Source organism: Chenopodium quinoa, unplaced genomic scaffold (genome assembly GCF_001683475.1).
Source record: "Chenopodium quinoa cultivar QQ74 unplaced genomic scaffold, ASM168347v1, whole genome shotgun sequence".
In the NCBI taxonomy this organism is placed as follows: domain Eukaryota; kingdom Viridiplantae; phylum Streptophyta; class Magnoliopsida; order Caryophyllales; family Amaranthaceae; genus Chenopodium; species Chenopodium quinoa.
The window spans coordinates 977301-1029373 of NW_018745177.1; the positions used below are offsets into that span (position 1 = coordinate 977301).

At 35.5% G+C, this 52073-nt stretch overlaps 5 protein-coding genes and 1 long non-coding RNA gene across 6 annotated transcripts; 5 read left to right on the forward strand and 1 right to left on the reverse strand.

Annotated features, from left to right (window-relative positions):
- Positions 1-5890: 5890 nt before the first annotated feature.
- Positions 5891-11334, forward strand: LOC110710724 (ABC transporter G family member 14-like). Its single transcript, XM_021889062.1, has 5 exons — positions 5891-6265; positions 6442-7213; positions 7843-8025; positions 8737-8924; positions 10397-11334. Exons 1-5 carry the CDS (start codon positions 6152-6154, stop codon positions 11054-11056), a joined length of 1917 nt encoding a protein of 638 aa, XP_021744754.1. The 5' UTR covers positions 5891-6151; the 3' UTR covers positions 11057-11334.
- Positions 11335-16245: 4911 nt separating this feature from the next.
- LOC110710804 lies at positions 16246-17343 on the forward strand. Its single transcript, XM_021889146.1, has 3 exons — positions 16246-16572; positions 16621-17038; positions 17141-17343. The coding sequence occupies exons 1-3, from the start codon at positions 16246-16248 to the stop codon at positions 17341-17343; spliced, it is 948 nt and encodes a 315-aa protein (XP_021744838.1).
- Positions 17344-21579: 4236 nt separating this feature from the next.
- Positions 21580-23283, forward strand: LOC110710805. Its single transcript, XM_021889147.1, has 3 exons — positions 21580-21833; positions 21917-22502; positions 22861-23283. Exons 1-3 carry the CDS (start codon positions 21580-21582, stop codon positions 23281-23283), a joined length of 1263 nt encoding a protein of 420 aa, XP_021744839.1.
- A 5469-nt stretch (positions 23284-28752) lies between these two features.
- LOC110710730 lies at positions 28753-29362 on the forward strand. The gene is made up of 2 exons (XR_002509197.1): positions 28753-28854; positions 29169-29362. It is a non-coding gene; the product is annotated as an uncharacterized LOC110710730 (long non-coding RNA).
- Positions 29363-30409: 1047 nt separating this feature from the next.
- LOC110710790 (metacaspase-1-like) lies at positions 30410-36210 on the forward strand. Its single transcript, XM_021889131.1, has 5 exons — positions 30410-31233; positions 32298-32628; positions 33064-33184; positions 33327-33530; positions 35953-36210. The coding sequence occupies exons 1-5, from the start codon at positions 30861-30863 to the stop codon at positions 36010-36012; spliced, it is 1089 nt and encodes a 362-aa protein (XP_021744823.1). The 5' UTR covers positions 30410-30860; the 3' UTR covers positions 36013-36210.
- Positions 36211-36330: 120 nt separating this feature from the next.
- LOC110710791 (polyadenylate-binding protein 2-like) lies at positions 36331-42863 on the reverse strand. Its single transcript, XM_021889133.1, has 6 exons — positions 42486-42863; positions 42303-42405; positions 40625-40695; positions 37801-37992; positions 37585-37715; positions 36331-36687 (listed from the first exon to the last, which is right to left on the reverse strand). Exons 1-6 carry the CDS (start codon positions 42624-42626, stop codon positions 36642-36644), a joined length of 684 nt encoding a protein of 227 aa, XP_021744825.1. The 5' UTR covers positions 42627-42863; the 3' UTR covers positions 36331-36641.
- Positions 42864-52073: the final 9210 nt, after the last annotated feature.

Consider the following 52073-nt stretch of genomic DNA (forward strand, 5'->3'; position numbering starts at 1 on the left):
ACCCTCTCTTAGCTCGGAAAACCCCATAACCACCCCCTTTTAGCTCAAACCACCTTAAAACTACCCTTTCTCAACCCAAACCACCTCGAAATCGTACACCCTCACTCAACCCCAGAACCACCCACAATCAACCTAAATCGCTCAAAAACTACCCCTACTCATCCTGAATCTCAACGAAACCACCCTCAATTTCCCTAATCCACCCAGAAATCGCCTCAAGCAACCACAAACTAGCCCACCCACCCCTTAAACCATTAGATCTAAACGATTTTTTTTCAAAAAAAAAAAGAAGAGAGAGAAATAGGAACACAGGAGGAGGAGGCGACTTTGACGGTGGTGATGAGCATCGACAACGTTGAAGATGGTGTTGCGGTGGTATGATTTACGATGGTTAGATGTAGCAATGGCGACGGTAAAGGTGGGTGTTGCGGTGGTCTGATTTGTTCGTGGGAGATGAAGATGGGAGATAATGATTTTTGATTTAATTGGGTGACATAACTTATGTTAAAAAAGTTAGATTAGGAATTTAATGAAATATGAATTATGTAGTTAATTGTGTTTATGAGCTCTTTAGTAAGGGTATTTTTGTACTTTCATTGAAAAAAACTTACTTAAAAAGGAAAAAAATGAAAAGTTGCAATTAATTTGTAGCACCCCTAAATGGCAAAAGTTGCAACTAATATGTAACGGATGTAGTAATTTCTTTCTTATAATATATTTGGAATCAAAGACATAGCTTCCAACAACCATCACCTTTGTCCTTTTGGAATTTTTAAAATCTAAAAAGAGAGGAGAAGAGAGGAGGCTGAGGGACAAAGCATCAAGGCAGCCGTTAGACCTACAAAGTTTGCTTTTAACTCCTAAGTGAATATTATGGAGTAGCACCCTAGTCTATGTAGTACATTGTACACAAAAAAATAATTATCTTTAGTAATTGGCATTAAATTAAAATTCTTCAAAAGAGCCAGAAATTGCAGAAACTAAAAAAAAAACTTGACACAAAATAGAAGAAGTTACTTACGTCACTTTCAATCATATACATGAGAGAAACATCGGATGATTTACAAAAATATAGCTTTTAAGAAACTTATTTACGATTTTGCATTGGAATGAAGCTTATTTACGAAAATATAGTCCACGTAGGCTTGGAGATACATTTGGGGGTAATTTTTTTCTTTAGAGACAAACCGCTACCTAAGGTAGCGGTTATAGTCTAAAACCGCTACTTGAGGTAGCGGTTTGTCATTAGTACTCTAAGTAAAGATACATTTAATCAATTTATGAAGGGTAAAACCGCTACCTCAAGTAGCGATTTTACTTTGAAAAATAAAAAAATAAAATAAAAACTTATCCGAGCCTACGTGGACAGTAATTTCGTGTGGAATCAACACAGGCTCACCCGTACTTAGTGCGAATTAATTTCACTTTGAAGGAGGCCGGGGCGGATGAGATTCGAACCCGTGACCTTTGTGTCACGCTGGCTCGGATACCATGTTAGAGGATCATCTCAACCAAAAGCTTAAACTGATGTTTAAGGCCTAGAAAGTTGTTTTATACTCTACCATTATATTTCTTCACATTATTAACTAAATAAACAAATATCATACATACTGGTAATTACGAAAACATGCACTCTATGAAAAGGGTTATGATAAAAGTTTAAAAAGAGAAGAAAAGAAAGGGCAGGCAAAGGCAATAATCAAGCATTTAGCAATGATATCGAATTTCGAAGATACGAATGTTGAAAGTTTACTAGTAGGATTAGGAAGAAACCACTCACATTTATAGTTAAATTCCTCTAGTGCTCGACTATACAAGAATCATTTTGGCGTTCTTATGATGACAAAAAGGCATTAGACTTACTTTCGCTTTCCTTTATATTCAATCAATTACATTTTTTTTCTTCTATAAGTTGAACTAATGTACCCTTTTCGTTCGAAATTAATTGTCATAGATAAGTTGTTTCGAGTGACCTAAATCATCTAATATGTTCATACTATATCAGGTTATATTTTTTTTTTTTTTGGGTGTTTAGAGAGCCTCAAGCTGGTGTTGAAAATCGATCCTAAGATCACCTAGAAGCTAGAACCAGGAGGAGAACTCTAACCAGTTGAGCTATCTCTCACTTTACAATATTTGTTTAGACTAATAATTTTTTACCTAATTTGAAATAATATATAAATTTTCAATTTCTTAACTTAGCCAAATTTTGTATTATTTTCTTCCTCACGATTAATAAAAGTTATACATCTCCTCCAAATTGACATGGCTATTAAATAATCAATGAGCCATGTTAAATTTATGCTTCTAGCTTAGTTGATTGATGTTCAAACTAGCTTAGAGTTGGTTTATGATTGAATTGGTTTTAATTCTTGTAGACTTAAGCGAAATAGGACAACCTTAACCCAAACCGAAAATAGTTTAGATCTACGCAAATTAACATCTTTCAACTAATCATACTCAATAAAAATTGATTTCAATTCAGTAAAAAAAAAAAAAAAAAAAAAAAAAAAAAAAAAAAAAAAAAAAAAAAAAAAAAACTAACTGAATGAATTAGAGAATATGAGAGTCGTCTAATTAAAGTATCAGGTATATTGTGACTGCAATTTAATTTTAAGAGAGGAGGAGTACTAAAAATATTATATTTTTATTTAACTAAGATGCTAATTCTATGTACGTGTGGGTATATGAGATTAATTATAAAAATGAAACTAGGGCCAAATATACCTTCCCCCATTGACTAATTTAAATACTTTTTAGTTTTAATAAATTAGTTTAATTACTTTAGTAAATGAGTCTAGAGAAAAAAAGTGAAATAAAAATTATAGTAAAATCTAGGGATTCCATTTGGACAAAACTTGGTGGGGAGGTGTATATGTAAAGCTTAATTAAAACGCCACTTGCAAAATAGGAATCATTTTGCCAAATTATAAAAATATATACAACACTTAATCTTAAAAGTGTCTCTACTCTTTATTCTCTATTCATATAGCCACCTATTTCGAAATTAAATTAATTTAAATTCATAATTTTTTCTATAGATGATTTTCTTTAACATGTAAATTTCTTCCAACTCATGGTCGGTCGAATTAATACTTGAATTGGCTTAATTAAGTAAGTGGGCAAGATTCTAAACTAGGGGAAGGAGAATATTTTGTGAAGAAGTGTATAAGATTATCAAATCAAATCTCAAATTAGAATTTTAATAGATGGAGTTTATATTCTTTAAAGATACCTCCTTTGCATTTAAGAGTAGATACTTGATGACTTTGTGGAAACCAATTTTTTTTTTCGTCGGTAAGGTTTACTTGGGATTGGAGCTGGTGATTTCAAAAGTTGATACCGCCGGGCCAATAATTATATGTTTGCATCAATTAGGATATGTTCACATTTACTGAATTGAGTTGAACTGAACTGAATTGAGATCAAATGAATATTTTATGAGAGATGAAAATTATGAGCTGAAATGAAATGAATTGATTGGAGCTTAACTGAACTAAAATGAACTAAAATTAAGGTAAAGTGAACAAACTCTTACTCCTTGTAATAGTGTGACTTTCCATGAAGTAGGAAAAACACATAGTTTAAGCTCAAACGTAATACGAAGTATAAAAATTTGATTAATAAACACATAATTTTCGTAGCTGGCTCGACTGATGTGATTACAAAGGATCTTAATGTTATCTTGAACCCACACCATATATAAGTGACTCCTACAAACCATATAAGGTACATCCACCATGATGTTTTCATCACAAAGTACACCTTACCAACTTGCATTCATATTAAGTACATTACCCACGCAAATTACTGAGTACTGATATTATGCATCTTCTGTGCATTCTAAGAATAAGTACAAGTTTAAACAACTATCAAAAGATCCTAAGCAGTTCAATATAACACTTATTCTTTTGAATTTTCACCAAATAATATCTATTCGTACCGATATATTTCCTCCGTTTCTTTTTAGTTGACACGTTTCTTTAGTCACGTTTGTCAATGTATAAATTCAACAATTAATATATTTAATTACCGATAAGCAAAATTATGAAAAGGTTATATTTTGAAAATATATATCGTGACGAATCTAACAAGATCTTACATGACTATATTTTTCATTACGTATAAAGCACAAAAACGGTCAAACGGAAATTTGCGAATATAGTGCTAAAGTCAAAACGTGTCAACAAAATAAAACCAGAGGTAGTACTTTTTTATTGGTATTAAGATAATACTATCTAAATACGACTTAATAACAATGAGAATTATTATTAGTCATTAAAGACTTAAGTTTGTTAGACCTGTAATAAGTTACCTCTCAATAAATCCATATATGTCATGATCACAAACATACGTACTCCTATTCGATGTAACTTGTATAAAACATATTGATAACTAATATGGACCACTACGCTAAAATGATGGTGTCTCACCCAAATATGTTTTGTACATAGATGTGTCATGTGTGTACCATCATATATAAGGTTTTTCTCGAGATTTTTGAGCCTTCTTATGGAGCTTGATACCAAACAACTTTAAGGCCTTGCTAGCCTCAAGTTAATCTTATTTTTACTAATTCATTATTATGTCTCTTATATTTTGTTAATTTACATTGTTATCCAATTTAATCATTAAAATCGGAATTAATCACACATTAAAAAAAATACAAGATATTATATTATTGATTTTCTTAAGTTGAAAAGAATAAGATTTAAATGATTCCACATGTTCGTCTGATCAATGGTTCAAACCTTGCTTCTAACTTTTTCAACTCTCATGGTCCATAACTCCCCTTAATCACAAATCTTGACTCGAATCCGAAACATAGCCATGAATAAAGAATCTAATAACTTCCCATGAATTTTTTGACAATAGCATTCCAACTATACATATTATCTACATAAAAATCAATTTCTAGCTAGTAGTACTACAATGGATATTCATTGTATGCTCTTGTACATCACACCATTCACACGCATTGGTTTAACTTTAACAATAACCTATCTTTGAAACACGAGGCTGAAAATTTTGACATAGACTGAAGAATATAATGGAAGAGTGAACAAAAGAATATTCTGAGACAAAGAATTAGAGGCATGCAAAAGGTGGTAGAGTGATTGATCAAGGAAAGATAGCAAAATAAAGAGAGATAAACTTATCACTATTAATTGATTAAGATAAAAAATCTAGTGGATTCTAATAATCATGTGGAATAATAATATGTTTACATTGTTACATAATTTAGCCTAATATTAACCTTTCGGCTAAAAAGAAAGAAGTATTCTTGGGGCCGAAAATTCGATTTAGATGATAAACTGAATAAATAGTGATGAATAAGATTTTTTTTTTTTTTTTTTTTTTGGCACCTAATTAGCAAAAGCAAAAGGTCCTAGGGTGACTTAATTAATATCAAAAGTTAACATCGGAATGAGATCAATCTCATCACTAACTATAACTAATGGGTTTAGTAGTACTGCTATTGTCAAAAAAAAAAAAAAAAGGTTTAGTAGTACAACTAGGAGTGACCCACGTATCTAATTAACAGATCTAATTATTCGATTCAGTCCTTAATTGCATCTAAAATTTAAAGTCCGATTATGACCATGACTGAAAACTATCACAATACAAATATTGATTAATAATTTTTAAAAAAGAACAATCGTATCTAACTTAAATTTGTACTAAATTGGTGAAATCCTTACCTTAAATGGCAGTGAAGTAAATGACTTTTACCTTAACTAATATGTTAATCAAACTAAGTTGAGCCAAACCTGATTTAAACAATCTGTTGTTACTTTAAACAGTATTATGCGAAAAGGTTGTCGTGACTCATAATAAGGACCCAATTAGAACCCATAAGCAAGGCTAGAATAAACATAACTTAAGTGGCACTCTCTTTAGCAATAAACTCTCATACAACAAAAACCAACTAATTAACAAAGCAGTCCTCTTGGCGCCTCCTTTTTCATTTTCTCACTATATATACTTACATTTGTCCCTCTCCTCACTTTGGACATCCAACACCAAACTTGTTTTTTAACAAACACCTTCTCAAACTCTTTCTTTCTCTCTTATTCTCTTATTCCCTCCACTAATAATCTCCAAATTAATTAAATAACAACTAGAACAAATCATCCTAAGAAAATCACTTATGCCCTTCAATTGCATAGCACCAAAGCCGGAGAATAACGGCTGTAATAACAATAATACAACCCTCCAAGATCTTCCCACGATGTTGGAACCCGTTTTCCCCATCGCTTTAAAGGTTTTTCTTTCTATCCTTATTTCGGGTCAATTGGAAACAACCTCTCTTAATTTCTTACGTGTGAAAAATAGATATAGTTTGTGTATGTATGTTTAGCATGTCTTTGTTGTGTTTATAATTACTTCTACTAAATGTTAGTTTCTAACAAGCCTACTTTAATTTCTTGCTTTTTTTAGTTTGAGGAAGTGATGTACAAGGTAAAGTTGCAAGGTCAAAAATGCAAGGAAAAGACCATCCTTAATGGTGTCAGTGGCGTGGTATGTCCGGGAGAGATCCTAGCCATGCTAGGTCCTTCGGGTAGCGGTAAAACCACCCTACTGAGCACCCTCGGCGGAAGGATTGGTGGCAAGTTACTAAGTGGTAAAATCACCTACAACGGCCAACCTTTCTCCGGTTCAATAAAGAGACGTACAGGCTTTGTTGCTCAAGATGATGTACTATACCCTCACCTCACAGTATTTGAGACCTTATTGTTTACAGCCCTATTAAGGCTACCAAGCGCCCTGGCCCACGAAGTTAAAGTGAGCCAGGTGGAACGCGTGGTAGCAGAGTTGGGCCTGGGTCGGGTGAGAAATAGTATGATTGGAGGCCCATTAGTAAGGGGTATCTCAGGAGGAGAAAAAAAGAGGGTTAGCATAGGTCAGGAGATGTTGATTAACCCAAGTCTAATGTTATTAGATGAGCCTACTTCGGGCCTAGATTCAACCACAGCTTTACGTATCATGGTCACCCTTAAGGGTCTGGCTGAGGGGGGACGGACTGTAATCACCACGATCCACCAACCATCTAGTCGCCTATACCACATGTTCCACAAGGTGGTACTTCTATCCGAGGGCAGACCTATTTATTACGGGTCTGCCTCCTCCGCTCTAGAATATTTCAATTCGGTCGGATTTTCAACATCCTTGACAATTAACCCTGCCGATCTTCTCCTAGACCTCGCTAGTGGTAAGCCAACATAAACTTTTGTACATTTTAACTTAAAAAATCAAGTTAATTTTAGTTACAAATTATATTTTAAGATTTTATTTACACTCATCTAATCTTAACAATTAAAGTAGATATATTAGATAATAAAGGGTAATCAATAATTATAATAGTACTTGTATATTATGATTGGGGTAAGCTTTATGGCCTACTATACTATCCTCAAAGTGGTGGGAGTGATCATGATTTATCATCATTGTAACTTTACTTATAAATTTGGAAGTGGAAGAAAGAATTAGGACTAGCCCACTTACCTTCAAATAATATAATGGTGACCCCACCCATTGTTTGGTGCTAAGGTTTATAATGTGCTAACATATATCATGATAATCTCTCATTAACCTTAATTAGTTATATAATTAAACATGTATAGACAAGCAACATGATTAAGTTCAAGGTGACTAAGTCTTAAACTTCCTTTTCACCTTTACTTGCTTCACTTTATACTTCAACCAAGATTGTCTAAGTAATGCTTGACATGTCATAATTGTACTAGAAATCAAATAAAAAGTACTAATTACAATATTAACAAGTTGTGTTAAAAGTTAATCTTCTTTTCTTCTTTATTAATTATGTTTTACTTTTTTTAGGTATTGGGCCGGAGTCCAAGCATGCAATGGAGACAGGTGAAAATATGGAGCAAGAAAAGAAACAAGTGAGAGAAGCTCTAATTTCTGCTTATGAAAAGAATATATCAACAAGATTGAAGACTGAACTTTGTAATTTGGAAACGGCTAATTACGGTTGGAAGAAAGATGCCTCTAACACAACAAGTATATAACTTCTTTACCTACTTTTATTATTCCTTTCAAGAATTAGTTAATAATGGACATGCATAATTATAATAATGATTAAGAAGTAATATAATAGCTAGCACTCCCCTATGTTTTTTTAGTTACACTTAAGTACTTGTGTTGTCGTGTCGGGTTCACACTTCTCCGTTTTAAACTGTGTTTATTTATGAGTTTATTACTTTATAAGATAATTGAATTTGCCAGACTGACACTTGAACACGTATATGTTTCTGACACAAATAATTAAGGTAATATTGTAATAGCCAATTATTTACATACTTAGAAAGCAGGAAGTTAGAGCTAGTAAATATAAATTACATGTCATGAACAATGAAAAATATCTCATTGTACTCACCTTAAGAAAAAAATTAATAATATAAAAGAATGTGTGTAGTTGCAATTCTTGTGGAAGGGGGGCCGGGGTTAAGACGGTAAATGTGATATGACAAAAAAAACATAGTTAAGGTAGGTAGAACATGAAATCACGAGCAAAGCAATTAAAAATATAGAACAAAAAAAAACAGAAAGATATCATTATTTATTTATAGCAATATATAATCAAAATTTTACAAATATTATTTTATTATGGAAGAGAGTATATATGTATACTAACATAACATTATGTCATATCATATTGATTAGGCATTTGTAATTATGTGTTGTCTAATCACAAATTATTATGATAATTAGGGAAAGACAGAAAAGGAGAACAATGGTGCACAAGCTGGTGGCACCAATTCAAAGTATTGCTACAGAGAGGGATGAAAGAAAGGAGATTTGAAGCATTTAATAGGCTCAGAATCTTCCAGGTCTTAAGTGTTGCCACCCTTGGTGGGCTCCTTTGGTGGCACACCCCTGAATCCCACATTGAAGATAGAGTAAGCTACCTTTCATTTTCTTTCATTCCTTTTTTGTAAAATTTTGTACCATATCATGTTTATAGAGATTACACATCACGATCATGAGTTTGTTCGATACTCAGTCGATATAAGAGGTTAAGTTAGAGCAGTTGGCTAGGAGGAATTCTAGGACTCTAACCGTTAGAGTCATTTATGACTCTAACAGCACACGTTGGTATTTCACATGATACCAACAACAAATTATATCGATACCATCAAAACAATTTTATGTTCGCTGGTATCAATGAATAAGGTGATTGGTATCATGGTGATACTATCTAAAGTATAATGAAATACCAACATGTGTTATGACATTATTTTTTTCAAGTGTGGTAAAAGTAAATGGACGATTATACCCTTGTTAGAGTCATAAATGACTCTAACAGTTAGAGTCTTAAAACTCCTCGTTGGCTAGCTCTCTTACTGACTTTAATTTAGATGGCAGATTTAGGGTTTGATATAGAGAGACTTCTTTCAGCCACATCTTAGGACTTAGGTACCACAAACTAGTATTGTTATGAAACTATAGGACAAAGAAAACTTAGTGGTCTAGCTAATTTACAACTTTAAATATTGTGTTCTAATAAAGAAGCTTATCAGCAAAGTTATAAGATAATAATTTTATTAATTTACTTTTTAAGATAATCAAACTACTAATTATGCCTTACTTAATACAACTATACTGAGTACGGAATTTGATAAAGTAATAATAAAAATCAATTCAAAGAATTTTATTATTAAATTAAACATAGCATCTTACTTTAAGATTGGAGATTTTATTCAAGTTAAAGCAATACTCAAAATTAATGAAATTCCCGTTTAGTATTAGATTTGTTATCTTTATATTGATTCTCGTACCTCCTTACTAACCACTAAAGATTTAGTTTTGCTATTTCTTTACTTTATTCTTCATCAATTTAATTGTCACTTTAGGCTTATTGATGGATTTGATTTAACCTCCACCACGAATTGCATGTGATTTAGATTTTTCATCTTTTACTACTCAGTACTAAAAGCCCATGTAGTTTATGTACTTCTAGTGGGCACGATAAAGTTACTTTTATGTAAGCTTAGAAGTGAAAGTTGTTTAAGATATAAAGTGGTAAATGATTTATACTTTTGATAAGGTGATTCTCATTTACCTTTCTCTACAAAAATTATTTTATGCAACTGGGTGTCTCTTTCTCAAGAGTTTCGAGCATAGTGCTCTTAAACCTATATATAAATATCATGTGACTCATACCAGTGTTAAGCATATGTAGGTTTATGAGCACCATTTTCATTGTTCGTAGATGAACTGTATATACTACCTCCGTAAATGTTATGTGCAACTTTAGAATATTTTATATCTTACAAATAATACCCCAAAGTTACACATAACAATTAACAGAGGTAGTAATTATTTAGGTTGATATTGTTATCTGACTATATATATTATCAATATTGTGCAGGTTGCTTTGATTTTCTTCTTTTCCGTATTTTGGGGTTTTTACCCTTTATATAATGCGGTTTTCACCTTTCCACAAGAACGAAGAATGCTAATCAAGGAACGCACATCAGGAATGTACAAGCTCTCCTCATACTTTCTAGCAAGAACAATAGGAGACTTACCCTTGGAGCTAGCCCTACCTACCGCCTTTGTCTTCATAATATATTGGATGGGTGGACTAAAGCCAAACCCTATCATCTTTATTCTTTCTCTCATTGTTGTCCTTTACAATGTTTTGGTTGCTCAAAGCCTAGGCCTTGCAATAGGTGCAATACTAATGGACATCAAACCGGCAACCACCTTGGCATCGGTCACAACCCTAGTGTTCCTAATCGCCGGAGGCTACTATGTCCAACAAATCCCTCCTTTCATTGTGTGGCTTAAGTACTTGAGTTATAGCTACTATTGTTACAAGTTACTCCTTGGTGTACAATACCAAGAAGATGATACTTACCCTTGCTTGAAGATGGGAAAATGGGAATGGTGCAAAGTTATTGATGTTCCTGCTGTAAAATCAATGGGCCTCAATCATTTATGGATGGATGTTTGTGTCTTGGGACTAATGTTGGTGGGCTATAGAATAGTTGCTTACTTAGCATTACAACGAGTACGCATGAGGTGAACTTTTATGTAGTGGCAGGAAAGTATATATACGTCTTTTTGAGGGCTTGTCTATTATACACCCGAGGATATATGAATGGAGTAGTGCTTTATTAACTTAGAAAACTTTAAGGGTTCACTCCATTTTTCTTTCACTTGAAAAATAATTGTAATTTAGACAAGAAAATCATAATTTTGGCGGTAAGTACTTCTATAGAAATGAAATGGTACTACTTATGATCATGTATACTAAAGCTAAGTATTATGGAGTACTAGAAGCATTTTTACCTAAACTAGCAATTGTTTTGATGCACTATATATATTAATCTAATTATTACCAATTAATTTACCTTCAACTTTTTTTCAATTTAGTCTAATTACCGATTAAATTAGTTTCATTTTTTTTTTATCATTTATTTCAAATCTTCTTTAAATTCTCAACGTTTTAAGTATACATGTGTATTATTTTTTCAACATGCATGTTAGGTTCAAGAAGAAAAATAGATCCAACCATTAAGTATTAGAATCATGCTAAATTTAAATTATATAATCTTCATATTTGTTTTTTGTTTCAATATATGCATGAATGTGCAGAGTTGATAAATTATATAATTTATTATGGGGACAAAAATATTTGTGGGAGAGAAAAAAGTAAACATCAAAGTTGTACTCCGTATTTAATTTAAAATAGTGGAAAAATGTAAGTCATGGTTGAGACTCTTGATAGGCTATACAAGTCCCAAACCAATAAAATCCCACTACTTTATTCATTTACGAAATGTGGAGGGGGGGGGGGGCAAAATGCAACCCTTATTACCCTCTGCTAGCTATGCCCTTTGGTGCGATAAATTCAAAAATTATGGAGGGGCCGGGGGTGGTGGAAACGCAAACCTAATTAGCCCCCTTAGCTAGCTCTGCCCTTAGATCCGATGAATTCAAAAGTTATATGGAGTGGTTGGGGGGAACGCAACCCTAATTAGCCCTCTAAGCTTTCTCCCCTAACATGTGATAAATTCAAAAGTTATATGGAGGGCCAGGGGGTGACGCAACCCTAATTAGCCTCCTAAGCTAGATTAGATGCGATAAATTCAAAAGTTATGGAGCAATATGGGCAAGAGTCTTACTCATCTCTTTTCTAGTATACACTTGGGCCCTGTTCTTTAGAGCTAATCTACTATATTGATATCTATTTGGCTTTGCTGATTTAATCTGCTCTGTTGACACATGTTCTGCTCTGCTGAAATTTGTTTTTCTCTAGCCAAAAGCTCAAAAGAATAAGGCCTTAAACTATCTAAATTGCGCTCATCTTATGATATGCAGTAGCCAAGGTACATAATAATAGTAAAATATGCAATGAAGATCATGTCATCTTATGTCAACTAAACTGTGCTTATCTTGTGCTATAATGAAAGTCTTTGTAATAGTTGTAAATATATAGTAGTATATATATACAATCCTGTGTTACACAAATACATGAAATGATGAAACAAACCACAACATTTTCAAAAACTTTTGTATACATCCGGTTTACACTAATATTAGTGTACATCGAGCAGTATAGGGGTAACTTTAAGTCAATTTAGGGTAATTTTTTGCCTTTTTTTTGGGTAACTTTGAACATAATATGATTTTTTTTATAAATCGAACAAGAAAAGTTTTATAAAGGTGATAAAATTACTTTCAATCACTAATAATTAAATTTTAGTCATTTAAAATGTGATTCTTTACCAATAAAACATAGATTATTTTTATTTGTATTGGGTTACTTTTATACATATTAGGGTAACTTTTATTCATTTTAGGGGTAACTTTTAATCACTTTAAGAGAGATTTAAAATGGATGTACAATAATTATTGTACACTTGATTTTTTAAAAAGTTTGTGTAACATTTTAGGTGTTAAACAAATGAAAAGTTATGCGAAAAAATTTGTACAAAGTTTATATTTTACTCCATCCGTTTTTAAATACTTGCTCCACTTTCCTTTTTCGGCCATTTTTTAAATACTTACTCCATTTCCTTATTTGGAAAGTTTTTACAATATTAAATTCATTTCTACCACCTAGTGGGCCCAACAAATATCATATTTTATTCATTTCATATTCTCTCCCCTCCAATTTCTCCACTACTTTTGCTTTTTATAATTTTTTATTCTTCCACCAACCCCACTATCTCTATATTTTATTGCTTTTTTTAATTTTTCCTAAAATTCCGCGCATGAAAAAATGGAGCAAGTATTTAAAAACGGAGGGAGTAGTAATAAGGAGCTCCACACCAAGTCTCCAATTTCAAAACAAACATTTCGAATGCTGTATTCATAAAAGTAGGCCCAACCAATACCTTATAACCTTTACTATAAGTTTCGGCCTTCCACTCAACGAATTTCTTTTGTTTTAGCTGGGCTGGACTAATACTATCAAAGATAACTAGGCCCAACCAAGAGACCTTTATTATCTTTAAAAGATATCATCCAATTAATAGCCTCAAATACAATTACAATTGCATAAGTATAATAATTATTATTATGATTATGTTACAAAATATATTCTATGTGGATGTTCATTATCATTTGTAACTCCCTAGTATTATGTCACCCATTGTAACCCCCATATGTAATTACCTCTATTGTAACCCCCGCTTAAATGGAATCTTAATTTCCATGAAGGTTACATACTTACATTATGTATATATATATAGCATGGACAAATCAAAGGATAGACAATACAATTACCATCTACATCTCTCTCTAATCTTCTCCCTTTTCCCCTTATTTTATAATACGTTATCAGCACTATTGCTTTAGTTATCGGTAATCGGAGAAAACATTAATCAAACAATATAACAAGGAGGATCATATTGTTGGCTTGTTGCATCAACCTCAATTAACCGAGTTACTGACGAAATATACACTACTTCGTACACATTATTTTTTTTTTCCCGTTGACTGAGGTAAGCTTCACTTTGTATTGATTAAGCTATTTTGTTCTAATAGCTTATTTGGTAAGATTACAATTTGCTACTATTTTATCAAGGATAAATATTGCATGAGTTGGTTACAATTATCATTATTTTATCATGCGTTGATTACAATCATGAAATTTAGGTTTTTTTTTTGTTTTGTTGTGCTAAATTACATCTTTTATTTGTTAATTATTTGGTATCACATGGGTTGAGATTTACTACCATATATTACGGTTAATTGTTTCGTTTATTGTTTTAATTTATTAATTTATTACCATGGTTCTTTTATTTTGTGTATTACGGTTTGCGACATACTTTGTTACGACATATCAATATATTTTTATAATAGTTGAGATTTTTGATGCATAAAACTTAGATGTAGTATGTATGTCTTTGATCATATGTATATAATATTAAAGATATTAGAAAAATACTTTTTGATATGATCTGCTTAATTATAGCCAACGTATAATCCTCTTGATACTTTATTACTTTTGACTTTTGAATTTATTTTGCTTATAATTTTATTTTATTTGCATATTAGTAAATAGTTTGAGTGAGCATGAAATATTTAAATTTCAATTATACGAGTATTATGATTCATTAACTTGTCAGGTCATAGAATATGCTATATGACTATCTTATTCTTGCATATATGTCATTTACTGTGTGAATGTTGATAGAATCTATTTATACCAAACAACTATGAAGTATATATATATATATATATATATATATATATATATATATATATATATATATATATATATATATATATATATATATATATATATTTATGTTGAGAAACATGATTGAATTGAACTTCACATGTGGTAATTAAAGTCAATGAAGACTTTACTAAGTACAATAATTTGTATAAAGTACAATAATGTATATTATTGTATTCAATTATTTTGGCTATATAAATGAAAGTTCACGTATTGTGAACTTAAGTTGAAAAAACAAGAAAAGAGTTTTCCTACCATTCTACTACTTACTTCCTATCTTCATCCCTTCACTGATAAATATCTTACCATCAGTAAAATATTTTTAACACGTTATCAGCACCAGTTTTCAGTCAGGTATATTTATACCTACTTCTAAAAATTTATAACAAATAATACTATCTACTTCTAAATATTTCGAGGAGCATGCTCTATAGTTGCCCATATTTGGGATCCTCTATACCAGAAACTCAAACATTTACTGTATTATATATACCTCTAAAACAACGGTGAAAGTTCTCTTTTGTTTATTCATGTTGATATTTCTTTGTTTGATCCATGTTGATATTACATACTCATTTTACGTAAATTTTTATCTTAGTTATTATAATTGCTAAGTAGTAGCTTTGCATGCATATTATTATTAACTAGATTAATAAAAAGATGCAGCCTTTTTATACTTATTATTTTTCTTACTTTTACATACTTTTTGTGTTTCTTTCCGTTTTCGAACCCATGATCTTTTATAGATATTAGGGCTCTCGGACCACTATGGCTTGCATTCCCAGTGTGATAACCTTTTACAATTATAAATATATATATTTAGACCATAATTTTTGTCAGTATATTAGATTGTTATATGATATTTTTATAGTTGTATAGAACAGTAACGGATAAACCTACCTCTATAAAAGACGGATTTTTCCCCCAATTTCACCACAAATCCTTTATCTCTTCCCACTTTTTATCCAAAAATCACCTAAAAAAAAAAAAAAATTCACCCCCTTCTTCTCCGATATGTTCCCCGACGACGGCAACCAAAACACCCAAAACTTCACTTTTGAGGAAGATTTAATGAAGATAAAACAATATTTCCTTCTAATTACGGCGCTTGTAATTTTATTAGTAGCAATATTAATTTTTGTCATTATGTATAAGTAAAAGTCACTTATTTTGTCATTTTAGTATATTAAAAGCTTGTTTTTGTTTTATTATGTATGTTTGTTGTTATTAATCATCATTGTATAATATTACCGTTATCATTATAACTATTGTTACTACTGTCATTGTTGTCGTTTTGCTGTTTTTTTTGCAACTAACATGATTAATTTTTGTCTAATCATATAATTACTCACAATAATAAACCAAGGGGGAGAAAAGACTATATTACTTATGGTTTATTATTATTAAATTTAATTATCACGTGTCTTATTAACTTAAATATAAATATGGAAGAACTAAACATGTGAGTTGTACATATAATTTGTTATTATAATCTAATTATCACGAAATTTGTTGTAGCTAAAATGGGAGACCTTATGAAAAGACAGTTCAGCATCTTAGATTTATCTGGAAAGAAATTTCTGGAATGGAAAGTGGACGCAATGATGAATTTGAAAGCTCAAGGCTTGGAGCACACTGTTAAAGAAAATAAAAGTCCCCCTGGTCAAACAACTGATACTACCACTTCTGCAATGACGGTTGAAAAACCCATTACCGAACAAGAAAAGGCAAAAGCCTTAGTGTTACTAAGGCATCATTTACATGAAGGCCTTAAAACTGAGTACATGATGGTTGAAGATCCCAAAGAATTATGGGACTGCCCTAATGAAAGATTTGGACACCACAAAAGGGTGCTCCTTCCTAAGGCATTATTTGACTGGACAAATTTACGGTTCTAGGATTTCAAATCTGTAATAGATTACAATTCAACCATACATGAGATAGTATCTATATTGAGATATTGTGATCATCCAGTGACCGATGAACAAATGATTGAAAAAACACTCACTACCTTTCATGCAAGCAACATACTGTTGCAAGAACAATATCGTGAAAGAGGTTTTAAGAAGTTTAATGAATTAATGAGTGTATTTCTTGTTGCGGAACAAAATAGCGATCTTTTGTTGAAAAATCATAATCTCAGACCAACTGGGTCTTTGGCCACTCATCATGAGGCAAATGCAACAAATTCCTATCCACCCGAGTCAAATGCTACAAGAAGAGGTGGACGTGGAAATTACAATGGTCGTGGAAGAGGCCGTGGGAATTATCGCGGACGCGGCCGTGGTCGTGGTAGAAATAATTTTCAAAGAAACAGTAATTTCAAAAATTTTGAAAAACAGAAGGGACAGTTATCTGGAAGCCACAAACAAACTCCTTCGAAAGGAAAAGACACATGTTACAGATGTGGCATGACAGGACATTGGGGACGTACTTGTCGAATGGCCAAACATTTGGTAGACCTTTACCAGGCTTCTGTAAAAGGCAAAGAGAAAAATGCAGAAGCAAATTATGTTAATGAGGAAAATGCTCCTTGTCCCAGCCTTGATGTGTCTGATTATTTCATGGATAATGCTGAAATTGGAAATGATTTCATTCTTGGAGAAAACAACAATACTTAGGTTTCTCATCTACTAATGTAACATATGCTATGTTTTAATGTATTTTCTTAGTTCCCTGTATTTTAATGTACTTTTAATCTCTATCATCAATAAAAGTTTGTATGATATTATTCTAAACTAATCTCAAATTTATTTTATGAAGATATGGATCTACCTGAAGTTAGTTCCGAATATCAATTCCTTTTGGACAGTGGAACAACGCACACTATCTTAAAAGATAGAAATTATTTTTCACAACTAAAGTTGTTTCAAGCAAATGTAAACACCATTTCCGGGTCAGCTAAATTAATTGAAAGATCTGGAAAGGCTTGTATAATGCTTCCAAATGGAACAAAATTAATAATCAATAATGCTTTATATTCGAGTAAATCTCGAAGAAATCTCATAAGCTTTAAAGATGTACGCCAAAATGGCTATCATCTAGAAACAATGACAACAGATCAAAAAGAGTATATATGCCTCACGGCAGAAAAAACATGGCAAGAAACATATGTATGAGAAATTGCCAGCATACTCTTCGGGGTTATATCGTATAAACCTACGACCCGTGGAAATCAATATGGTATCTAAACAGAAGTTAGATGACAAACATTTGACTATTTTATGGCATGATCGTTTGGGACATCCAGCAACTGGGATGATGCAAAGAATAATAGCACATTCAGTTGGACATTCAATAAGAAATGTCAAAATTCCCCGATCAGATGAATTAACATGCTCTGCATGCTCACTTGGAAAATTAATAATAAGGCCATCTATGAACAAAATTGCTACTGAATCTCCAAAATTCTTGGAAAGAATTCAGGGAGACATATGTGGGCCAATTAATCCAGCATGTGGACCATTTCGATATTTCATGGTTTTAATTGATGCCTCTACATGATGGTCACATGTTAGTCTACTTTCAAGTAGAAATGTTGCCTTTGCAAAATTACTTGCCCAAATCATCAAATTAAGAGCACAATTCCCAGATCATACGATAAAGAAAATAAGACTTGACAATGCTGGGGAATTTACATCCCAAACATTTAATGATTATTGTATGTCAATTGGAATTGATGTTGAACATCCAGTAGCTCATGTCCATACACAAAATGGTCTAGCTGAATCACTAATTAAGAGATTACAATTGATTGCAAGACCATAATTAATGAGGTCAAGATTTCCATCATCTGCTTGGGGACATGCTATAATATATGCAGCAGCGCTAATTAGATTGAGACCTACAGCTTATCATAAATTCTCACCACTACAACTTGTTTGTGGTCGAGAACCAAGTATCTCACATCTAAAAATCTTTGGTTGTGCTGTATATGTTCCCATTGCTCCACCCCAACGAACAAAAATGGGTCCACAAAGAAGGCTGGGAATTTATGTCGGGTTTGAATCCCCCTCTATAATTAAATATCTTGAACCATTGACTGGTGACTTATTTACGGCTAGATTTGCGGACTGTCACTTTAATGAAACAGTATTCCCAGCCTTAGGGGGGGAGAAAGTGGACCCACGTAAGAAAGAAAGTGAACTAATTTGGAATGCAACACAACTGTTGATGTTAGAACCACGAACAAATATGTGTGAACAAGAAGTTAAGCAAATTGTTCATTTACAAAGTGTTGCAAATCAATTGCCTGATGCATTTGTAGACACAAAGAAGGTGACAAAATCACATATACCAGCAGAAAATGCCCCTGCACGTATTGAAATCCCAACTGGTAATAAGGCCATAGAAAATGAATCTCAGGCACGCAGAAAGCGTGGAAGACCACTTGGTTCAAAAGATTCTAAGCCAAGAAAATTGAAAAGATTAGATGGAATAGAAAATGAGACTAATGATGTTCCCCCGTCAGAAGGTCAAGAAAAACCAAATGTGGATGAAAGTAAAGAAAATGATGATAATCCAAAAGGGGACGAACAAGAAGACAACCCTACGGGGAATGAACAAGATGTTCAAAACATCGATAACAATGAAATTTCAATGAATTACGTCTCTACAAAGACTCAGTGGAATAGGAAAGATGTTATCGTTAATGAAACATTTGCAAATTCCATCGCAATCGACATCGTGTCTGATGAAAATGATGTTGAACCAAGAACTGTAGAAGAATGTCGACGTAGGAGTGATTGGCCAAAGTGGAAGGAGGCAATGCTGGCTGAGTTAAAGTCACTTGAAAAACGAGAAGTTTTTGGGAAAATAACCCTTACACCAGCAGGTGTAAAACCCGTTGGATACAAATGGGTATTTGTGAGAAAACGTAATGAGAAAAATGAAATAGTTAGATACAAAGCAAGACTTGTAGCCCAAGGATTTTCTCAAATTCCAGGGATTGATTATGAAGAAATATATTCTCCAGTGGTTGATGCAACTACATTAAGATTTCTGGTAAATTTTACAGTCACAAAAGGACTGCAATGCGATTAATGGATGTAGTGACTGCGTATTTGTATGGGTCACTCGATACGGACATTTACATGAAAGTCCCCGAAGGACTAAAACTACCAGAAAACCACAAGCCTAGACAACTGCTTTCCATAAAACTAAAAAGGTCACTTTATGGATTGAAACAATCTGGAAGGATGTGGTACAACCGTCTGAGTGAATACCTTATGAGAGAAGGATTCAAAAACAACCAAGTTAGTCCCTGTGTTTTCATAAAGCGATCACAATCAGGATTCGCTATCATTGCAGTTTATGTTGATGATTTAAATATCATCGGAACCCCAAATGAACTCGAGAAAACTGCAAAATACTTGATGAAAGAATTTGAGATGAAAGACCTTGGGAAAACTAAATTTTGCCTTGGACTACAAATTGAGCACTTGAGTCATGGCATTTTTGTCCATCAATCAAACTATACAGAAAGAGTTTTGAAACGTTTCTTCATGGACAAAGCAACCCCAACCAACTTCCCAATGGTTGTTCGTTCTTTGAATATGAAAAATGATCTATTTAGACCCCGAGAAGAAAATGAAGAGATTTTGGGTCCAGAAGTACCATACTTAAGTGCAATTGGAGCCTTAATGTACTTAGCTAACAATACTAGACCCGACATAGCTTTCTCTGTGAATTTGTTAGCCAGGCACAGCAATGCACCAACATATAGGCATTGGAAGGGAGTTCGACACTTACTCCGGTACCTACGAGGGACACAAGACCTTGGTTTATATTACCAACCAAAACAAGATGCTGCTCTCATTGGGTATGCAGACGCTGGATACTTATCAGATCCTCAAAATGCCAAGTCACAAAATGGATATGTGTTCACTTATGGCGGCACTGCAATATCATGGAAATCAACAAAGCAGACATTGACCGCGACATCATCAAATCATGCAGAGTTGATAGCCCTCTATGAAGCAGGACGGGAATGTGTGTGGCTGAGGTCGATGACCAGTAATATCCAAAAGGAGTGTGGAATGAACACAATAACAGAAGACCCAACCATCATCTTTGAAGACAATACAGCATGTATCGCTCAAGTAACTGAAGGATATATTAAGGGAGATAAAACGAAACATATTGCCCCGAAACTGTTCTTCACACATGATCTGCAAAAGGACAAGGAAATAAATATCCAGCAAATTCAGTCTTGTGAAAATCTTGCCGACCTTTTCACCAAATCACTTCCTTCGAAGAAATTTGAACAGTTAGTTCACAAAATCGGAATGCGACATCTTCGTGAACTATGCTGAGATCAGGGGGAGTATTATATGTACTGCACTCTTTTTCCCTTCGATCAGGTTTTTATCCCACCGGGTTTTTCCTGACAAGGTTTTTAACGAGGCAGTATACCAAAGCATATAATACTATATCGTTGTACTCTTTTTCCCTAGCTATGGTATTTACCCCATAAGGGTTTTACCTAGCAAGGTTTTTAATGAGGCAACTTGTACCCCATTCCATGTGAACGTTCAAAGGGGGAGTGTTGAGAAACATGATTGAATTGAACTTCACATGTGGTAATTAAAGTCAATGAAGACTTTACTAAGTACAATAATTTGTATAAAGTACAATAATGTATATTATTGTATTCAATTATTTTGGCTATAGAAATGAAAGTTCACGTATTGTGAACTTAAGTTGAAAAAACAAGAAAAGAGTTTTCCTACCATTCTACTACTTACTTCCTATCTTCATCCCTTCACTGATAAATATCTTACCATCAGTAAAATATTTTTAACAATTTTCTTTTTTTTTATAAGCTCTAATTTTGAATATTATTTTATATAGTGAAAATGTCAAACCTTGCCAAACTTGAATTCGTGGCCCTTGATATCACTAGAAAGAACTATTTATCATGGGTGTTAGATGCTGAAATACACCTAGATGCTAAAGGCCTTGGTGAAACCATTAAGGAGGGTAATAAAGCAACACTCCAAGATAAGGCAAAGGCCATGATATTCCTTCGCCATCACCTCCATGAAGGACTCAAAAATGAATATTTAACTGTGAAAGACCCACAAATCCTTTGGAGTAATCTAAAGGAAAGGTATGACCACCAAAAACGGTGATACTACCTAGAGCTCGTTATGATTGGTTGAATTTGAGATTGCAAGATTTAAAATATGTTAGTGAATATAACTCAGCTATGTTTAAAATCACTTCTAAGTTGCAATTATGTGGAGAAAATATTACTGATTCAGAAATGCTTGAAAAGACATACTCCACTTTCCATGCAAATAATATTGTCCTGCAGACACAATATAGAGAAAAAGGTTTTAAAAAATATTCTGAATTAATATCTTGTCTTCTTGTGGCTGAGCAAAATAACGAGCTGTTAATGAAAAATCATGAATCACGTCCTACTGGCTCTACTCCATTCCCTGAAGCGAATGTGACAACCCATAACGGGAAAGAAACTAAAAACAGAGACCATTCCAACAGTAGTGGTCGAGGTAGAGGTCGTGGTCACAGTCGTGGCCAATGGCGTGGTCGCGGTCGTGGGCGTGGTTTTAGTGGATATGGTAGAGGTCGTGGAGGTCATTACCCAAATTCACATTCCCACCAGAAGTGGGAACGTAGGGATGATAAAGAGAAAAGTGAGACCAATATATGTTACCGTTGTGGAGGAAAAGGCCATTGGTCTCGGGTTTGTAGAACTCCAAAGCATCTTGTTGAACTTTATCAAGAATCATTGAAGAAAGGAAAGAAAGTGGAGGCAAACCTTGTTCTTGAAGATGGTGAAGGTAATTTTGATTTTGGCAATGCAAATCATTTTGATGTTGCTGATTTCCTTACTTCCCCGGAAGGGAATAATTTTGATTTTGGCAGTACAACTCATTTAGAAGTTGGTGATTTCTTCAATGCCCCGGAAGGGAATAATTAAATTTATATTATTTTGTGTCAACTTTAAGTATTAGACTTTATCTAGTTATTTACTTATTTTAATTTCTATGGTTGTAATAAGGACTTTTGCTTTATGAATTTATGAACTATTTGGGTGTTTTTATTGATTTATTTATTTATCATCTTTATTTTCATGCTTAACATTTTGACATATATTTTATTTCATGAAGAACATGGATATTACTCAAGTTCAGTTTGCTATGAATGGTGAAGAATTATGTCTTGCTGACAGTGCAACTACTCATACAATACTTAGAAATAAAAAATATTTCTCTAATTTGATGATGAAAAGGATTAATGTGAGTACCATATCGGGTAGTACAAATATCATTGAGGGCTCCGGAAGAGCCACTATAAAACTGCCTTGGGGAACTGAAATTAAAATAATTGATGCTTTATACTCCCCATTGTCTCAAAGAAATTTATTAAGTTTTAAGGATATTCGCAACAATGGTTATCATATTGAGACAATCAATGAAGAAAATAACGAATTCCTTCAAATCACAAATATAACTCAAGGCACAAAACATGTTTTGGAGAAACTCCCTACATTCTCCAGTGGTTTGTACTACACAAAAATCAATACTATTTAAACTCATGCTATAGTAAACCAAAAGTTTACTGATAATTTTGTTGTTTGGCATGACCGGTTAGGCCATCCCGGTACAATAATGATGCGAAAAATAATTACGAATTCATGTGGACATTCTTTGAAGAGCCAACAGATTCTTCATAATAATTTTTCATGTGCTGCTTGCTCAGAAGGCAAGTTGATAATTCGCCCATCACCAGCTAAAATTAATTTTGAATCAATTAGTTTTCTGGAACGTATACAAGGAGATATTTTTGGGCCCATACATCCCCCATGTGGACCATTTAGATATTTTATGGTTTTAATTGATGCATCAACTAGATGGTCACATGTGTCTTTGTTATCAACTCGTAACCTGACGTTTGCGAGATTACTTGCCCAATTGATTAAGTTACGGGCACATTTTCCAGATACTCCCATTAAGACTATTCGGCTTGATAATGCTGGTGAATTTACATCTCAAGCTTTCAATGATTATTGCATGTCCATTAGGATAAATGTTGAACATCCTGTAGCTCATGTTCATACACAAAACGGTTTGGCAGAGTCATTAATTAAACGTATTCAGTTAATTGCTAGACCATTGGTTATGAAATCCAATCTCCCAATTTCTGCTTGGGGACATGCTATATTACATGCAGCAGCACTAATTCGCATTAGACCAACAAGTTATCACAAGTTCTCCCCATTACAATTGGTTTATGGTCAGGAACCAAATATTTCCCATCTAAGAATTTTTGGATGTGTGGTTTATGTTCCAATAGCTCCACCACAACGCTCTAAGATGGGTCCTCAAAGGAGGATGGGAATATATGTTGGGTTTGAATCCCCGTCAATAATCAAATATCTTGAGCCTACAACAGGGGATTTATTTACGGCTCGTTTTGCAGATTGTCATTTTAACGAGTCACTTTTCCCAACATTAGGGGGAGAAAAGAGAGAGCTGGAAAAAGAAATTAAATGGAATGAATTATCGTTATCTTATCTTGATCCTCGAACTAAAAAATGTGAACTGGAAGTTCAAAAGATAATTCATTTACAAAGTTTAGCAAATCAATTGCCAGACTCGTTTGTTGACCCAAAAAGAGTGACCAAGTCACATATTCCAGCTGTAAATGCTCCATTTAAAATAGATGTCCCGGAAGGACAAAAATAAATTTTCTAATGAGTCTAAAACACGTCAGAAACGTGGAAGACCAATAGGTTCCAAAGATAAGAATCCTCGGAAAAGAAAAGGAGCATTGATTGATGATGGTCAAATTGAAGAAACAATTTCCGAAGGATCTCCAGAAGAGAATTTAGACATGATACAAGAAGAAATTCAGGTACCAGATAATGAAGAAATTTCAACAAATTATATCATGTCTGGAATTACATGGAACCGAAATCAAATCGACGTCGATGATGTTTTTGCATGCAATGTAGCATTATATGTTATGGATACTAATGAGGATCATGAACCAAAAACCATTGAAGAATGTAGACAAAGAAATGATTGGTCAAAATGGAAAGAAGCAATTGAATCAGAATTAAAATCTCTTGGAAAAAGAGAAGTATTCGGACCTGTAGTCCGTACACCTGAAGGTGTAAAACCAGTGGGATATAAATGGGTTTTTGTGCGAAAGAGAAATGAAAAGGGTGAAGTTGTAAGATATAAGGCACGCTTAGTTGCACAAGGATTCTCACAAAGACCTGGTATTGATTATGAGGAGACATATTCTCCTGTGGTGGATGCAACTACTTTTAGATTTTTGATTAGTCTGGCAATAAGAGAAGGACTTGACTTACGTTTGATGGATGTAGTCACAGCTTATTTATACGGCCCACTGGATAATGACATTTACATGAAGCTCCCAGAAGGATTCAAGCTGCCAGAAGCAGCAAAATCTAGTTCTCGAGAACATTTCTGTATTAAATTGAACAAATCTCTTTATGGATTGAAACAATCTGGGCGTATGTGGTATAACCGTCTAAGTGAGTATTTGTCAAAGGAAGGTTATAAGAATGATCCTATCTGCCCATGTATTTTTGTAAAGAAATTTGGATCGGGATTTGTTATAATTGCAGTGTATGTTGATGATTTGAATATCATTGGAACTCCTGAAGAGATTTCAGTGACTGTCAATTATTTAAAGAAAGAATTCGAAATGAAAGATCTTGGAAAGACAAAATTTTGCTTAGGGTTACAAATAGAGCACCTAGAGAATGGAATCCTTGTGCATCAATCAACATACATAGAAAAGGTTCTTAAAAGATTTTCTATGGATACAGCACATCCATTGAGCAGTCCTATGGTTGTAAGATCACTTGAAGTAGAGAAAGATCCATTCCGACCTCGGGAAAATGATGAAGAAATTCTGGGTCCTGAAGTACCATATCTTACTGCAATTGGAGCACTAATGTACCTTGCAAGTCATACACGACCCGACATATCATTTTCAATTAATTTATTAGCAAGGTTTAGTTCATGTCCAACCCAGAGGCATTGGAATGGGATTAAACATTTACTTCGTTATCTTCAAGGTACGAAGGATATGGGTTTATTTTTCCCAAAGTTGTCCAAAGAAAATTTGATTGGTTTTTCAGATGCAAGTTATTTATCTGATCCTCATAATGGTCGATCACAAACTGGATATGTGTTCACATATGGTGGTACTGCCATTTCTTGGCGTTCTATGAAACAAACCATTGCAGCTACGTCTTCCAATCATTCTGAGATTTTAGCAATTCACGAGGCTAGTCGTGAATGTGTATGGTTAAGGTCGGTAGTTCAACATATAAAAGAAGTTTGTGGTTTATCATCTGGGAAAGAGGCACCGACAACTTTATACGAGGATAATACAGCTTGTATTGCTCAACTTAAGGAAGGATACATCAAAGGTGACAGAACAAAGCACATCTTACCCAAATTTTTCTTCACTCATGATCTTCAGAAGAATGGAGATATAAATGTTTTGCAGATTCGTTCAAGTGAGAATTTAGCAGACCTATTCACTAAGGCTCTTCCAACCGCAACCTTTAAAAAGTTAGTTTATCGTATTGGATTGCGTCGTCTCAAAGATCTTCAGTGATATAATAATGAGGGGGAGTAATTGCCCCGCTGCACTCTTTTTCCCTTATCCATGGTTTTTTATTCCCACTGGGTTTTTCCTAGAAAGGTTTTTAATGAGGCAGCATATATGCGCATTAAATATATTTTAGATAATGCCCATCCAGGGGGAGTGTTACAAAATATATTCTATGTGGATGTTCATTATCATTTGTAACTCCCTAGTATTATGCCACCCATTGTAACCCCCATATGTAATTACCTCTATTGTAACCCCCGCTTAAATGGAATCTTAATTTCCATGAAGGTTACATACTTACATTATGTATATATATATAGCATGGACAAATCAAAGGATAGACAATACAATTACCATCTACATCTCTCTCTAATCTTCTCCCTTTTCCCCTTATTTTATAATAGATTATAATTTTTCGTCAAATAATCATTGTAATGGTAGTGATTTTAGAGGATTTAGTAATGGAGTAGAGTAGAGAGGAGGAGAGTAGAGGAGAGAGAAATAGAGGGGAAGAGAAAAAGGAGTGAGGTGCGAGATTGCCGTACAAACAATTGTCGAACCAATAATTTGTGTTTTTAGTTTCATTAATGTTATTAAACGCAACCTGACTTTACTTAGCGCAGCCTCAATTCCACTCATTTATAAGATGTAGGGAGAAAATAACCATTTTATATATTTTTTTTTCCTCTCAAGTAATCTCTAATAACAAGAGTGCATTAATTTAACTTAAAATACATTGAATTTGCAATGGGTAATGATTTTTACATTAGCCTCTTCGAATTTGATAAGAATCATATGAATCTATTATGTGTAGAATCAATAAAATCACTTTTCATCCTTAAAAAAAATAAAAATAAAAATAAAAACCACTTTTTAATATTTCGTTCAAATTGTATGAAATGATTGAGCCTATTTCGTGTGTCACCCAACTTCATCCGATTCGTGTTCATATTCATTAGATCTCGGAATATTGTTCGCTAATTGATTATGTGAGTAATTCAAATAAACAAAGGTATAAAATTCTGGAAATTAGGTGTGGAAGGAGGTGGAAAGAAAAGCAGGCAGAAATGTCGTGAAGATGATTTTAGCTTAGAAGGGTATTTATGGTATTTAGGAGGGGTGTATAGTAGTAACTAGAGGTTGCGTTTAGCAATCATGAATTTTTATTATATAATTTCTCAACTTTTTTTTTTTTTACGTTGGATTAGAATTTTTTAAAGTTATATATTCATATTAAAAGATTAATTGTGTTCATATTATAGTGTGAAAAAATAAACTGAATATATTGGTTTATCATTATAATGCTATGGTAGTCATATTTTAAACAACCACTAAAAAAAATCCTAATTTTATGGATTCATTACATTTTACGATTTTGGTGTTTTATCACCCCTTAAAACATCACTTTATGATTTTACTATCATGTAAAAACTTTATTTTAAAATACCACCCATAAAAAACTTAAATTAAATTATATGTCACCACCTATTACCTTGATTACCGTTCAAGTTTCCAGTTGCGGGGCCAATATAACGACTAGTATGACCATTTTAGAGCCTTCTTTCTTCGAATTATTTCCTATAAACTAATCCCTTTTGTTTATAAATTTATTTATTTCCAAAATCTCCATATTAGTGTTTGTTAATAATAGATGCAAAAAAATTAAAGAACCTAACAAAGAATAACACAATATGTGGTTCACTAACGATGATTTAGGTTTGTACATCCACGAATAGATAAGGGGAGTGGTGTTTTTTTTTAAACAAAAAAAATCTCTGAAAGTAAAATTTACATGCATAATAGTTGTTATGTTAAACCCCAAGAGAGTTATATAATACTCTCACAATACAAAAGCGGAATAGGTCAAAGTTGGGTCAAAAAATTGAAAAGCATAACCTATATTTCGAATTTTTAAATAGACCTGATTCATATTAATCTATTGTGGACCATTAACTTTAAAGAAACTATGGTTGTTTTATTAATAATAAAAAAAGGTCACTATAATAATAATAAGAGCTGGCAAAAACTGACCCGACCCGACAACCCGACCCGAACCCAACCCGAAATAAATGGGTTATGAGCAAAGTTTTCAACCCGTTTATGTAATTGGGTCGACCTGAACCCAACCCGAAACTAAATGGGTCAGGTTTAGGTTGACAATCCCGACCCGAAAATAACCCGCCTAAACCCGTTTAACTAATTGTGTTGGTTTCAGGTCGGGTCAACCCGAACCCAACCCATATAACCCTATATTAGTAAAATGATATTAGGCCTTAGTATTTTTATTTGGACAAAGCCCAACCTATGTCAAAGCCTATAGAGTACAAAAAAACCCAAAAAGTGAAAACCCTATTTTTTCTTCTAGTCATTTTCCCACTTGTTCAGCCGTTTTCATCTTTATTTTCCCATCTTATTCTCTCACCTCTCTCTTCTTTCTCTATCTAGCTTGTTTATCAAAATTGCAACTTCAAACTTGTTTATCTTCAAATTTTTCGCCTACTACGGTAATATAGTCATGCATTTCATTCTATTTACAATTATCTGTTTTAGTGTTGTTAAGAAATGTTGATTGAGACTTTCTAATTTGGTGAATAATATGAAAAATAAAGAAGTTTCGGCTGTGTTTGGGTTTTTTTTTTTCGATTTATGATGCTTTGTTTTGGATAAATTGGTGAATAATCTGATTATGTTGCTTTTTTTCTTCATTTATATTTCTATGCATGCATTTGTTACTTTGTTTTTTCATTTTTATTAGATTATTTTTTGCATTTTGCAAGTTGATCAGGATTTTGTATTATGCTCTTTGTTTATAATGAAGGTGAATGATGAAGCCAATACACCAAGCCCATTTGAGAGCGCACCTCAAAGTCAGTAGCAAGACCAACTAGTCAAACCTGATGAAGTTTTCCAAGATCTAATTTTTATTTTGTTGGGAATATTGCCTCCTTAAGACATTGATTTTGATTTTGGACTGTACAGTAAATTATTATGTGTAAACTATGGTTAGTTTTACTTGAATGTATTTTTATTATGCTTAAATTGATAGGTTTATACAGCAAAGTTTTATGCAAAATAAAAAGTGAAATATACGACTTTTTTTATCATTATATTGTAAGGAATAATCGGGTTTTTATTTTAAAAAAAAAAAAACAGGTCAAACGGGTTGAAATCAGGTCAACCCGTTTAAACCAGGTCGGGTTCAGGTTCGCCATTCTGACCTGTTTAAGTAAACAGGTCGGGTTCAGGTTGGGGGGTCTTGACCTGTTTATTAAACAGGTCGACCCGAACCCAACCCGACCCGACCTGTTTGCCAGCCCTATTAATAATAATAATAATAATAAAAGTCACTATGTTGAAATAAAAGTCATTTTGGTAATATATAAGCTATAAGAGGTTAATTTTTTTTAATGAAATAATTTATATACTGGCCAATATGAATAATAAAGGTCACTATGTTAAAATTAGGGTCATAACGTCATACTTCAAGTTCACAATAATATTAAATGTTATAGAAGTTTTAATAAAGGTTACCATGTTAAAATTAAGGTTTAATATGTTTAAAATAAGGGTCACTATGTCCAATATGATGTTAGTTGCGTGTATGCAAACCTTGGGTCCACAATAACGACCAGGTCCACGCAAGTTTTTTTGAATCTATATATTGTCTTCTTCTTTATAGTTGAGACAATTCATTTGTCATTGTAAAATTATATAAAGTAGATACAAATAAAATTTACATTGAGACAATTAAACTAGATCTCACATGACTATTTTTATCCTAGTTATAAATCACGAAAGTTAATGAAAGTGTTGTTTGTAAATAGGGCAAAAGTCAAAGTGTGTCAACTAAAAAAACATAAAATAATAGGTATCATAAGTTTTGTGAAGATTTCCCACGCACAAACCTAGCCCCCATAATAGGGCTCGTTGCCCCTAGACCTAATTCACTGAACAGGCAACGAGACTCCTGTGTTAATCGTCCTAAGGGAGCTAGCTGATCCAAGATATATTCTAATTTATAACAACGTAAAATCTAAACGTGTTAAAACATTAAAAATTTAAAATTAATAATTACAATATTTAAATGGAGGAAAGGACACAAACCGAGTATCTAAGCATTCCTTCTTTATTTTTTATTTTTAATTGTTGACTAATCTCACATATAATACTCGTATTTAGCATTTTTGACCCATCCACCCACCCACCCAAAAGAATCCAAACACACTATTACAAAAAAAAACAAAACATTATTACATTCCAACCAAATCAACTATAAGATGCGTACCTTCCTAAACTTTGTTCCCTCTTTCCCGTTGACTCTCTCCAGTCTCCACCACCTTCTTCCTCTAATTCTCCATCCTCTCCTCCTCCTCTCCACAATTCCCAACCCCATTCCACCACCAATCCCGTGGTCTCGTATCGTTTAAAAAAAAAAAACGAGAGAGTCTGACCACATACAAGCCCAACACGACATTATTATTCCATCAACTAATAATAAACAACACAAAACATGCCTCTATTAGTAGATTGCTCAAATTGCAAGACACCCCTCCAACCCCCGCCCGGCGCTAATTCAATCCGCTGCGCCATTTGCCACGCAATCACTCGCATCCACCATGATCCTCGCGCGCTCCCACCCGGTCTGCCCCCGCCACATTCCTACTACCCTCCGCCGCACCACGCCCCTGTTGTGCCACCTTCTTCCTACCACGGAGCTCTTACGCCGCCGTCTATTGCCGGGCGGAAGAAGGCGGTGATTATTGGGATTACATACAGGAATTCAAGATATGAGCTTAAGGGTTGTATTAATGATGCTAAGTGTATGAAGTTTTTGCTTATGAATCGGTTTAAATTCCCTGAAACTGAGATTCTTATGCTTACTGGTATCACTCTTTTTCCCTCAATTTATTCTCTTTTATAGCAATTTTGTTTTGGGTGTTTTCTATTTTTGGTAATTTTGTATATTTTTTGTTTTTTTTTTTTGTTGATTTAATGCTCTTTTTGTGGGTGTAATTAGGGTATGATCTTTCATTTGGGTATTTTTACTTGATCATTGATTTGTCGGATTTGATTGATTGTGGGGTAGCTATTGTAATTGAGAATTTTCAAGGAAGAAATCAAAAACTGATTTTTGGTGAAATAAAATAAAAAGTTTCTTCCTTTTTTAGTAACGTGATAGAAATGTGAGTTGATCAAACTGTAGGATATTAAATTGGGTTTGCCCAGTCAAGATCTTTCTCAACAATGTACACAGTTAACTATCTCTAGAATATGATTACGAGAGATTAACAACAGAGGTTTGTTATTTAGGGCTGATTTGCCGGTTTAAGAACTTATCTGAATAAATAGGGCATTAACTTGTTATTTCGGGATTTTTTAAGATCAAGGCATTAGATTTGTACTCTCATTGAAGTTAGGGTCTGTTCACATCTACTTAATTTCAGTTCAATTCAGTTTAGCTCCAATCAGTTCAGTTCAGCTCCAATCGATTCAGCTCAGCTCCGTTCAGTAAATGTGAACAAACCCTTAATATTAAGTCTGTTTCATACTATGTGTAACATTTATTAAAAACGCTTGTTACACAAGTAACACATAACACAAAATTATGTGCAACAAATGTTATTTTTTAAGTTGTCATTTCTCTCTATCTCTCTCCTTATCACATGCGTAATGCTGATGCATCACTGTTTTTCTCCGTCCATTTAAAAATCACAAAAAAAAAGCCTTGGAGTTCATGTCAAGGCCTTTGTTGCACATGAAACAAATGTAGTATTATAATTCATTTCTCTTAGAATCTCTAGTGAAGTCAAGATTAGCTAAGGCTGATTAAGAGGCAGTAGGCTAAAAAATCGGATAATTTACCCAACGATAAATCAATATTCTGTCATTTTATGCTAAGGCTGCTAACAATTCCAATCTAATTCCCCTTTTGAAAGCTACTTTGCAGAAGATGAGAGGGATCCGTACAGAGTTCCTACCAAGCAAAATATCAGAATGGCAATGGCTTGGCTTGTAGCAGGATGTCGTGCAGGTGACTCACTAGTATTTCACTTTTCCGGGCATGGTTCACAACAGCGGAACTACAATGGAGATGAAGTGGATGTCTATGATGAGACCCTCTGTCCCCTGGACTTTGTTACCAAAGGGATGATCGTAGATGATGAGATTAATGACACAATTGTTAAGCCTCTTCCTCCTGGTGCTAAGCTCCATGCTATTATTGATGCTTGCCATAGTGGCACTATGTTGGACCTACCATTTCTTTGCAGGATGAATGGGTTAGTCTTTCTGCTCTTGGTATCCACTTGTAAAGTTTTAAGTCATTTTACCATCCATTTGTTTCGATTATTAGAGAATCCACCCGCAACTTGAAAAGCATTACAGTAATTTACCATTACTGCATTTAAGTATACTGTATACCATTGTATTCTTACCAACTATAATTGTCCTTTTTTTTTTTTGACACTTATAATTGTCCATTTTAATTGGACATTAAGATATTGGATATTTTAATGCAAGGGGTATATTTAGTATTATCCAATACAAAAGATTGGAGGTCGTAAACTGTAACATTATAGGTGGTTTTCTTAAAAAATCATCGAAAAAGTGTGGTATTTATGAGGTAATGGGGCTTTATGAGTTATGACAATATGACATCTAAAATGATAACCAATGCAAAACGAGCAGTTTATCTAACAGGTTAATTATGGCAGGAGTGGGCAGTATGTGTGGGAAGACCATCGCCCTAGGTCAGGTAGATGGAAAGGTACTAGTGGTGGAGAGGTTTTCTCCTTCAGTGGCTGTGACGATGATCAAACATCTGCTGATACATCGGTAAGTAGCATTGATCATGATCTCCCTGTGCTTGCTTACATTAATCTATTTGAAAGTTTCTAATGTTATAATACCGCATATAGGAGGTGAGAAAGTAACGTTTTTGACTGGACTTATTAAATTTTGGTTGTGCTGTGTGCAGGCATTATCAAAGGTGACTTCAACTGGAGCTATGACTTACTGTTTCATTCAGGCGATTGAGAGAGGACATGCAAGTACCTATGGGATCATGCTTAATGCTATGCGAGATGCAATCCGCAAGACTGATACTTCACCTGGAGGTGGTGTTGTTACATCTCTTCTTACCATGCTTTTGACTGGAGGAAGTGGTGCTGGATTGAGACAGGTACTAGTTTTCTTTACAAGATAAAACTGTCACAAATATTAAAAAGATAAAATTAAAAATGTACTGTTTAAGGAATTCCGAACTATTATCCACTTACTATTGTAGTATTTCTCTGTGTTGCTTCCTCATACTACCTTTTGATTGCTAGCATAACGTGTTCATAAACAATATATTTTCCAATTAGGACTTTTCTTACATGAGTAATTCGTTTACCCTAATATTTAGGCTGTTCTCACCTTCAATTTAGGTTGGGTTTCAAGTTTGTAAAAGGTTATACTTACCGTGAATCCGTGATATATAATTCTAGAAACGGAACTTACAATACCTTCACTAATGCAAAAATTGTTAAAACAGCCCACTCATGAAACTTAAGAAAAGAAAAGCCAAACCTGCTTCCTATGGAAGTTTTATTATGCTTTGATGAACTTGTTGTCAATATACAAATAGAACTGTAGGAATACTAAGAACATTAAGGAAGTAAACTTAAATTAGATCTATTTTTATTTAAAAATAATAAAATTAAAAAAAAAAAAACCACCATTTAAGGTCCGACTCCCTCTCAAACTATTGAATATAAGCGAAGCAAGTCAGAAAAACAAGATCCTAAAAAATTATGCACAAACGAGTATAGTCTGGTGTTTGGACCTCAAATCAATCCAATATTACCTCCCAACCTAAGTAAAACTACGGTACATTAGCTTAGCTAGCCACAAAATGTAACAGTTCAAGAGACTTATAGTCTCAATGTGACCACATCATATTCATCCTCCCCTTCTTGGAATCAGATTGGGCCACAGATTTGAGCCGAAAACCACTCATAAATCTCCTGCATAATTATAACCCTTAACTCAATTATTTCATCACATGTCTATTGTTGGTATCAAGCAGGAAATTGGAACCATGTCGTTGTGTGTTACCAGTCAAATTACACATGATAATCGCATTTACCACTTTCAGATTCTTGTTTTCACATATTTGCTCCTCTTCTTGCTCTCTTTTTTCCCATGTAAGCATGCAAGAACAAACTGTTTATTCTTATCTTTGTGCTTATAGATTCAGCCTATTAGGATTCATTGGCTTAAGAGTGATCTATTTTTACTTCTGTTGCAAAGAGTAGGTATTCTCATGCCCTTTTATGTAGTTCTTGTTGAAATATCATGGTCTTCCACAACATAAGTTGCATGCATCCATTGATGTGACTGCAAAAAAATAGTATACTCCTAGACTCCTAGTCTCCAATGTCAGAAATAATGATCTTTGCTCTGCTATTTTATTTAACCATCAAAGCTTATACAGAAATAACAAGTTTCTCTCGCTGATAAACAATTTTTGTTTATCACTAAGAGAAACTGGGGCAAGCTCAAAGCTTATATACTAAAATAGTATATATGAGTCACTGTAGAAAATTTTGAACCATAAAAATAAATAAATAAAAGCTAAATAGACCATGTTAGTACTAGAACCAATTTTTTTGCTGAATTCAGAATTCATGTCTCCAACTTTACAATTCGATGAGAAAATGCTCTTATTGGTTTTCCATGTATAACTTTGGATTGGCGTGATGTAATCCCAATACGCCATGGAAACAAAGTTCTATCTTCTGAAGTTTTTCCTTGTCTTCCTCTTTTCATTCATGATGACACCAACCATTCATAGTCATCACCTTTTTGTTCCCTTGGCACTTGATAATTTTCTAAGCCTTGTTGCCTTGATCTCAGTCTTATTTTTGCAATTGAAGGCATTAAAACTAATGATAAATCTAGCATTTTTCATATTGTCCTTTTATTGCAAATCACATAGTATTGTTAGCTCTTTCAAATGCCCTCAGCAACAGTGCAACACTAAGGATTGTTTTTAATGCAACCTATTCAATTCCAAAATTTGCTCGAGTATTGCTGTTTCTTGAGTTTATTTAAAGTGAATCTTAGGTCTGTTATCTGCATTCTGCAATCATTGAAGGTGAGCAATGCATATTTTGTGGTTTAGAGTCACCACATTGTAGCTGTAATGTTGATCATACTGCCTCTTAAGAAATTATGAGAATATCCAGTTTATGCCACCTATCATCATCATCAATTCAATCCAGAGCTCTAAAATATGAACTTTGGCACTCATATTAGAGCCTCTAGATTCTTTTATTAATCTGCACTTGATTATCATACCTGCGCTATTTGCATTGATGTGACCTGTTTTGGATCTAGAGTTGATTGCTTATTATAGTAATTTGTTCTTTCAAATTCTTTAATGTATTATCCTTATTCCTATGCTAGAGGAATTATGTTACTACCTCCGATTTTTTTTAGTTGCAACTTTAGGGTATTATTTGTGACATATAAAATATTCCAAAGTTGCAACTAAAAAAATCAGAGGTAGTATTTTAGATTAGTATTTCTGGTATATTAACCTTTTCTTTTCCTTGCAGGAACCACAGTTGTCGTCAAATGAAGGATTTGATGTATACAGGAAGCCATTTTCACTATAATAATTATGCAGTGTTTGTACCATTGTTTACAAGCATAGCCTGTAATGTTGTAATATGTCATGTTGTAATATATTTGTAGCCAATTTTTTTTTCGCAATGCATTGGAAATTTGAATTATTAATGGATGTACAATGCATTGGAAATTTGGAATTATCAATGGATAATCAACAATGGCTCAATTAGCTTATGTATTTGTTAGAGGAAAGATGATCTTAAAGTGTTCTGTGCTTTTGGGACAGAAATTTCAAGCTCCTACAAGCAGAAGCAAGTTATGAAATGAGGGATAGGAGAAAGAAAAAAAAAAAAAATACAAGGGTATTTATACGAAAAACAGTTTCAATGGTTTTCTCACTTCCTGCTAGTGCCAATACACCTTCAGGGTCACTAAAAACAGCAATTGATGTGGTTTCCTTGATTAACTACATGAGAGTCATTATCGAAATTTGTATAATGGCAATCGAAGCACAATCTAACAAACAAAACTTAAAATACAAGATAGTTTACAATCACTTCATTTATAATGACTACAAAGGCTTCATTTGTAACAGATCTTTCATTGCTGTAAAATTTTGTATTCTGAAATCATGAAATAAATTTGTTTCCAACTTCAAATAATATCCACCTGACTATCAATATGGCCTGTACCGCATTGGAGGCCTGAGTCTAGGAGCCCTTCTACAAAATGAAAAGGTAATGAAATTAATGTAGTGTGACTAATAATTAGTAGGGGGTAAAAACCAAATCAGCTGTAAGGGAAAAAAAAATAGAACCCGCCACAGAAGGAACATAACGACTGCATTCAATCTATAAAACGCTGCATCTAATAAAACTAAGAAAGATTCAACTAAAAGTCTACGGAAAATCTTGAATTGATAGGTTTCCAAAAAACTTTACAAATTTCACATTTCCAAATTGCAACAAATTGGATAAGCAGTAGCAACACATGGGTTAACTTTACAAATTGCTGACCAAAGATGGATGATAAGAGATGGAAACAAGTGCTAAATGATCTGTTCTCAATTTATTTGTAGGTGTTACAGTAAAATTAAGTTAGTTCAGCAAAAATTAAGTCAAAGTTCAGCAAAAAATAAGTCAAGTCAAGCATATGTTAAGCAAAAATAAGCTCGAGAGAACAAAGCCTAAGTCCCACTTGAAGTTATGAAATTGGATTTGTTCAACTACTGAAATCACATTTTATTAACTTTGGCGTTTTCTAAACACTTAATATAACTCAATTTAGCTTCTAGGTTTTTAAGGTATACCCTTGTGAACAGTTGAAGTTCTTTATTGAACATTTTTGTCAAATATATCTATTGAACTTCTCTGCCTACTTGAACAATTGAATTAGGTAAGTATAATACTACAAAAGAATATTCCTCTATAAAGCTTAAAGTCTAGGGAAGAAATTAATTCAGGTATGTGAATAGTCAGCTACTTTTGAGATCTCTAAAAATTTGCTAATTTGGTCAATTAGAAAGGAAAAAATGCCATGAATTGCAGATCCAAAAAAGGAGGGTGATTTTTATATTTACAAAATATCCATGTATATTACTAGTACAGAAGATAGCCTACCCATATCCTCCATATGCAGGAAAAACAGGTGCTCCCGGCATGAATGGCCGCCTTGATCTGCCTCCATAAGGACTCGGTCGCCTTCCTCGAAACTGTTTCATCCCAGGAACATTTGTCCTCTTAGCAGATACCTATTCATAAATTGTATAATTTTTTTACAATACAGCATTTGCAGATACAATTAAAATGATAAGGTGAGCATATAACAATTGATACCTTCAATTGACGGCCATGCAATTCAGTTTCATTCAGCAAGACAGCATGCTGAACAGCTTCCATTTCCACGAACTCTACATAAGCGAATCCCTTAGGTTGACCAAATCTGTCTGTCAAAATGGTCACTCTGTTCACTGTTCCGCATGATTGAAAATGCTGCTGAACCTCCTCTGGTGTACATGCATAGTCAACCTAAACACAAATGAACAAGAAGAGTAAATTCCTCAAGCATTCAGAGATAGAAAGCAATATTACAAACACCAAACCACAAGATTCATAGCTAATGCGGACTTCTATTATGAACGATATATTTCAATTGAATAACTCACTTTCCAAATTAGTTTGTTAATTTAGACAGTAAAGTTACTTGAAGCAGCTGAATGTCTTATCTAACTGCCATTCTACTCTTATTTATTGTTTAACTAAACTAACCTCTCTTTATGAAAGAGCAGGCTACAACCACTGCATAAAACAATACTTAATTGAGCCTCCTGATAAGAACTAGGATGGAGCAAAATCAGCTTATACAGTGGTCTGGTTTCTGACAGTTAAAATGCTATAGAAGCAATTAGTTCAAGATGCTATATGCCTACAACATGGTCAATCATGAAACATAGAAACCTAAGCTTTTAGCTTTTTTTCTTTTCTTTTTTTTTCTTTTTCTTTTTTTTTTTTTTTTTAAATTCTATGGAGAGATGTTTTGGTATGTAGACAATGTAGTTGGACAATCTTATAACAATTATCCACAGCAAAGCACGAGAAACGAAGAAACCTTTTCCTCTTTTTCTCATTCAGAGATATGGCATCCGGTCATTTTTTTATCGGGTTCGGTTCGTAATAACTCACTCAAGTCTCAATTCAGCCAAAATCTTGTGATTAGTCATTCAGTTCACATTCCAGTGTACTACCAATAGTTGATATGATTAGTCATTTACAGCAAATTCAAACATTATTAGGTAAGAACAAAGTTTGGATCATATCCATATTGGATTATCTAATTTTAAATTTTGGATATAAGGCAGGTAATTTGGACAGGTATTGGTCAAAATTGCCAGGACTACACTTAGCCTGAACCCTATCAAAGTATCAAATCCACTTCAGTTGCTGGCTTGCTGCATGCACTATGTACAGATTATCCATTATCTTAATCATCAATAAAGTGACTTGACCTCCATTTATGAAGCTGAATCTCTTCTGTGCTTTGCCACAAATAGTATCCTTTGGAATCACAGTCCTTAAGCTTGTTTTCAGAGATAGAACACAAACACATTATAGACAACTATACACATGCATCAAATGGTTACTACTTATTAGAAAAGAAAGCACTGTACTTGAACCCACTCAGATAACAGTTTCCAACTTTCCACCCCAAATAGCCTACTCAATATATGTTCAAAAGCTCGCCTCAAAGAGTTGAAGGCATTACTACAGTTTTCAGTGAATGTCCGCCAGACACACTTTGCAGTGTTCATTTTATCAGAGTCCACTTTTTGCAACCAATTTTTACATATAGAATCTTTCATTTTACGAAACATGCCTTACAATTATGTTTTGTGAATAGGTTACATACAGCACCCTCATCACCTTAGCCTTTTCAAACACTACCCAATCCAAACTGTACCAAATCAAACTTGCAAACCGGCAAATTCTCTAGATCAGGATTAGTTCCAGCAACAAGTACACAACATTTGTTTATCCACATCCCACAACCAATTGTAACTTATACCACAACTAAAGTAGACCGAATTTGTAAAAACTGTATATGGAAACAAGAGATTCTTCCAAATCCGCCTCATGATTGGTCATTACCTTAAGAGCTAATAGTTACAAAAAGTGACTTCAAAGCTGGTCATTACCTTAAGAGCTAATGGTTACAAAAAGTGGCTTCAAAGCTGCAGAGCAGCAGGGCCACAAGATCACTTTAGCCTCAAACATTAAAAATCACATCTTCGGGAAGACAGAAAGGAGAAGACACAAAATCTAATGGTTAGAAACAATAAGTTGTTCCACAATGATATGTCTCATATACTATGTTAGATTGGACGACAAAGCCAAATTTGGAAGGATTATCAGAATGTAGCGCTTACAAAAGAACATTAAAATATTTCTCAAAACCATAAATGGCTCACATAAAATCCATCACACGATCCATGGTCCTTACCACACAGCACAAGGTATCCAAACTCAAAACCAAATGACAGGGAAAGTAGTACTCACAAGTCATAGTATCATAGGAAAACGCCCATACATCATTTATATACTTCATGTTTCAAATCATTGTCACATTGTCCCAATCCTTAAATAAAGAGTCCACTACTATTTCATCAAAACATTCATGCCTAAAATTTCCTCCTAACCTTCTAGGGCTTCTACCACAGAGCTGACGTGAAATATGTTAGGAAATCCAGCCAGAATCTATTTTTATTCTACAAAATGTGACAAGATATTCTAAATAACCTCAAACAATGATGTGACTATCATTTGCAGATGGAGGAGTCGAAATATGAAAATGTTAAAATGTAGTGATGCTTAAAGGTGACGGAGAGATAATCCCAACAGAAATCTATTCTATGCATAGCTCAAAGAACCCAATGACCTTTGAGAGATTAAGCGCAATCTACCATTAAATGCAATTATGTACATTGAGAAATATGTGCCTATATTAACATTTAACTACAAAGATTTTTTTGATAAACACGCAACAAATTTCACACACGTTATTTGAAAAGCCATCCAAGGCATGCACACAGCAACATTTTTATAATTTTAATAATCTTTAATAGCATGAGCGATAAGGATACCAAGAAGATAGAAATTGCCTCACATTGCCAACATATATTGAACGGGCATCAACCTCCTCCTTTTCAGCTTGAGTCGGGTTAGCACTGGTAGATTCTTCATATAGAAAAATATAGATAATTAATAAATAAGATTCAAAACAATCACCAATTTCATTAAAAAAAAAGATCACCAACATGCCAATACAGAAGATAGAAATCCTAGAATGATTTTCAAGTATCACAAAAGCTTTGTATTAGAGGATGTAAAATAAAGCTTCTTAAAGCAACTCAAATTCAATTCCAAAACTTGCAATAATTAGGGGGTATTAAATGGTAGATCTAGGGTTGTGGAGCTATAAAATTTGGCAGACAATGGAAGAAATCATTTAACATGTAAATAAGATTGTGAGATTCAAGCATTATGCCATATTTTAAAGAAAATTCAAATATTACGCACAACCAATGAACCCGCCAACTTAGTTAGGGTATTAAGTGCAAATTTATTCTTCCCCTTTTTCAGCCCCACCAAAACCACACCGACCCGAAATTCAACCATAGTAAGTACTGCTAGGATAATAGTGCTGCTTGGTATAATGAAGGACCTCTATTATGATCAGTTCTTTCCATAAATATCCAAAAATTTACTAGCTAATAGCTTTATCACAGAAAATAATAACATCATATTCCCTCTATTTCTTTTAGATTCCGATAGAACAAGTTTACTTTATTAAGTCTTAGGAAAAAAATTTGCACATTGTTAAGTGAAAAGTGGGGTCTATTGAGTTTGTGGGAGGAAAAACTTACAGTATTAGGCAATCTCAAAGGGACACCACAAAGGGTAATATGGGGCTAACGGACAGGAAAGGAGGGAATACTAATTAAATCTCTAGGAGTGGTTTATAGATTGTGCAGATAAGGTAAAGGCCAAGAGGGAACATAAAGCTATAAATAATACATACAAAGTATCGATCAAAGGATGCAATACTTAAGTCACATCAAACTCCTGGTTACCAGGCTTTTGGAGGTTATTAGTTAACCACAATTGTTCAGCTCTGAACTTTCAGGCAGCATTTGGTTGAAAGGAAAACCCTAATAGTGAAGATTAACTTTTACCACTATCCTCAATTTAATTAGTAAAGGATTGAAAAATAAGTCTTATGTTGAAATCAGTTTTCTCGATGATAGAAAGAATTCCTCCCATTCAATAAAGAAGGCAACATTTTTCCTCCCCTTCCCTTAGCTTCCCCCACTTCCCTTTGTCCTTTTCCCTCTACCTTTTATAGCACGGAACCGAAAGAGCAGAAAATGAAGTTCCAACCCTAATTTACGAGAAACAAATTCAGTTCAAATTGTTATTTTTGAACCAAACATAATTTTGAATTGAATTCTAATTCCCCTCTTACACAATAATCCCTAAAATCAGTAAATAAGTTAAATTTAAAAAAATTAATATTTGTACTCGACTGTACATAAACTGCATGCCTAAACAGTAAAAAGAAGCATTAAATTAGTTTATGTTTTAATTTTAAAAAAATAAACATCATCTTCCCAACAAAACAATACGGAGTACTAAACAGTAACACCTAATATTAATGGCTTATAAATCCAATAAGCAAAATATCAGCAAAAACCCTAAATTATACCAAACAAATAACAAAATTAATCAAATAAATTACAATATTAAAGATAGCAAAACCACATTAAATTAGAAAAAACAACCACCTTGAGAAACTCCCATCTCCTGCTCAACCTTCGCCTGCATTTCACGAAGCGCACCAGCTTCATCTTCAAGCTCTTCAAGCCTCTTCTTCATATCTTCAAGATTCTATTAAATTCAAAACAAGAACAAATTAGGGCAAAAAAATAGCAGAAAAAAGGGGATTAATAGGAAATTAAAATGAAAACCTGGGATTTAGGATCTTCAGCAGCATCGATTTCAGCGGTGTCAGAAACATCAGCTTCGGGAAACTCGCCATCGTAGACAGCGACATCTTCTTCTTCGCCATAATCGTCGTTCTCAGGTGACTGAAGCTCTGGTTGCTCCATTTTCTCTCTCCTCTGATTTTTGAGATTTTTGTGTGAGGTCAGACAACTCGCTTGAGGTTGAACTATCTGTGTGTGTTGTGTTGTTAGATATTTCGAGGGTATTGTATTACAACAAGATGGAATAAAGGGACTCAACGATCGACTTCGGGTTTTTGTAGTAGGTTAAGATCGGCATAACCTGACCACGGTCTACCACATCACACATGTCTTAGCGATGTTAATTATGATTATTTTTTTATTTTTTTTGGAAAATTCTCAATGGTAGCCGTATACAATTGTGGATTCTCAATGTTAGTCAAATTTTTTCAATAATCTCCTAAATAGCATTAGTATTCCTATTTTTCTCTATTATAGCTATATTTACGTAAATCTGACCAAATTAACCTAAAATCAATAATCATAGTTAGCAAAATTTCCTTCCTAAACTGTAAACACAATTTTCCTCCTAATAGATTGGGCTATGTGAAGTTTATTGAAAATGCTGTCCAAGATCTATAATTTCCCACATAACTTCACAAGAAAATCTTTTGAAAAGTCATTAAAAAAAAATGGGTAGCTAAGCAATGAATGATTACAAAGTTTCCGGAGCTCCATATATACCTATTATTAAAGTGAAATTATAAACCTCCGTTGATAGCTATAATTAAGGATACACGGACACTCAATTCATAAGTTAAAAATTGAAGAACATGACATATCATATAAGCCAATGTTGAAATTAAGATTACATCCTATTTCATTTTGATTTACATTTTAATGAGAAAATTTTGCACAATAAATCATGATATTAATTGAATAAAAAACAGGGAAAGCAAGCTTTTAATCCATTAAGGGCATGTTCACATTTACTTAATTTCAGTTCAGTTCAGTTCAGCTCCAATCAGTTCAGTTCAGCTCTTAATTTCCCTCTCTCATAAAATATTCATTTCAACTCAGTTCAGTTCAGTCAGTTCAGCTCCAATCAGTTCAGTTCAGTTCAGTTCAGCTCTTAATTTCCCTCTCTCATAAAATATTCATTTCAGCTCAATTCAGTTCAGTTCAGTTCCAATCAGTTCAGTTCAGTTCAGCTCTAATCAGTTCAGTTCAGTTTAGCTCAGTTCAATAAATGTGAACATGCCCTAAATTTGGGGGGGAAAAGCTGAAAAATCAGGGTAAAGTAGGGATGAATTACTTTGCCAGTGTTACAATTTTGCATGCACCTTTGGCAGATTTTAATTAATGGTTTTAATTTTCAATCAGTTGAGGTCCCTTGCAATTCAATGTAGAAGAGTTTCGAACATCTTCACTCAATGATTAGTGAGGGTAATTGGGTTTGCATGTACTCGATTAAAAGGGGGTAACTTTGGTCAGATTTACTTACATATAGCTATATTAGAGACTAATTAGAATATTAATGTTATTTAGGAGATTATTGAAAAAAAATTGGCTACCATTGAGAATCCGCAATTGTATATAGCTACCATTGAAAATTTCCCTATTTTTTTTAAAGCTACAAGGGCGGGGTGTGAATCGATCTGAGGATTTCTTAAAATCGGGAAGGAAACTCTAGCCACTTGAGTTATCCCTCACTCTCTAATTCTGATATACATAGTGTATGCTTCACTCCAGATTTCGGTACTTCATCAGTAACTAATAGTAAAGTTTACTACTCCCTCTGTCTCTTTATTAGATTCTCATTTCTCTTTATTATGAGAGTTATAAATGTTACGGAGTAGAATAGGGACTCTAATAAAGAGACGGAAGGAGTACTTTATATTTGTGTTTACTCGAGTCATCTGTTAGAGAATCTGAGTTTGTAATTAGCTTTGTAAGTTTTTGAGTGTCATTAGAGTTGACTTGATGTAGATGTAAGGAAAAAGTAACTGAGTTAGTCGAGAATCGATGTGTCTTTAATTGTTTGATTTGTTGTTTCAAAGACAATTAACAATAGACTTAGGCATGTTATCTTCCGCTTATTTTCAGTTCTCAGTTTTTAGCTCCAATAAGTTCAATCCAGTTCCTAATTTCCTATTCTCATAAAATATTTAGTTCAATTCAGCTCTAATAGTTCAGCTCAACTCGGTTCTAGAAAATCAAAATAGGCCCTTAAGCAGTCTGGAGCTGATTTTGAACCAAATTAAATGAGTCGTCACTTGAATATATGACTACCAAATTAGATTATTGTTTGGCACAGAAGATGTCAAATTCCACTTTCTCCTTTGGAATGGTACAAAAGTTTAGAATTTGATTGTAGGATCTTGTCACATGATCATAAATTGTAGCTATTATTCTTATTTGAAGTGGTACTTAATAATTTGTCATTCTATTTTATACAGTAACAGAGTATATATTAAGCTACGTACTTACTTTTTCAAAAGAATCATAACACTATATATTACGTAATAACTTTGACCATGTAAATTTATGATGAAAATTGTTGAATTGATTTCATTATTTATTTATCATAATGAAAATTTTAAGGTACAACAGTCTGTATCTTGCTTGGTACAGACAAAAAAGTGGAAGAACATGTAGCTACTTTATAAAGAACATATAGTTGTTTTATAAGAAACATATAACTGTTTTGTAAAGAATATCCAATTTTATGTTTTATATATATATATATATATATATATATATATATATATATATATATATATATATAAAGAACATTTGTAATATTAATAAAGAACAAATATTATGTAATAAACATTGTTTGGGTCCAATTTAGTCCAATTGGGCCTAGTCATTAAATGATCCAATTAAAAGCCCAAGGTCAAGGTTCAACTCTCCAATTGTGCTAAAGTCAAGATCAGTCCACAAGGCAAGTCAATTGGGCCAAGGACCACATTCTCCATATATACAAAGGTATAAAAACCATCAATATTACATTTGTACATTCATAAAAACAAAGCCTCAAGCAATTAATTCTCTTGCATAGCTTTCTCTCTCTACACACTGTACTGACTTTAGCATCGGAGGGGCCTCCCTCGGCAACACCCTCGAGGCTAGTTTACGTGCGTTTGCTGTGCAGGAAACCTTCGGCCCAACATCACTTGGACCGAATCCAGTCTTCACCACTTCATCGGACCTTCGGCAAGGTCCCATTGTTTTCACCCGAAACAATTTGGCGCCGTCTGTCGGGAAGACTTTCAAAAATCTTTAAGCCAAATTTCTAATCAAAATCATCTTGCAATCATCTTAGTAGCAATGGCTAAGAACCGCAAGAGCAAAAGCCTCCGTCAAGGAGCAGGCGAAAAGCCTAAAACTCCTACACCATCACCCTCACCGGACCGGAACTCTCCCAAGGGTGCCAGCTCGGGGGGAGGATCATACAGGTTGGATTCCCTTTCTCCCATAATTCACAACTCTCATCATAGGCCGAGTCCCTCTCGGTCTAGCAGAGGTCAGTCCGATCATAGGACTCATTCAGTGCCCCAAAGCCAACCATCGACCATCCGCTCTCATTCCCACACTCAGCCGAGGACCCCTTTGACGGGGCTCAGCTCGGAGGAGGTGGCGAGAGCGCTGGCAGTGCTCATGGAGGCAATGAGGACACAAAATATGCCTCCACCTCGCGATCGAACTCCTCCGCATACCCAGCATCAGCGGAGGAAGCTAGACCATGATGGTGGGAAACCTCCTTCCTTCCGGGAACTGGAAAAGTGGGAAGAGGATACCTGGAGAACTGAAAGAGAGAGGAAAAAGAACCCTCAATTTTTCAGAGGATCCTCAACCTCCCGACCAGAAACGCATAGGAGCAGCAGCTCAGCTTCTCGGCCAGAATCTGCTCGCCGAGAACAACCTGAGACTGTTCGCCGAAGCGTCCTCGACCGACTCGGCGGGAAGGAACCGAGCGTGCACAGTCGCCTCTCGTTCCCTGCAGCCGAGGCCCAGACTTCCCAGCCAGGGACGAAAACCACTCCTACCTATCTAAGAGGGCGGAGCGCGGTCCCTTCGGTCAGGAACAAGGGCAAGGCCGTTATGCTACCCACCAGTTCCCCATCCGAGCAATGGATACTGGAAGAGCACGTGCCCACGGTTAAAATACCGTCGCACATCACATATGATGGGACTTCGGATCCGAAGGACCACATTGCCTCGTATGAGGCTCATATGCATCTTTGCCCCAGATCCGAAGCGACTTGGTGCAAATATTTTCCAACCACTCTCAAGGGGGTCGCGCAAGCATGGATCTCCAAGGGAGTGAAGCAAGGCTCTATAACAGGGTGGGATGATCTGTCCTCCAAATTTAGGAGCAAGTTTTCCACGGCAAACCGCCGAGAGAAGACTACTGCAGAACTCATGGGTCTGCAACAGGGGGAGACCGAAAGCCTCCGAGACTATCTGACCCGTTTCAGCAACGAGTCATCCAGCGTCTCTCAGCTGGACCAGGGGCTAGCCGTTTTTGCAATGCAGAATGGCCTTCAGCCTGGGAAGTTCCTAGACTTCATGGTCATGCATACCCCGCAGACCTTGGTGGAAGCTCTGAACGCCTCGGCTAAATTCATCCGAGCCGAAGAGTGGAACAAAGCAAAAACCCAACCTCAATCTGGGGGAGGGAAGCAAAAACAAACACCCTTGTCTGAAGGCCAAGGCCAGAGGACAAAGGGAAAGGCCAAGGCCTCGGAACAATCTTCGGCCAACGAGCCGAAGAAGGAAAAATCTGCCTCATACACAGGCAGATACGAGTCCTACACTCCGCTCTCTCTTCCACGCGCCAAAATTTACAGCGTGACGAAGGAGGAGCAGAGTTACCGAAAGCCGAGACCACTCCCAGAGTGGTATCAGCGAAAAAATAAAAATCAGTGGTGCGAGTTCCACGAATCTCCGGGACATAACACTGAGGAGTGTATCCAACTGAAGGACCAGATAGAGGATATGGTTCGGAAGGGATACTTGAAAAAATACATCGCGGATCACCGCGAGAAAAAGGAGGCCGAGAAGTCAGCAAAGGACCCTCGGCAAGACCTCGACTTCCCCCGGAAGAACATTAAAAATGCGGAGGGAAAATTCTCTCCGATCAATGTTATCTCGGGAGGAATATGCTCTCGGAGGGAACACAAGCGACACCTTAGGGCTCTGATCCACCAGGTGAACAACGCTGACATTCAGCCTCCCCAGTCGCCGATGCCGAACATGACGTTCACAGCCGCCGACTGCCGGGGGGTAACGTTCCCTCACGAGGATCCGTTGGTGATCGTCGCCACGGTGGCCAACCACGACGTCAGCAAGGTCCTTGTTGACGGTGGCAGCGGAGCAAACATTCTGTTCCGAAAGGCCTACAATCAAATCAAGCTGAAGCCCAAGCACCTTACGCCGGTACCCTACCCGGTATCCGGATTCAACGGGGCTTCAACTTATCCAGATGGGAAGGTGACACTTCCTGTCACCATCGGCTGCGATGAGGCAGCCAGGAATGTCATGACTGAATTTTTGGTCATTGACGCTCCTTCAGTGTACAACGTGATTTTGGGGAGACCCATAATTCACGAGATCCAAGGGGTCGTCTCAACTTATCATCAGCTGATGATTTACGTCTCAGACGCCGGCTTCCCCGAAAGGATCTAGGGCAGCCAAAAGGACGCCCGAAGGTGCAACTACCTCAAGCCATCCACTAGTCGCCCAGATGACGACGACAAGGATGAGGAGGAGAAAGAAAAAGAAAGAGAGCCAAGCACAAAAAAGCCGAAAGGCCTAAGTGCTTCGGCCCAAGGATCTGTGCCCAGAGAAAAAGGGCCAGAAAGGGAAAAGGCTAGCTCTTCAGCTGAGCCGAAAGACTCAGAGAGCCAGCCGAAGAACAAAAAGACTAAGAAACCTGCTGAAATAGGCAGCAGGCCAGATTGTGAAGAGTCCAGTCCATCAGCAATGGACATGGACCAGCAGACTGAAACGGTCGAGTTGGCCGAAGGAGACGCTGAGAAATGTGTAACAATCGGGATGGACCTTGATCCGAACACCCGTTGTGAACTTATTCAGCTCCTTTGGGACAACAGAGATGTGTTTTCTTTCTCGGCAGCTGATATGCCCGGGATAAGTCCAGACCTCATCTCCCATAAGCTTAATGTTGACCCAACGTGTCGACCAATTAAGCAAAAGAAGCGGAATTACTCTGCTAATAAGAACCGAGACATCGCAGCCGAGGTCAAAAAGTTGCTGGAGGCAGGCTTCATCGAGCCTTGTCAATATCCAGAATGGCTGGCAAATGTGGTGATAGTTCAGAAGGCCAATGGTACCTGGAGGATGTGCGTTGACTTCACGGACCTAAATAAGGCTTGTCCGAAGGATTTCTATCCCTTGCCGAGGATCGATTAGCTAGTCTATTCGACAAGTGGCCATGCCTTGCTTAGTTTCATGGACGCATTCTCGGGGTATCATCAGATCTTCATGCACCCCGACGATCGAGCAAAGACGGCATTCGTCACGAACGCCGGGGTGTACAATTATAAAATGATGCCCTTTGGATTGAAAAATGCGGGGGCAACCTATCAAAGGCTGGTGGATCAAGTTTTCGCCGATCAAAAGGGCCGAAACATGGAAGTCTATGTTGACAATTCGATCGTTAAAAGCAAAAAATCTGAGGACCATGTTAAAGACCTGGCTGAAACCTTCGCCACCTTAATAAAGCATCAAATGAAGCTGAATCCGAAGAAGTGTGTCTTCGGCGTGAAGTCAGGGAAATTCCTTGGGTTCATGGTCAGCAAGAGGGGGATTGATGCCAATCCCTCCAAAGTCAAAGCAGCGCTCGACCTTCCTGAGCCAAAAACAAAGCGGGATGTTCAGCGGCTCACCGGAAGAATGGCAGCCCTCTCGAGGTTCATTTCCAGAGCTTCGGATAAGGGGTTACCTTTCTTCAAAGCCCTGAAACTCCCGAAAACAAAAGAGCTCGTTTGGGAGAAAGAGCAAAAAGAAGCCTTCAAGAAGCTTCGGGAGCATCTGGCTCAACTCCCAACACTGGCTAGCCCAGCAGAAGGAGAAACTTTGTATTTGTATGTGGCCGTTAGCCCAGCCACCATCAGTGCAGTGCTGCTGAAGGAAGAAAGCAAAATTCAGCAACCGATCTATTTCGTCAGTCACACTCTGACGGATGCCGAGACTCGCTACCCTCTACTCGAGAAAGTCGCTTTTGCGGTAGTGGTAGCTGCTCGGAAGCTGAGGCCCTATTTTGATTGCCGTCAGATAGTGGTCTTAACTGATCAGCCGCTGGAAAAAGTTCTCGGCAAAGTTGAAAAATCTGGTAGGCTGGCCAAGTAGGCTTTTGAGCTCACCGAATTTAGCATCATCTACCAGCCGAGGGCTGCCATCAAGGCTCAAGCTCTAGCGGATTTCTTGGCCGAATGCTCGTACCAGGAGACGCTAGACAATGAAAGGAAAGTCTGGACCGTGTTTACGGATGGATCCTCCATCGTAAATGGTTCGGGGCAGGGGTAGTGATAACCTCTCCCGAAGGCAAATCCTTTGAGTATGCACTAAAATTTTCTTTTAAGGCTTCGAACAACGAAGCTGAATATGAGGCAGCAATCGCTGGCCTAGAATTGTGCATCTCCCTGGAAGCCGAGCATGTCTGCCTGAAAACAGACTCTCAGCTAGTTGCATATCAGATCAGTGGCAGCTACAAGGCCAAAGAGCCCTCCATGATAGCCTATCTTGCCAAGATCAAATCAGTCATTGCAAAGTTGAGAACTTTTGAGGTTCAGCTAATCCCAAGGGGTCAGAATACTCAAGCCGATGCACTCTCCAAACTTGCCAGTTCAACTCTCACTGAGCTGAACAGATCTGTATATGTGGAAGTGTGTCGAGAAAGAAGTGTCGACGAAGCACCTGAAGTGTGTTGCGCTGACCCAGAGCCTAGCTGGATGGACCCCATCCTAGCTTTCAAGCTTCGGGGAGAGATTCCCGAAGATAGAATTTTGGCCTCCAAGCTGAAGAGAACCAGCTCAAGGTTCATTGTCTTCAGGGGGGAGCTTCTGAAAAAGTCCTTCTCAGCCCCATTGCTGAAATGCGTGGGATCAACAGATGCAGATTATATCCTACGGGAGATTCACCTCGGCATCTGCGGGAACCACATCGGGGGAAGGACCTTAGCCCACAAGGCATTGAGGGCCGGATATTACTGGCCCACCATGATCTCAGATGCTAAGGAGCTGGTCCGGAAATGCGAAAAATGTCAAAAATACGCACCAGTTATCCACCAGCCAGCTAGGGATCTTCAGCCGATCCTTAATCCACTCCCGTTTGCCCAATGGGGACTGGATATACTAGGACCATTTCCAGATGCTGTGTACCAGAAAAAATGGCTGATAGTCGGTGTTGACTACTTCAGTAAGTGGATCGAGGCCGAAGCAGCCTCGAACATTACAGAGCAAACTGTCAGAAAATTTATCTGGCAGAATATCATCACTCGTTTCGGCATCCCGAGAGTATTTGTCTTCGATCATGGGAGGAAATTCGATAACTTATCGCTAAAACGGTATACAGATCAGTTCGGCATCAAACTGGCATATTCAGCGGTATGCCACCTGCAAAGTAACGGACAAGCCGAAGCTGCAAATAAACAGATCCTAAATGCCCTCAAAAAGAGGGTGGAAGATCAAAAGTCCAAGTGGCTGGAGGAGCTCCCAGGAACCCTTTGGTCCCTTCGGACAACTGAAAAAGAGGCGACGGGCTATTCACCTTTTGAACTGGTGTATGGTGCCGAAGCCGTTCTTCCAGTGGAAATCGGCTCTGAGAGTTTACGAGTGCACCACTTCTCGGCTGAGAATGAGCGACTGATGAAGGAATCTCTCGATTTCCTCGACGAAGTAAGAGACTCAGCCCGAGACAGAGTGGCTGCTTATAAGCAGAGAATCAGCAAATTTTACAACCGAAGGGTCCATGCAAGGCCTCTCAAAATTGGAGACCTTGTCCTTCGGAATGCTGCTGCAGTTCAGAAAGGCCGAATCCATGGGAAACTCTCAGCTGCATGGGAAGGGCCCTACGAAATCTGTGATGAGCTTCAGCCAGGGACATACCGACTTCGGCAGTTGGATGGAACTGAGTTGAAAAATCACTGGAACGCTGATGTACTGAAGAAATATCATGTGTAAACCCTTCAGGGCAGAACAATCTTTGTAAGTACATTTTGAATTAATGAAAGGCCTTGGAACCACCATTTATATAAATATTTGCAACTTTTTATTCTTTCAAAGTTTTCTTTGTTCTATCTACTCTTTAAGGGTTTTTATTCAGCCTCGTCTAAAACCTTCGCCTCCGGGTAACTGGGTTTCAGATTGCTGACAAACTCGTCTTTTTAAAGAACACTGGTCTTTCAGCTGAAGTCAAACTTTAGTAAGACTTGTTCTCCAAAGACATGAGTCCATGGACAAGTCTGGGATATTGCCTTAACTGAGCCTTGTATCCCAGAAAGCCATTATCCGAAACATTGCCTTCAGTTGGCCCTGTGTTTCGGATATCCATTTTTTAAAAGAT

Coding starts and splice junctions, on each gene's coding strand:
- LOC110710790 (XM_021889131.1), top strand. CDS start 30,861: ATGCCTCTATTAGTAGATTGCTCAAATTGCAAGACACCCCTCCAACCC. Junction 31,234..32,297: donor TGAGATTCTTATGCTTACTG/GTATCACTCTTT, acceptor GCTACTTTGCAG/AAGATGAGAGGGATCCGTAC. Junction 33,185..33,326: donor AAACATCTGCTGATACATCG/GTAAGTAGCATT, acceptor TGCTGTGTGCAG/GCATTATCAAAGGTGACTTC.
- LOC110710804 (XM_021889146.1), top strand. CDS start 16,246: ATGGGAGACCTTATGAAAAGACAGTTCAGCATCTTAGATTTATCTGGA. Junction 16,573..16,620: donor GATTTGGACACCACAAAAGG/GTGCTCCTTCCT, acceptor TTACGGTTCTAG/GATTTCAAATCTGTAATAGA. Junction 17,039..17,140: donor AAATAATTTTCAAAGAAACA/GTAATTTCAAAA, acceptor GTGGCATGACAG/GACATTGGGGACGTACTTGT.
- LOC110710791 (XM_021889133.1), bottom strand. CDS start 42,626: ATGGAGCAACCAGAGCTTCAGTCACCTGAGAACGACGATTATGGCGAA. Junction 40,696..42,302: donor GGAGATGGGAGTTTCTCAAG/GTGGTTGTTTTT, acceptor TTCTATATGAAG/AATCTACCAGTGCTAACCCG. Junction 36,688..37,584: donor CCTGCATATGGAGGATATGG/GTAGGCTATCTT, acceptor TTCATTTTGTAG/AAGGGCTCCTAGACTCAGGC.
- LOC110710724 (XM_021889062.1), top strand. CDS start 6,152: ATGCCCTTCAATTGCATAGCACCAAAGCCGGAGAATAACGGCTGTAAT. Junction 7,214..7,842: donor TCTCCTAGACCTCGCTAGTG/GTAAGCCAACAT, acceptor TACTTTTTTTAG/GTATTGGGCCGGAGTCCAAG. Junction 8,026..8,736: donor AGATGCCTCTAACACAACAA/GTATATAACTTC, acceptor TATGATAATTAG/GGAAAGACAGAAAAGGAGAA.
- LOC110710805 (XM_021889147.1), top strand. CDS start 21,580: ATGTCAAACCTTGCCAAACTTGAATTCGTGGCCCTTGATATCACTAGA. Junction 21,834..21,916: donor TGGAGTAATCTAAAGGAAAG/GTATGACCACCA, acceptor AAAATATGTTAG/TGAATATAACTCAGCTATGT. Junction 22,503..22,860: donor AGAAAGGAAAGAAAGTGGAG/GCAAACCTTGTT, acceptor TATTTCATGAAG/AACATGGATATTACTCAAGT.